The 56,091-nt window shown below is 42.0% G+C and overlaps 1 protein-coding gene across 1 annotated transcript; it reads right to left on the minus strand.

Moving 5' to 3' along the window:
• Nucleotides 1-1,831: 1,831 nt before the first annotated feature.
• Nucleotides 1,832-20,487, minus strand: LOC126291667 (serine protease SP24D-like). Its single transcript, XM_049985289.1, has 4 exons — nt 20,430-20,487; nt 17,978-18,063; nt 3,429-3,517; nt 1,832-1,994 (listed from the first exon to the last, which is right to left on the minus strand). The coding sequence occupies exons 1-4, from the start codon at nt 20,485-20,487 to the stop codon at nt 1,832-1,834; spliced, it is 396 nt and encodes a 131-aa protein (XP_049841246.1).
• Nucleotides 20,488-56,091: the final 35,604 nt, after the last annotated feature.

A 56,091-nucleotide genomic window follows, 5' to 3' on the forward strand; every position in this document is an offset into this window, starting at 1 on the left:
CAAGTGTTTTGTAGAGCTATAGAAGAATAATACAGACAATCTGGAGTGAAAATAACGCTGTATCACTTAATTTGAGAGTCCACAGTCATGTTTTAGGTGCCATGTGTATCTTCGCTGTTAAGTTATAAAATAATTGCACTATACCAGTAACTGACGCGTTGTTTTAGCTAACATTTATCTTATAAAGTTACAGAACAATAACAGCAACAATTTAGATGCTGGAAATATTTAGTTTGGGGGTTCCATTGAGGCTTTCGCCAAGTGTGGTCTGATGATTGAGCTTTTCTCACAGCCAAGTGCAGCTTAACCTGTAGGTTAGACCGATAGTGTTACATATATTCGGACAGACATTTCAGACATGGAATTTCTGTAAGTTACACACATTACACATTTTGATACATAATTCATGTTCTGATACTTTTGAAAATGGCACCAATTTATGTAGTTCATACTGATTAGCTCTTTCGTTTTAATGGCATCTAGCAGAAGTGGGCTATTTCAACCATCTTGGGTTGTGACATGGGAAGAGATGCAAAGAATAACTGGAGTAGTTCCTCCATCTTCGATTTTTTTATTTTCCACTAGCAGGACTGGATTAGTTACACATCTTGTATTATTTATTTTCCCATCATCGCCATCTTTGTTTCTTTTTAATTTACTGCCAAAACCATCTTGGATTTCAAGACTGCATTGCTGCAAGCTGAGGCTGCCTGTATTAGAACACCAGATACTAGGTAGCTATGCTAGTGACTTCAGGTAATATTTTCATGTTATCGGAGGGGGCTTTAGAGGGTAAAAGCTATAGGGGGAGATAGGATTGGAATATGTTCAGCAAATGAATTAAGATGTGCTGTCCAAGTGGTACTCTGAGACGAACAGATTGTCAGTAGAGAGGAATTCACAGTGGACTGCAAGACTGATGATATAAATAAAGCAACCTAGAATTCCTTCAGTGCGTTTTATTCCTGTTTCCTTTGCAGTTTCGCTCTCCTACAGGACTTCTTATCTGTCAGTTTGTTGCCTGTTGGGAATTTATCTTGGATCGTAATATGTAAACACATTTTTCTTGTCAAATCTAGATTATAACTTTCAGTCGTTCAGTGCATGTTAATACTTTTTACGTAGGTCCTGATGATGGAAGTCTACGGGTATGACTATAAAAATTTAATAATAATTTTCGGTTACCTAAATGAAGTTACATAATTTTATGTTCTTTTTGTGGTTTTAATCTGAAGCCATCTTCCAAACTGTTTGGAATCTAGACTCTTTCCTGTAATCTGGCGTTTCTCTTTCAGAATGTTTTCTATGCGCGCCTTTTATGTGAAGTGTGGGAGTTTCGCCAGCTTACAAGTCTTTTAGTTTTGTAGTTACTGATTTCTGTATAAGTGGAGAGACACTATTTGTTGAGATCCTATAGGCGACTTCTCCTTACTACTCTTCTTTCTCTCCCAGTGACTTCAAGGACCTCACGTAACTATTTCAAGTAAGAGATTTGCGCAATTTGACCGTACTGTGTCGAAAGCACTTGCACGTCATGTTACCAACACGTGAAGTGGGTTATCGGGGATGAAAGTCGTATAAGTATGGTGTTATTCCTATCAGTTTCATTATTTTGGTGTGCTTTCAACCCTGCTCGCGGCTGTTTCTTACGTCTTCCGTTCTTCTCGATTCCTTTCAATAGCTTCACTGTCCTCCCGTCAGTTGTCTCCAATGGTTGGTGAACGCCGCATTCTCCGTTTCCCATCATTCCCTGTCTTATTTATTTAATTTTTGAATCTGTGCAGTTGAAATGTTGTCCAATATTACCGACCTCTATCGATATGAAATCAGACTACGAAAGACGTTTTATGCTTACCTTGAAAACAGCGATGTCGTTGATCCAGGAATCATCAGGACTGTAGCCCAGATGGCTGTGAATCTCCGTCACCGCGTGCCTCGTGCCCCCCTCGCTCAGGTTGATGGTACCAGACAGCACCTCATAGGTGCCGGGGGTGCTGCCAAAAGAAATCAGGGCTGCGTCACATCTTTGCAGAAGAGAACTAGGTGCCAACTGTTACAGTTAGCCAGGACTATTTTCAGATGGACAGTGCTTAGAGAGATGTGTTATAGTAGGCGGTAACTAAAAGCTAAGCTGTCTGTAACGTGAATGCTCGTTTGAACAACACAGATTATTTTTATCCCGGATTGGTCATACTGGAGTTGATGTGGTCTCGCCTTCCTAGGCCTGTTAAAATTGACTCTAACGTGGTTTATGAGTTACTTGAAATAATGTACACTTTTGGTCGTTGGGACGTCTGTATCTCATATCTGTCTAGTGCTGTCACTTACCGAGTTACCTTTTTGAACTTGGAGAGAGTATTACGGATCATTGTGTGGATATTTAGAAGGCTGTGAGAAATCAAATGGGGCGGCGTGTATCTATAGGTGTCACAGTGCCTTAGTTTAAGGAAAATCATCATCGACAAAGTTTTGAAACATATCTACACACCTCAGTTATTCTTCTGGATACATAATTAGTATGTAGTGAGACGTAAATGCCCCAGAAAACTGCATAGAATATAGAAAACATGGGTTGCATGGTATGTTGACACCGACCTACACAGGCAGAAAGAACAGAACAATAAAATAAGGGAAACAAAGTTCGCAACGGAACGATATAGGCGTTCGTTTTCTACGCGCGCTATACGAGACTGAAATACTAGAGCATTGCAAAGGTGGTTCGATGAACCCTCTGCCAGACACTTAAGTGTGATTTGCAGAGTATCCATGTAGATGTAGCTGTAGAAATGGAGAAACGAGCATTTGGGTAGGTACCTTGGTCTGATTTTATTGCTTCTTCCCCAGTTTACATGAACATGTCGAAGGGCACAGACACTGGGTAATAATTTCCATGAGTGTACGTTGTGATAGATGAGGCTTACCAGATACTCAGATTACTAGAACAAATAGCTTCCCTGGCTTATCACTTTGACTCAAATCACAAAAAGGAGCCAGTTCCTTGTTGCTCAGATAATTTCAATGAGGGTAGATTACTGACAACGCTTACTTGATACTCAAATTGCTAGAACAGATACCTTCCTTCTTAGTGCACAAGCTTACTTGGATAGATTCTTCACTCACATAATTTTCTGGACAACTGAGGCTCGTGTGCTAGCAGGAGCTCTCGAACTGTTAAACTCTGCCCCGTTCGTCAATTGGTGACCTCTTTATATTGTGTTTGGGCTTCCTGCTTCGCTATTTTACACGCAGTTCGGAGTCAGCCAACTTGAAATCATCAGTTCCTTGATGCCCGCGACCTCACATTGGTCTGGTGAAAGTGTCAAGCACTGTACGCCTCCATCTAGGTTCCCAGGCTCTGCTTGGAAAAATCTTCATCTTGCCTTCATGATTTCGTCATCAGAATGTCTGTTACACACGGAGCTACTCACATATACACGCAGCTGGCTGACGTGAGTGCCCACTGCTCGTTCAAGATGGAGGCGCCGCACCGCTTAGCGCCATTCCACTGCAGCAGCACCTGAAACGCAAAGTATTGCGGTCTCCCAGTTGCTACAGACATAAAAAAGACGAATAAATAATCGTGTTAAATTCCAATAGCGACCACTTTGTCGCTAGGAGCAGATTTCTTGTGGAGGTGGTTTACCGATATCTTCAGCATCTACATGTATACTAGGCAAGCCATGTAACGGTAAGCGGCGTAGGGAACTTCCTTTGAAACTATCACTTTTAAGTTCCCTGTTCTCTTCATAGAGTGTGTGTTGGAGGAACGACGGTCAATAAACCTCCGAATGAGCTCAAGATCCGCCCCTGATCAGTGGGCAGCGTCTTTGACTAGTAATCAGAACGACCTTGTCCCATGTTCGAAGACCGCAGCAATGGTGACCGAAGACTTCCGACATAAGAAGTCAAGATCATTTTGCCAACGGCCTTGTCAAAGAGGAAGTAGACTCGGAAACGCGTTAAGGAGACTCTCTTGTCCTTTAGGTGAGAAACTGCCGGATCCCTGGGATGAGACTGCCAAGGGGGGAGGTGACAATAAAAAAGAAACCTGAATAGCTATCTAAAGTATAATGTGTTATCTGCGAAAATTAACATAAATGCTTTAAGCCTTTTATTCGCACATCTTTCAGCATACATTTTTTATTTCTTTCGTCGAACACTTGCTTGGGCTAGCATTTTTTAAGAATATTAGATTCAAAAACGAGGTTTTCTTTCAGATTTCTTACTCCCAGCCTGCATTGGATGCCCAGTGAAACATATAAGGTGCTTACTTAAGACATATAGTTTATCCTTGCTGAACCTATACCTTCTGTGTAGCTCCCTATCACGGTGATGGTTAAAAGAATTGGTACTAATTCTTCCTTCATCTTCTTCTCCATCTTTGGTGTGTAAGAGCTTTTTCAAACTCTCAGTTACTCGTTTCAATATTTCTCTCTTGAATGACGTTGTTGTGTTCAGTGAACGTGAAGAAGTATTCTAAGATCTGCTGATTAGAATGAACAGTGGACTGGGTACGGAATATGGACTTACGGTAAATCGAAGAAAGACGAAACTAATGAGAAATAGCAGAAATGAGAACAGCGAGAAATTAGAATTCTTTTACCTAGGCAGTAAAATAACCAATGACGGACCGGGCGAAGAGGACATCAGAAGCAGACTAGCACTGACAGAAAGGGCATTCCTGGCCAAGAGAAATCTAGCCTTTAATTTGAGAAAGAAATTTCTGAGAAATTGGGTTTGGCGCACAGCATTGTATGGTAATGAAACACGGTCTGTGGAAAAACCACAAAGGAAGAAAATCTAAGGATATGAGATGTGGCGCTTCAGTAGAACGTTGAATATTAGGTGAACTGATCAGGTAAGGAATGAGGAGGATTTCTTCAGAATCTACGGAGAAACGAATATGTGGAAAACACTGGCAACAGGAATGAACAGGATGACTGAACATCTGTTACGACATAAGGAATAACTTCCATCGCACTAGACATTAGTTAGTTAGTTAGTTGGTTGCGTGTTCCATGGATCAATCCCACGGCACAGTAGCCGTTATGATGTGGAACGTGTCAAGTGCGCAAGAAATGCACATATGAAATAGAAATGTACATATGAAAAGAAATGCACATATGAAAGGAAGCTTTAAAGGTGGAACTGTAGAGGAAGACAGAGATTGGAGTACATCTAGCAAATAATTCAGGACGTCAGTTACAACGAGATTAAAAGATAGTCACAAATGAGGAATTCCTAGTGCGTGGTATCAAACCAGTAAGAAGTCTGATGACTAAGAAAAATGAACTTTCTCAGATTTTTTCCTTGTCGTCATTTCGCGATACACACGTGAGAAGATGTGTAATGTTGGCCGACTTTTATGGAACGTACGATATCGGAATTTATACATTAAAAATCTGTGTGTAAAGTGTGCAGCTGAAATTTGTTGTTCGTGTGCCAAAGCTTTTGGGTTTACCAAACGAGCCAAGTAACAGGGTTACCAACTGTCCCTTAATGTAGGAGATTTCCCGTACATGAGGATTGAAAAAAATATTTCGAATGGACCTTTTACAGGGCAGTAAATTCCCATATGTGATATTTTTCTACTAATTTTGTTATTCGTGTCGCTCTATTATTTAAATTACATTAGTGTTAGGCTTGTATGCCACTGATTAGTATAGTGAAGTATAAATTTGTCTTGTTGGCGTCATAGTATGGGACATTAGATTCCTTAGTTACGAGGGCTATCCACTAAGTACATTACGTTTTGTAATTAAAAATAAATAAAGTAATGGAATTTTTTTACTATATACAGATGAAAGCCACACTTAAATACTACTTTTCTACATAGTTGCCATTTAAATTAAGGCACTTATCGTAGCGATGGACGAGCTTGGAAATTCCTTCGTCGTAAAATTCGGCCGCCTGCGCCTTCAACCACGTGGTTACCTCTTCTTGAAGCTGTGCGTCGTCATCAAAACGATGCATAGCCAACCACTTCTTCATTGCTGGGAATAAGTGGAAGTCGCTCGGTGCCAGGTCGGGACTGTACGGCGGATGAGGAAACAACTCCCACTTAAAAGATTCGAGAACTTCACGAGTGACATTTGTCGTGTAGGCCCGGGCGTTGTCGTGAATCAGCAAGATCTTTGAGCCCAACTTTTCCCTGCGCTTCTTTTGTATTGCTCTTTTGAGGTTGTGCAGAGTTTGGCAATACCTTTGAGAGTTTACTGTAGTGCCTCTTCCCAGGAAACCCACAAAAATCACACCCTTTCTGTCCCAAAAGACAGTCGCCATCACCTTCCTTGCCGACATTGTCTGCATGCATTTCTTGGGTTTTTAGGGGGAATTTGTGTGCCCCCACTGCATTGAGTGCAATTTTCTCTCGCACTTCACATGCTTAACCCATGTTTCGTCACCAGTAACGATGAGATCGAGTAATGAGTCGCCATCCTTCTCGTAAGCGTCCAAAAACGTTAACGCTGCAGCCATTCGCTGATTTTTGTGAATCTCTGTCAAGATTTTTGGTATCCATGTTGCACAAAACTTGTGGTAACCAAGCTTTTCTGTAATGATTTCGTGCAACAAACTTCATGAAATTTGTGGAAAACTCACAGAGAGTTCCATTATTGTGAAATTACGGTTTTCACGGACCGCGGCATCGACTTTTTCGACAAGTTCGGCAGTCACTATGCTGGCTCTTCCACTTCGCTCTTCATCATGAACGTTAGTTCGGCCATTTTTAAATTTTATGATCCATTGACGCACTCCACCTTCAGGGATTATGCTGTCCCCATACACTTCACAAAGCTGCCGATAGATTTCTACCGGTGTACAGTTTTTTGCAGTCAGAAATTTTATTACAGCACGCACTTCACACTTCGCGGCATTTTCAATTAACGCTGACTTTTCAAACTGTCACAGTAACTCAACGGAGTACAGCACGAACCTCTCACTAGCACGGAAGAATGCCATGACACCAAGATGGCCGCGCTAGCCCCCCCCCCCCCCCCCCCCTAACGGACACGAACGAAAACGTATTGTACTTTGTGGGTAACCCTCGTATTATTAGATAATCCCTTTTTTGTCTCGATTTGTCTTATTTCAAATTGAGCCTACGTCGTTTATCAAAGTAGTTTAAGTAATACCATCTAGGTAATAGTAAACAATACTTCGAAGTTGGAAATGCTGCGACAACAATGAACGCTTCTTTATGTAAACTAGTCGGTACTGACTGCAATTACAAACACACGAAGATGTTAGACATCACTTGTCAACAGTCGAAACCAGCCCTAGTTGTCTGTTTTATCAATACAATTAACATCGAAGTAGATCATGTCTAATTTACATCCCAAGCGACTTAAACCGGTATGCGTTTATTTAAAAAGATAGGAAAAACATATCAGTGACCGGCAATCGTCGATAACAATCGTTCAAGACGCAATTCGCAAGTTACAAAAGAGAACGTTCTATTGTGCAAAGAGGAAAATCGGTCTGTGAAACAAGTGTCATCCACCCCTCTCACAAATAAGCACTGAGGCAAGACACTTCTAGTGAAAAGATTAAGATTCACAGCTATTTCATTAAGGAAGAAGTTAGTGAAGTGAGCTTACTGGAGGCTTGTGATCTTGGGTAGTGCTACAATGCTTGTTTTAACATCGTTGAAATTACAGTGGTTTTTATTCCAGTTTATAAGAACATCTCACCTCAAAAATGTGTAGAAGATTTTATGAACATACAGAAAACATACCAGGAATGCACGCCGTGTTTCTCTGTTCCCTCCGATACTTTCAACAACGAAATCGTATAGTGTGTCGTGTGAATTTGCTACTTCGATCCTGCATAGATATACAGTGCAAGGTACTCACTGTCATTGTTATCAGAAATTCGTGATCGGATTAATAGGCTACATTATTTTTTACCCTTGATATAATTGTCTTTGTGTGTGGAATATAGGAATCTGATGAATCATCGTCCACTATTTATGCAAACCTAAAAAACAGTTTCATTCTTATGACCTGTCTACCAACCTGGCTTCATTTTTCAGGACGCAAGGCGAATGTGATCTTTGGAGAAAGGAAGAGTGTTCACACTTTGTAGCAAAATGATAATAATGGAATATTGGAAGGTAGCTATAACGCTCATGTCATCCATAAGTGTTGTAAACATGTAGACATAGAAAATGTAGTTTTTAAAACTTTAGTCATTGTTATTGTGCAGTTAAAAGGAGAGCTGATTCATACCATGTTTGATTTAGTTGAATTAGAGTATTCTGAATTATTGGCGTCATTTACCAACAAGAGAGCTTTCTTTGGGGAAATTTGTATATAGATAATCATTTTGATGCACTTTGAATCTATCTCCTCCCCTGGTAGCTGAATAGTCAGCGCGACGGTTTGTCAATCCTCTGGGCCCGGGTTCGATTCCCGGCTGGGTCGGGGAACTTTCTCCGCCCAGGGACGGGGTGTGGTGCTGTTCTCATCATCATCCTATCATCCTCATCGACCGCAGGTCCCCGAAGTGGCGTCAAACTGAAACAACGGTAAGCGGCGAAATGCCTGGCCCACGGGTGGCCCTAGCCATACGATTAAATTAAGAAAAATTTTGAATCTACTAGAAAAGTTAAAGTACACATCTTTAAAGCGTTTCAAAAGTTGAGATTTTCGAGCTGAAGATATTCTCAAGAGATATCTTCTTTTCTCATGTTTTTGATTCACAAGAAATTCTGAAATTAGAGAAAAATAAGAAGTATGGAAACATTTGAAGCTATGAGTACTTTAAGTATTTATAGTAGACATTAAGCTAATTTAGATGGTATGGATAATAAATTACTATGTGATAAATTTTTATGTGGGAAACAGAGGAAGACTAAGGATAAAATTCTCATCAGTTTTTATGAAGATTGTTTGCGACATATAGAAAAAAAATATTTATTTCTCGGTAATGCTAATGTTATTAAGAAATTGCATATAGTGAAACTTGCTCATGAGTGTACTGACTCCGCTGTGTTTATAAAAGTAGTGAGGCATATTAACCGTTGTCAAGTTTGCGAACATGACGATTTTGATACTCTTTGCAAAGAATGTCACAAAAAGTCCACTCTCGATGAAATTCGTGATCTGAATTTTTAAAGTAAAGAAAGGAAATGGGTTTGTCTTTTTAGCAAGTTTTTTAAGTCAGAGCCGACACACACACACATATGTAAATAGGCTGTTTAGGTTATCTTATTGGTAACGCCACGTAGCACTCTGTATGAAGATCACTGGCTGTGCTGTGTGCAGTTTGTGGCTGGTTGGCATTGTTGTAATACTCGCCACTGTAGTGTTGGGCTGCTAGATGTCAACAGCGCGTAGCGTTGCGCAGTTGGAGATGAGCCGCCAGCAGTGGTGGATGTGCGGAGAGAGATGGCGGAGTTTTGAAATTTGTAAGAATTGGTGTCATGAACTGCTATATATATTATGACTACTAAGGTAAATACATTGTTTGTTCTCTATCAAAATCTTTCATTTGCTAACTATGCCTATCAGTAGTTAGTGCCTTCAGTAGTTTGAATCTTTTATTTTGCTGGCAGTAGTGGCGCTCGCTGTATCGCAGTAGTTAGAGTAACGAAGATTTTTGTGAGGTAAGTGATTTGTGAAACGTATAGGTTAATGTTAGTCAGGGCCATTCTTCGTAGGGATTTTTAAAAGTCAGAATGCGTTGCGCTAAAAAATATTGTGTGTCAGTTTAAGCACAGTTATGTATAATTTTTCCAAGGGGACGTTTCAATTTGTACTGGATGGATATAGTTAAAATACAACTCATAGGTGTCCAATTTTGGTTGTAATTCTCGTATGACAGCGAAAGTTTCTAGACATTCTAATGAGTTAATGCAGAACAGACTTAGACTGGAAAAAAATTAGTTCTAGGTTTTGCCACCAGGAACAAATCTGGTAGACTGCTTGTATGAGGGTATGTTATCCATGCTGTCATCTGACGAGCGTAACGTGAATGAACAGTGTGGCCATCGAGAAGAGACACCGTGAGACTGTTTTATATGAATGGCAGCAATTACAGTGCTGCACTGAGAGAGTATCGTCGACTGAAAGATCTGAGGAGAGGCCGGATGTCATTAAATGGTTTAAAGAAGGTGGTAATGAAATTCGAAAACACGGGTGAGCTTGGAGTGGCACCTGGAGGAGGCAAGGCGTCCTATCCCGTAGAAGCTATTGACAGGTCGCTGCTGCTTTAACCGACCACACATCGCAAGCCCCGGGTAGTGCTAGTGTTCTTGCAGTGTCACGAGGATTGTTCATCTTATCATGAACAGCATGAAAAGTTTGGCGATTTGTGTTACACTGCTAACAGTAGGAGATCCAGCTGGTGCAGCAACTGAAACTTTGTGATCCACAGCAATGTTGCGAATCTGCTCTTCGGTTTCTGGAACAGATCGAAGTTGATGACATGTGTGCGGGCATTAATCTGCGGAGCTGGATGAGGCACATTTTACACTATACTGTGTGTGAATACACAGAACTGCCAATTTTGAAAATAAGTGTTGTGCACGACGAGCCGTTGCTGTCGCCGTATGTGACTTTGTGATGCAGATTCACACGTGTTCCGTTACGTTTGCAAGTTATCGAGAGCGCGTTTTACAGCATTTGATTCCTACTTTGGATGAGGATAACTGTCTGAAAACAGCTGTTTTCGTGCAAGATGGGCCAACGTCTCACGTTGCCGGCCCACTGAAAGAGCTGCTTCATGCAACCTCCCATGAACGTGTTGTCTGCAGAGGTTGTCCTCCTGCGTGGCCTGCTAGATCACTTTGTCTGAATGTAAACGACTTTTGGCTCTGGGGATATTTAAAAGAATGCGTTTGCCACGGAGGACAGGTTCTGTCTGTAACTCATCTGAAGGCCAGTATACAGGTTCAAAAATGGTTCGAATGGCTGTGAGCACTATGCGACTTAATTTCGGAGGTCATCAGTCGCCTAGAACTTAGAACTAATTAAACCTAACCAACCTAAGGACATTACACACATCCATGCCCGAGGCAGGAATCGAACCTGCGGACGTAGCGGTCGCTCGGTTCCAGACTATAGCGCCTACAACCGCAGGGCCACTCCGGCCGGCTCCAGTATACAGGTACACGTAGCTCAGATCCCACTGGAAGTGCTGTAACTGTCGATCACGTCGTTATAGAGAGGCAGCATCTTGTTGTCGCCGGTGCTCACACGGAAGAAGCTGTGTAAGCGGCGATTAGTAATAAAACCAACATGTCCCTTTCTCCCTTGTTTTCCCTTTTCTGCCTTTATTCCCGTCCTAATTCACTACATATGGGAACATTTCTATACGTATTTCTAGGATTCGCAGCGCCGGATGTGCACTTGGCGGCCAACACTGGAATTAATTTTTTTCCAGCGTATGTCGGTTCTTCATTAACGCGTTAGCACATCTTCCAAGTTTCGCTACCGTACGATAATTGCAACCCATACCGGATCTCTGTGAGTAGCTGAACTTTAATTACAACCACCTGGTACCAAGATAGCAGGATCGAATTACTTTGTTGAGAGATATTTTTGGGCAATGAAAACAAAAAGAAACAATTAGAGAAAAGATTTTCCTTAAAACTCTTTAAAGCAGACATTCAGATGACGTTGAATTATAGTTCCATTTACCTGAAATTTTTGGAAACAGTATATAATCGGCAGAAATTGTTCACTATAGCAAAAGAACTAGCTTAATAAAGCAAATAACCGCTGATCTGGGTACAAATTTCCCTAATTACAGTATAATAGAAATAGACAACGCTGCCCATTTAAGAAACCTGGTAAGCTTCCGAGACTCGTGAGGAACAGCGAAGAATTGGCCGAACAAGTGTTTGTAAGCTCTTTTAGTCATGGCTGAACGACATTGCCTAAGGATTCTCTTTCTTAAGTTCAGCCTGACATCTTATTTTCCTGTAACTTGTTTTGTGTGGTGCTTCCAGCCTCGGCTGTAATGACTGAAATGGTTCACCTCCAAAAGTAAAACTGAACGGTAACGGGTGTCTTCGTCACTTAAACGCAGTATGTTACATTTATTTACTCTAAGGTTCAGTTGCCAGTCCCTACACCGACTATCGATACTCTGCAGGTCATTCGGCATTTCGATACCGGCACCTCACGTTGATACCGTCCTACACACCGCAGCATCATCTGTGAACTGCCTTACAAAGCTTCCCAGGGTAACAGGCAAATCATTTACGTAAAGCACATTGTAAGCAGTAATGGCCCAATATCGCCCCGACGGAGTACACCGATAATTACCTTTACGTCTGTCGATTTCGTCCTGTTGAGAAAGTGCGTTAGGTTCTAGCTGCTAGGAAAGTCTGAACTCACTCACTATCTTGTCAAAAACTGGGCAAGTTCGTATTTCCTCCACTATATGACAGTGCGGAACTGCGTAGAACGCTGTATGGGAATCAACCTAGACGGGATCTACCTGAGGTCCTTCGTCAACGGCAACTTGGAATACATTATCAAATAATATGAGCCATATTTCGTCAGATCTAACATTACGGAATCTACGTGATTTTTTTGTTTTGTTTTCTAAAATTGTCATATTACATGAGTATGTCACATGTTCCATAATTCTGCCGCAGACTGACGTCACCATTGCAGCCCTCTAATAACGTGTATCCGTCCGAAAACGTATCTTGAAAACTAGAATGACCTGCCCTTCTTTTCGAATCAGTTCAGGGCCCTTGTTTCTCCAACTACCTATGACAAATTGCTGCCAGAAAGTGTAAGCACCCCGTATCACACAACGCAAAATTTTTCAAATGTTTGTTTTTTCTCAGATTACTGTTCAGTTTTAACGAATGTTTGAGTAGCAGTAGTCATGCAGCAACAGCTAATTGGGTCGTATTGGATAGTAAAAATTAATCATTGCCTCTGACGATACTGTAGTTCGTGGAATATTACTTTTGTCCTTACACACGCACTAGACTTAAAAGTTCAGTCAGAGTTGTTGGAAGTGTTCTTGAGATACAGACGCATTCAGAATACAACCGAGAACATATTTAGTGTAATTATTCGAGCCATAATTATTTGTACCGTATCCAAAAATGGTTCAAATGGCTCTGAGCACTATGGGACTTAACATCTATGGTCATCAGTCCCCTAGAACTTAGAACTACTTAAACCTAACTAACCTAAGGACATCACACAACACCCAGTCATCACGAGGCAGAGAAAATTCCTGACCCCGCCGGGAATCGTACCGTATCCCCATTGTTTGAGAAATTTCAGTGTGAAGAAATTATATGTTGTGGTGCACAGGACTATTTCAAAATAAAAGTGTAGTTTGAACTAGTGTTTGAGTAAGTAAGAAAGTCAATAGCAAATTATAAAATTTGTAAGATATGTGAGCTATTGTTCCAGGAACTATAAATGTTTTTAATATTTCTGCAAGTTTCTTCCTAGTCGTACAGGAAATAATAGTTTTAGAAATGGCTGAAGGATGTATTAACAGAGACTGAACTGTTGAATACAATGGTAATACTCAAGAAACTGCTACAGGTAATGTACATGTAGTGGTGAAATTCGTAGCAACGAAACTTCAGAGTCAACTGTGATAAAGGGTTAAAATTGAAAATCTAGTTTGTTGAACGCAGACACTACGATGAACGACTTTACTGGAAACGTTGACAGTAATGACATACTTTTGCAGCACTTAAAACAGATGAATGTACAAATGCATAGATATGCACAGAATGAAAGCAGAAATGAGCAGTAAACCCAACGCAAGCATATGTAGAATAGATGCAGACACACAGCATATGTGAACGCACTTGAACTGAAGAACAAACTAGACGTTAACTCAAGTGAACTGAACTATAAACTAGACGAAAACACCCGCTACTTCAAGGAAATGAAGAATGTATTATAGAGTGAGATGCAACAATTGTTTTCAAAGTTTGAAAGTGAGTTTCCGAATTCAGTGTTGTAAAGAATTCTAATTTTACCCTGAAGATGCAATCCAAGGTGGTGGATGTTCTGTCCCAACTGAACTAGCAGCAGTAAGTTGTTAATCAGACTTTGGGACTGGATTCAGTATTACAAGATACCGTTATTAACATCCAAAACTCATGTAAAAAAGAAAAAAATTCCGTTGCCAATATAATTTCGAGAGTTTGATTCAAATGAGCAAGTTCATCCAATCGAGTTTATTATTCAGTTTGCAGGTGCACCTTCATGTGTTTACAATGAGGCAGATAATATTGATGTTTGTGTGTGCTTCATATGTGTCGTGCCTACACATGAGGGAAATCATGCAACATTTTCTGACTGTGAAATGGAATTTTTGTGAAAATATTAGTCCATGTAAAAGCAAAGGCTCATTAAGAAAAATTTATTTGCTGTGAAATGAATGATCCATGAGACATTTTCATCCAAAATATTAAGACAGTAATGCATATTTCGATGAGCTTATTAATAATGAGGATTTAATTGTATCGTCAATGAAGCACCTGCTTAGGAATAGTAGGGAAAAACTGGCATCAAGGTCGTTTGACATATTTCATGAATTACTGAAAATTGTAGACTTTTTGGAAGAATTAGAGAGTGAGAGAAGCAGTCTCGGTAATTTACAGAATGACTAAGCAAATTGGAGCCCTCATCATCCACGGCTCGAGAACATAAGCCCAAGTAACACTGACGAGCCACTGTGGCGTCATCAGAATAAGTCTTGCTAGCATTGACATGGTGACACAAGGATTGACCGATAACATAATGATTATTAAAGAGATTATAGGCAAATGCACGCTGAGAGGAGGGAAAATGAAAAGCCACCTGTTCGGCATTTAAATATTTAATTTCGGAAGGGATGCATTGCGAAACTAAGGTATCAGGTTGTGTTATGGTGTTCAAACAACTAAATATGAAGACAAAGATGACAATAGAAAATATTTGCCTCATGATGACACAGATGTCAGTGACATTGTGTTATGGTGTTCAAACAACGAAATATGAAGACAAAGATGACAATAGAAAATATTTGCCTCATGATGACACATATGTAAGTGACAAAATGACTGTCGGTTGTTGAAATTAGTTTTTGTGGCGATATGATTCTAGATGTACCTGACCCTGAGAGTATGGAGTATTACTGAAGTACCAGACTTCCCTGTGAACAGTGTACATGGAGTAACTCCTATTGCAAATTTAAATGCGCTACCGTGGGACAAGTTCTTCTCAAGTTCAATTTCTTCCGAATATTTTGAGGCTAGTTCCTCAATTAAAGGTTCTTTGAGTGTGGATTTGATTCTTGGAAACGACTTGTCAGTTGAGAAAGAGTTGCAGAAAATCCGCTACCTACAGTTAAGTATGACGTAATTAGAAACGACGATCAGAATATCCAGGAGAAGACTGACACTTAACAGATTTCAATTTTAAAATTTTCACATCGAATCGAATGTTCAAACAAATTTATAGCTTGCAGCCATTCCACGAAATTTGAAGCAGACGCCTGCCAGTCGTCCTCAGGTGAGCCACTGAATACTGACCAAGACGTCCTGCGTTCCGCAATATACGTGTCACGCTGTGAGTATTCCGCGCATGCGCCAAAATCAAGTGGTTGGACAGATCACACTACCTGGCCACAGCGCCCTCACTGGTGGAACCGCGTAACTGAACTCCCCCCCCCCCCCCCTCCCCACTCAACCAGTGTTGCCTCTCGGCGCCAGCGTGGTTTTCAACGTACTCTGTCATCTTCGATTAGAATAAACCGTGGAGATGATGGAGTTCGACGCACTGTTCCACAGGTAGCCGCTTTCACGGTTCATCAAATTTTCCGCAAGGCGTGCTTCCACAGTTTCTTTAATAATGAAGTCCTAAAAACATGTCGATGCGGTCGGAATCATTGTTTTATCGTACTCTGTTGTGTACGGAAATACAGTGTTCTGCAACAGCGGACTTGCTTGTTCGTTAAACGCGAGTACAGCGTTGTTCGTTGCAGCATTCATTCACGGTGTGTGCGGTCTGACCAACCTGAGCTACATCACACTGGCAAGGCATTTTGTAAATTCCGGCTTTCCAGAATAATAAATCGTCCTTCACTGATCCCAGAAGGCATGCATTGTCGTAGATGGTTGGCCGGAAACAACTTCCATCAGAAATTTACGGAGGATCCTTGCTGTCTCAAACGAAACTTTTCAAAGCGCTGCTATGCTGCTGTCAATAGGAGCACGACTCATTGGCAGAGGCCGCCTAAGTCACAAAGGGAACTGGCCACCTATCCAGTATTTTCTTCTCTATCCTCATTATTATGAAGTAAAGGGATTATTCAGCCAGTATTGTTTTTCAGTATTGTTTCCATGCTGGGTCACTATCTTACACCCGCAACCATACTAAGCGTGGTGAACTGCAAGGCATAGTGAAAGACACGTTCTAGACCACTACACAACACCTGTAGTCAGTGATATTATCACAGCCTATTGGTCACTGGTTTCCTACTCCACGATAGCGAATTCAAATCATTGTCCTCAAGAGTAAGTTCTCCAGCTCCTCTAAGTAATTTCCTTACAATATTTTCAGAATAATCTCACAACACTCTCTGTCTCGGCAGTGTTAATCGCATGATTCTTCCATTTTATAGGTCGTCCTGTTGCATCAGAGTAATCAGCGAATTTATTTATGTTACTCTCCACGTTTCCTCTGGAACGCACCGAAACTAGTGGATCCTTGGCCAGACCTTCCACTGACCTGTTACGAAGCGTGATGTGTGCCTCTGTGTCATTTGGATGACTCAAGTTTGCGTTTGTTCCGTCTTGCTATATAGCAAGGAGGGTAGAGGCTTAAACTCGGTGCTGCCATGTAGCTTACTCCTCTAGAATGACACTGACGGCGTTTTTGTGCTTAACATCTGCATCCATTGGCTGGAACGCCACCAATAGTTTCCAAGAGATTGTATCGAGCAAATAATAAGACCTCGGCCGTCCGACGGTGTATCAGCGTACACAGTTTCTCAATTCCTCGCATACTCTTTCCATACTTGTTCACTTTTTAACTGTCCCCAAGAGACAAGCAGCTGGGAGTTCTATTTTAAGAAAAACTACTAAAATTAGTAGAACCTCCTTCTGAAGCTCTATATGTGAGAAACTTCTATAAGCCATTCATAATTTCTGGTTCCTTAAACTTGAGTTTTGCCATGATTCGATTGTGTTCAATATCAGCCTTTACCGATGGTTTTCAGTTATTTTGCTACATACATACATTCGGTTTCCTTCTTCAGCGCACACAAACATGGCGACAAATGATTCCAGAATGAGATTTTCACTCTGCAGCGGAGTGTACGCTGATATGAAACTTCCGACAGATGAAAACTGTGTGCCGGATCGAGACCTGAACTCGGGACCTTTGCCTTTCGCGGGCAAGTGCTCTTCCATCTGAGCTACCCAAGCACGACTCACGCCCCGTTCTCACAGCTTTACTTCTGCCAGTACCTCGTCTTCTACCTTCCCCGCGAAAAACAAAGGTCCCGAGTTCGAGTCTCGGTCGGGCACACAGTTTTAATCTGCCAGGAAGTTTCATATCAGCGCACACTCCGCTGCAGAGTGAAAATCTCATTCTGGAAACATCCCCCAGGCTGTGGCTAAGCCATGTCTCCGCAATATCCTTTCTTTCAGGAGTGCTAGTTCTGCATGTTTCGCAGGAGAGCTTCTGTAAAGTTTGGAAGGTAGGAGGCGGATACTGGCAGAAGTAAAGCTGTGAGTACCGGCCGTGAGTCGTGCTTCGGTACCTCAGATGGTAGAGCACTTGCCCGCGAAAGGCAAAGGTCCCGAGTTCGAGTCTCGGTCGGGCACACAGTTTTAATCTGCCAGGAAGTTTCATATCAGCGCACACTCCGCTGCAGAGTGAAAATCTCATTCTGGTAATGGATACCTGGTCGGCATCGTATGGACTTCCTCTCTTCGCGCGTTTAGTTTACGTCCGTTATGCATTTTTCTGGCTATTTGGTTATCAGTACTTACCATATGAGGGAACTCCCCTGGTTCTGCTTCTTCGCCATTCACTATGCGTCCCTGGAGTACCGACACCTTCCGCTGCTCTGCGCCACCTGAAACAGATCGTACATTTACTATGCGTGTTTCGTACAATGACATCACACCCGCTTCTGTACATTACTAAGGCTGAATATTTATTCTGCGTTATTTAAGTGTAAATTTGTATAGATTACTATGTCCTGGTAGTGAGACTGCCGTTTAGAAGTTCTTCCCCCCGGCGCTGCTTTCAGTGCTCCACATAGTAAGATAAATGGACATATTCACGATCATCAGAACCCAACTTTTTTCAAATCCTTCACCAGTATCCATGAGCCATTCATTTTAAACTGGGTGACAAAAGTTGTGGGATAGCTCCTACTGTTGTGTCGGACGTCCTTTTGCTCCGCCGACTGCAGTAACTCAAAGTGGCGTGGACTCAACAGGTCGTTGGAAGTTCCTGCATAAATATTGAGCCATGCTGCCTCTACAGCCCTTCATAGCAGCTCAAGTGTTGCCGGTGTAGGATTTTGTACACGTATTGACCACTCGATTATGTACCGAAAATGTTCGATTGCATACATATCGGGTCATCCGGGTAGTCAGACCATTCCCTGGAATTGTTCAGCATGTTCTGAAAGTCGATAGCGAACAACTGTAGTCCTTTGACAAGGGGCATTATCAACGATAAAAAATACGTGGTGGTTTGGGAACATGAACTTCACAAATGGCTACAGATGGTCTCCGAGCAGCCTAACATAATAATTTTCAGTCAACGAACGGTTGAATTGGACCAGAGGACTCAGTCCATTCCAAGTAAAGACAGCCCACACCATTATGGAGCCACATCCAGCTTGTGCAGTGTGTTGTTGACAAGTTGGGTCCATGGCTTCGTGGGGTCTGCGCCATAGTCGAACACTAAACTCAGTTCTTACCAACTGAAATATGGACTCATCTGACAAGACCACGTTTTTCCAGTCGTCTCGCGTCCAATCTAAATGATGATGAGAGCAGCAGAGACACTGCAGGCGATGTTGTGTTAGAAAAGGCACACGCATCGGTCGTTTGTAGCCATATCCCATCGACACCAAATTTATTCGCACTGTCCTAACGAATACGTTCGTCGTACGTCTCACATTCATTTCTAAGGTTGTTTCACGGAGTGTTGCTTGTCTGTTAGCACTGGCAACTTTATGCAAACGCAGATACTCTCCGTCGTTACTGAGCGAGGTGGCCAAGTGGTTAGCACACTTGACTGGCATTCGGGAGCACGACGGTTCAAATCCGTGTCCGGCCATACTGATTTAGGTTTTCCGTGATTCCCCTAAATCGCTGCAGGCAAATGCGCGGGATGATTCCTCTGAAAAGGGCACGGCCAACTTCCTTCCCCGTCCTTCCCTAATCCGATGGGACCGATGACCTCGCTGCTTGGTCTGCTCCTCAAATTAACCAGCCAACCATCTTGGTAGTCCTTGGTGATAAGTAATGCATAAATTTTTGTCACTCGGCACACTTTTGACCCTGCGCATCTTGGAATATTGAATTCCACAACGATTTTCGAAATGGAGCATCCCGTATGTCTAGCTGCAACTACTATTCCATTCAAATGACTCTGAGCACTATGCGACTTAACTTCTGAGGTCATCAGTCGCCTATAACTTAGAACTAATTAAACCTAACTAACCTAAAGACATCACACACATCCATGCCCGAGGCAGGATTCGAACCTGCGACCGTAGCAGGCGATCGGTTCTAGACTGTAGCGCCTGGAACCGCACGGCCACTTCGGCCGGCTACTATTCCGTGTTCAGTTTGATAATTCCCGTCGTGCGGTCATAATTACGTCGAAAACCTTTTTACATGTATACCCTGAGTACAAATGATCGATCCGTCAATGCACTGCGCTTTTACACCTTGTGTAGTCGGTACCACTACCATCTGCATATGTATATATTGCTATACCATGACTTATGTCACGCCAGTGTATGTTGTAGATACTGAAGATCAAACCAGTTCAACTATAATGGTTTATTGCACTATAAAGTCACCCAAATCAGTAAAGTTACCTGTTTGAACGCTTATCTTCAAGAGGAGGCGATCAGGCGAGCGGTTGGACAGGGAGTGTCTTGCACTAAACACGACCTGTAACCTCCTGATGTCCTTAGCTTTCATGGTACTTTATTCTCCGGAACTTCGCTAAGGTTATTAAAATGTGTTTATATGTGTGGGTGGGGTGGGGTGGTGGAGGGAGAGGATGACTGCCACCATGGCAACCTTCACCCCTCCCCCTCTCTCTTCGATCTCCACTTGATTCTTCACGCCCCATACGGCAATTAAAGAAACCTTAATACATGGTAGAATAAAGAAACGATTCTTTTCCATTCGCATTAAGAGGTAGTCGCAGCGTGTAGTCACACTGTATATAAATAGACGCAGATCTCACCTGGGGCGCACCGCACGGATGCTGTTAGGAGCAACAGAAGCAACGATGTCTGCAGCATGGTGTTCTTAATGCGCCTGCAACAGACACACACACACACAAACAGCGTCTTTTATAATGACAAACATCGTAGCTGGATAGCAACAAATGGCAATAATTCTCCATTAACACTGTTATCACTGTTAATTGATTGTCACAAGAGTGTGACAAAGCTCTCGTGCAATCAAGCTAATGTGTAATTATTAGCTCGAGTAATTAAGCTTTCGAGAGGTCGTTATGACGTACGACATCAAAGTTCATCGGTTGAAAACAGCGTCCATATTTTTTTTCTTTTATCAGATTAATTAGCCAGTCTCACAGACAGCCAGTGATTCCACTTTCCATGCTTAGCAGAGACACATCGTATCATTGCCGTAATGCTTCTCTGTGCTTATGCTATTACTGACAGATAACACCGTCCACGACCAACAACGGAAGATAATTATTTGAGAACGTCATCCGCTGGTGCTGGAGAAATGTCAAATTGTCAGTCATGCGCTGGCCGTTGAGCCGAGCGGTTCTAGGCGCTTCAGTCCGGAAACGCGCTGCTGCTAGGGTCGCACGTTCGAATCCTGCATTGAGCATGCATGTGTGTGCTGTCCTTAGGTTAGTTAGGTTTAAGTAGTTCTAAGTCTAGGGCACTTATGACCTCAGATGTTAAATCCCATGGTGCCTAGAGCCATATGAACAATTTTTTTGTCAATCATGCAATCACCGGTCGATGAATGCGAAAAAGATCCTCCCGGGCAATATAACAAGAAGTGGCTCCGAAAGTCTAATCATTTATTAAAGACGATGCACTGCCCGTTGGAGTTCAAAACTAAAAGCAGATAATTCAAACACTAACTTTTGGGGGAATCAGGTGGTGATGCATCTCGAAATGTGCATCTCATTGTAAAACTATTGAACTGTAACTCATAGACATGCTAGTCAGGTTAAAGTGCCTCTTGTTACTTTATCTATTTTGCAAAGCCCTGCTTGTCACAGAGTAACTGCATACGCAGATCACCGCTGGACAAGTTCTGTTTCAACTGTTTAGTAGTTTCATTCAGTACATTTCAGTCACTGAAGACCTTCTAACCCAACCAGGGGACAGCCGAGGACGGACCGACACAGACACTTGCTTGCCATCAATCAGTAGATGAGAACCCAAACACAAAAGGTTACGAATGTAATAATCCAGAATGATGTATGTATTAGCTGTCTAAATTACACGCCATGTTAGACAGCGACAACAGATGAGGAATGAACGCTGCCTGAAATTACGTTTGTGGCCAGGGCAGGCTACCAGAACACTAACGGCCACAAGGCAGAAAATTCTGCTGGTGCACTCGAATTGTAGTCAACCAATATACACTACTGGCCATTAAAATTGCTACACCAAGAAGAAATGCAGATGATAAACGGGTATTGATTGGACAGATATATTATACTAGAACTGACATGCAATGTACTGAGAGCAACCACCTCTGGCCGTAATAACGGCCTTGATACGACTGGGCATTGAGTCAAACAGAGCTTGGATGGCGTGTACAGGTATAGCTGCCCATGCAACTTCAACACGATACCACAGTTCATCAAGTATAGTGACTGGCGTATTGTGACGAGCAAGTTGCTCGGCCACCATTGACCAGAAGTTTTCAGAATGTGCTGGCCAGAGCAGCAGTCGAACATTTCCTGTGTCCAGAAAGGCCCACACAGGACCTGCAACATGCGGTCGTGCACTATCCTGCTGAAATGTATATAAAGCTTCAAAACGTAGAATTGTATGAGAAAATTGTTTGTATAACTGACTAGAGTGGTTCAATGAAGACCATAAAATATAAATAAATAGTAACAGAAGAAACATCTTTCTTTGTTATATGTAACTTTCATGTTATTTTCAGTAATTTTTAACTGGTGATTGGCAGCGTGTGTTTCTGTAAGGAAAGTTCCGTGTATTCTACTAGTACTTCATGGAAGATATTGTAAAATTCGACCGTGAGTGCGAATTGTTATAGGTTAGCGACTTGGGAGACATGTTGGAAGTTGCATAGCATGTGGTTTCACTGGGGTGAACGTAGCGGGGAAGCTAGTGGGGTATCTAGTGAGGCTCTCTCCTTGGGCTGCAGGATTTGTAGCAGGAACAGACTGAAGGTGGAAAGGAAGTAAGAATACGTCACACTTAGTGGATCACAGACTAGAGGTGGAGAAGCTACGGAGGGAGAGTCTGAAGAAATACGAAATGGCCAGTTGACAGCAAGGCCAATGGGAAGCAAACACGTACTGTTCGTTTCATTCTGAATGCTGAGAATAGGTTTAGCCAGCTGTCAGTCATATGGAGAGAGGCTTCCAATAGTCGGAGGAGCACGTAAGATGTAACAGGCAGTCAGCTTTGGTTGGAGCCAGAGACAAGCAGCGACGTTCGAAACAAAGAGAACTCTACTGCTAAGGCTGCTAGGCAGCACTCATGGGTACGGTGTGGGCCCACTATTGCAGAAGACATTGGGTGAGGAGTACCAAGTCGTTAGCATTTTTAAAACAATGCTGTGCTCTGTAAGGTGACGGAGGACTTGGGAGTTTTGTGTAAGGGTTTTAAAGAGGTTTAGGTAGTGATATTGGGAGAACCTGGGAATAGTCTTAAAGTTGGTTCAATAAATGGTAAATGCAGATGAGAAGATGCAGGAAGCTTATTTCGTCAAAAGATTTGGGGAATTAGAGATACTGTAGAGAATTTCAATGCTGATATTATTAGCATCTCAGACTATCATTTCTTTAGAGAAGGATCTTAAGGTCTGCTATGGATGGGTATCTTATCTGATTTCTCTGTAAGGAGTTCGTTACAGAAGGGAAGAATGACCATTTATGACAAATATGATCTTTCATTCAAAGGAGTTGGTGCATCAAAGCATTGTAAAGTCCATTCACGAAATAAAAGCAGGAGAGTTTGCATTTGAAAAGAAAAATGTTTCATTACAGGCTACATATTACAGGGTTTTCCTCGCCAGACGTGACACTATGCAAGGCTAGAAAGACATGGAGTCGGAAGGTTCTCCAGAGAAAAGAGTATCAATGGATGTACTTGAATCTTACAAACTTGTACAGACAGAAGAGTTCCTCACTAGAGTTCAGCTAAACAGCAGTACACTCGTAGACATCTCCAGTAACAGTTCTCTAGTTGCGGGTCGCATTGGAAAGAAAGTAGGTTATCATTAACACGATATCGACCTTTTCCGCAATTGGTAAACGGTGCATTTTAAAACGGGTAAAGTATAACGAAGCAAATACCGTCCGCACTGGCGGAATGTTACGTAATACCACGTACTTATACGTTTGTGACTATTACAGCGCCATCTATCACAATGCGAAAAAAGTGGTCCAAGTAAAACATTCATATTTCTTTATGTACTACTACGAATATGTAATAAAAAATGGGGGTTCCTATTTTTAAAAAAGACGCAGTTGATATCCGTTTGACCCATGGCAGCGCCATCTAGCGGGCCAACCATAGTTTTTTCGTTTGACGCTTATTTCGTGAGATATTTGGCCCGGTCACTATCAATGGACCACCCTGTATATATAATATAGCAACACCGGAAAATAGTTAATGTAGAGTAATGACATTCCAGGAACGTATTTGTTTAGGTAACATATTTAAGTGATTAACATTTTAACATTGCAAGATGACAGGTTACATGTAAGCGCCATTGAAAATGTGAAATGCTGGTAAACTAATAACGACCGTGCAGTTTGTGGGATGGAGTTACAGGCTTATTACATATGGTCAGTCAGCATCGGGACAATTAATTCTGGTTAGTGGACGATGCTGATGTTCTTATCTGATGATGTCTCAGATGTACCCGATTGGGGAGAGATCAGGTGATCGAGCAGGTCAAGGCACAAGTCGACACTCATGTTGTATTATTGACACGCATGTTGTATTATTACAGCGGTATGTGGGCGATCGTTGCCGTATTGGAAAATGCCCCCTGGAGTTCTGTTCACGGATGACGCCACAAGAGGTCGAATCACCAGACAGACGTACAAATGTGCATCGAGGCAGAAACAGCTATCATTAGAAAACGCAAGACACCTCCCCTGTTCTCCAATGATCTCTCGCTTGGCACCTCAGAAGTCACAAATGGCGGCGGTTCAGGGCCAATGGAATACTACGGGGTGTTTGATTCGTAGTTGTCCTTGAACTGTCCTTGAAGTTAACGTTTGTTGTGTCACTGTGGTGCCAAATGCTGCTCATATCGCTGCTGCAGCTGCAGTACAATGAGCCAGAACAATGCTGCGAACGCGATGGTCATCCTTCTCGGTAGGGCCGCGTGGCCGTCCAGTGCCCGGTCTTCTAGCGACCGCACACTCTCGTGACCAGCGCTGCCAGCAATCGTGTACAGTGGCTACATTCCTGCCAAGTTGTTCTGCAGTATCGCAGAAGGAACATCCAGCTTCTCGTAGCCTTGTTACACGACCTCTTTCGAACTCAGTGAGGTGCGCCATAGAGGCATTCTTGACTATCAACTCACCACGTCTAACCTCAAACGTAAGTAACGCTAACGGCCGTAACGGCGCTTATTATAAGCAAACCTGGTTTGCATCGTCGTAGTAGCACTACTATCCCCAGTCTTACGCAAGTGGCACTAAACGTGAACAGATACCATATTTCAGACGTAGAAACACACCTACCAACTTCCCTTTATGTCGCACAGCTCCTTCTTGGTGCTACGATTCTTTTTGCGTCAGTGTATAGACAGCGGTCTCTCCTAAGAGTCCTCGGACACATTTTCTCTTAAGTTTCGGAGGAGATATTTGTAATTTCGTTTTTGCAGTATGTATCTGGAGTCAACCCAAACAAATACTGCTGAGGACGTCTTTCATACGACTTCCACCGTTGTAGTAAGAAGCTGATTTCTTCCCCATTAAAAACAAAATCTTTTTAAGAGGAGTTTTAACGTTTTCAGCAAAATAGAAACATTGAACCGTCCAAGAACGAGAATAGGAATAAAGATGAGCCTGATACAGGAACGGCGTCACAGCTGAAGCTGAACTGCCACGCGGGTGAGCAGCATATACATTCTTTTTTTTTCACAACAATGTAAACTGTCCGTCCGGTCATTGTAATGTTTGTTCTCATTCTGTAGTCATACAATACACTGGTTATAGAATGTGAATAATGGCTAAGAATACGTTACCGTCTCTTGTAAATGTGATGAATAGTCAGAGCAGGCGAGATGCCATATAGGCGTCTCACAGAAAAGTAAACAACAAATAGACGGATGTGTACTAACGGTATGTTGCAACAAAAGAATTCAAGAGTCAAGACTTCCCAAACAGAACGCAACTTCAAAAAAAAAAAAAATGATTCAAATGGGTCTGAGCACTATGGGACTCAACTGCTGTGGTCATCAGTCCCCTAGAACTTAGAACTAATTAAACCTAACTAACCTAAGGGCATCACACACACCCATGCCCGAGGCAGGATTCGAACCTGCGACCGTAGTAGCAGCGCGGCTCCGGACTGGAGCGCCTAGAACCGCACGACCACCGCGGCCGGCACTTCAAAAAACGTTAAAAACATATGTATTGACAGGGCACGTAGAAAGTGTTGACTGTGAAACTCTTGCGTTCATTTGTTGCAGCTTATGTAACAAACTATTACGTTTTCATCATTTTCTTGGGCGTGATCACATTCACTTTCGTATGAATATCTATATCGGGCAAGGAGGTATATCTCACTCACTTACCAGTAGTACAAATTACGTGCCTCGGTAAGAGATTCCTATGATACGACACACGTACTTTCACTATGGTCGTGTCTAACACGCCACACGTCTTTTCCGGTGGAGAATTCGGTTGACTCGTCGCCTTGTCATCAAACCTTTCTCATTCTAAAGCCGCTTCCTCTCGGCTCCTAATAGAGTGATTGTACAGAATCAACTGCCATCATAGGTCCCTCCCTTACAAATCGCTGTTGGACGTTTCACGACTGCACAGGGGGAAATTGGAATAAAGGAGGGACTAGCGAAAGCAAAAAAAAAAAAAAAAAAAAAAAAAATGGCACGGGGGAGGTTTGAACGTGGTTCGCCCGCTTGGTAGTCTAACAGTGTAACCACTTTTTTTTCTTTTTCTTTTTTCAGAGCGTAGCTAACCCTCTGGCCGAGCACGCTGAGCTACCGTGCCGGCAGACCACTAATCTAAGACGCCAGTTGTCTTCCGTGTTGCTCTATATTACACTTCTCGTTCATGGATCATTCAATGTTTCTACTTGGCTTCTATTTCCATAGTACAGTACACCTTCTTCGTGTTTTCATGATTGGTATGTTTTCAGTTTTTGACGGGCTCTCCAGGGGTCCTCTTACCACTAAAACCTGAGGTGGGTGTGATGGGATCTTCCCTTTAGAGTCCTTCCTGGAGTACTGATTATTCTTCGTGTTTTAATGTCGATATGACAGCTATCGCACTAGATTAGTTTGGGACCGCTCTATCGACTAAACACTTCAAATTCCTCTTTAAAAACCATGTTGTGTGTAATGGGAAACAAACCGACGCTATGCCTCGACACTGGGCGTTGTATAAAAGACGAGATGAGCAGTATCTGTCTGGGTTGACACAAGCTATTCATAGCGAAACGAAATTGCAAATATCTGCTAAATAAATGTCGCGTGGCTAGAGCCTCCCGTCGGGTAGACCGTGCGCCGGGTGCAAGTCTTTCGATTTGACGCCACTTCGGCGACTTGCGCGTCGATGGAGATGAAATGATGATGGTTAGGACAACACAACAACCAGTCCCTGAGTGAAGAAAATCTCCGACCCAGCTGGGAATCGAAACTGGGCTCTTAAGATTGATATTCTGTCTCGCTGATCACTCAGCTACCGGGGGCGGACAAATATCTGCTGAAACATGACTTGTAATTTTCTGACTACTCTTACAAAATAGGCATTCTATATTTGTTAAACATACTTGCACATACATACAATATTTCCACTTACATTAAAAAGAAGTTACACACGTTCCATTGGCTGCACGCACACTATTGGTTGCATACACACTTTTTTCGGTTTCTCAATTTTTTCTTTAATATTCCCATTTCTTGATCGCTTTATTAAATCAAAAATATTACCCGTTTTACATTACTGTGTACTGAGACTATCATAACAGTTTATTAGACACTATTTTACAATGGCTACACGAACATCTAGAAAAAATAACACACACGCATGTATACACGTGTGTCAAAATTTGATTTACTATATTTTCTCTTACTACTTCTCATGATTAATGGAAATGGTCTTAATTAAAATTTTACATACGTTTATTTATTTAACATACACCTCTGGTTACATTTAATCTTCTCTCTCATCTGATGGCTAACGTAAGCCTCGGACTTTTACTTTCCACTCAACGAATACACATGGGTTTACTGGGCTCTGATGGGAAGGCCACACTCTCACCTCACTCTGTATACGAGTCGTCTACACTGGATACATGTGCTGCCGGTATTTTCTGCGTTGGCCAATATAGTTTTATGAACACGTATTTTGCCACATTTATCATCTGGCAAATGTCTCCAATACCATATAAAACACCCTCTGCAGCAACTGTACTATTTAGTTAAACAACATGTAAACACTAGGAGAGCAATGAAGGCACCAGTGTAGGTAGAAATAAAAACCTTTGTGTTCTGCCTTACGGCAGGTCTTGTCATAGGGGAGGCCTTGTGTCAGAAAGGTCCACCGCATTAGCGTCTAGGGAAGTGATTCGAGTGGTGGTTGCCTTCCACAGATGATGATGATGAAATGATAAAGAGGACAACATCCAGTCCCTCAGCGGAGAAAATCTCCGACCCAGCCGGGAATCGAACCCGAGCCCCTTGGCGTGACAGACCGCAGTGCTGACCACTCAGCTGTAGATTTTACCGTAGCGTCTCGTATTGGACTTAAACACTAAAGTACAATGATTTAACTGAGAAAATGCGAGACGCGAAAAATGCAAAGTTCTACATCACTGATCAACCATCAAAGATTCGGCGTCTGCGTTACACGCCGAGAGACCCTTTGCTCTAGAAAACATGGGGTTTTATAGGCTTGATCTGTGTTCTCCACTTCTCTTCTGGTGGGGATCGTAGTCGTCAAATCCTGTCTGACAGAGTCCCGAATGTATCTGACAGAGGCCCGAATGTATCGTGGAACAACCCGAAATGTGCTCGTCTCACTTCATATGTGGTTGGCTAGGTTGGTACAAATAATGACAACAATTTTCGCCTATGCGGAGTTTGGTGAGCTGAGCATAGGTACTTTACGTTGTTGGAGTGGGGTCTGATACTAATGTGTTACCATCCACTCAATGTGACTATTTAAAGTGTACGTACGCTGACTAAGCTACCTCTGCTCATTTTGCCTCTCGGGCTCTCCTACGTTAAGACCAGCAGCTATTGTCGTGGATCACGACAATAGCATACCACTTTCAGCGAGGAATTGTCTCTTTCGCTGTGATAGTCCATCATGCCATATTTTTCTTTCGGTCTAGCAAACTTCCTTAGTCCATTTACTATTTGGTCTCCAATTCTGATGTTAAGTTTGGCGCTAATATATTTTCTGATACTCCTTCATGCTCTCATTTTTCTTTGGTTTTCTACCAACCCATATTTGCTTCTCAGTTGACTCCTCGTCCCATTTAACAGGACCTGTAATTCTTGTTTACTTTCACGTAAGACAAGGGAACATGTAGTTAGTCGAATGGATCGCAAATCGACGAAGGGAGTTATTTAGTGGCTATAAAAAAAATGCGTTTCTTCAATAATTGCCTCCAAAATGGCTGGTTGAACTCAACATACTATTGTCACTGATAGATTCCGCGTAGTAAATATTTTTCCTAAATTATGAGCTACAACAGAATACTATCCGATAAAACATTAATGATGAACCGCAATGCAAAATATGTTAGGATGTTGATTTTTTGTTTCTAAAACTAGCAACTATGTGAAGAGAAAAAAGTTGCGGAGCTAAACTGTTTGAGAAATGCAATAATTTGTGTCCCCAGCTTACATTTGTATCATTTAACCAGTGGTATAACATACAAGAAGAGTTATTTGCAGTTTTTTTTAAAGTTATAGGTAGATTATACATGTATCACTTTAGCATGTTAACGTCAGTGTCTGTCTACAGATATCCTTTAAATCAGTATAAAAACCGCTCTATATCCACTTACTATTAGGGCACCCAACACGTGACCATTGTGTCTTCACTGTTATTTTAAATGGCTCTATAATTGCTGATGCTAAGTTCACACGGACCCTGCGTCCAGGTCATCGTACACAGCACCTCCTCATTCAAGAACACTGTAATGAGCATCATGATATCAACTGGCTGATACCAGAGTAAAATACCATTGTGATAAGATTCACACACGTGTTTTTGTCATCAGATTGCCCCTACTAATGGCCACAAGTGTTGTCTCATTTTTAACATATTTTTGGGCCACACTCTATTATCTTGAGTGCAGGCCAAAGTGTGATACGCATGAAAGTGATGAGATGTGTTTTTAGCATTCGTCCTAAACACAATTATCTAAACGTCAGTAATAATGCGACCTCTTCATATTTTATTATTAGATAAGCAACCATTTCTCACATTATGAGAAAATTTTATCTTGAAGAAGGGGAAATTCCCCTCACTGATCGCTATTTGCTTTAGGTATGCTAATTTGCGTAAGTAATCGAAAAACGATGAAATTTGCTGAGTTCATTCAATCCAGAGGCTCTACGTCATTTTCTGGAGTGCACAACTTCATCAGCTCTGTTTCAGACAACCAGGTTCGGATCAGAAGTTGATAGCTTTTTAAAGATTACTTAGATATGTATGTATGTACTGTTTGTCTACGTGTGTGAGTGTGTGTGTGTATGTGTTTGGTGCCTGCTGTGTCGTCTGGTTGTCGAACATGAATAATATACGGTGTCCCACTCAAACCTCCCTGATTTCAAAGACAAAAAAAACGCAGTAGATACGACAATGAAAAATACACCACATTGTAGAGCATATGAACGAATTTATTTACATATCATCAATACACCTTTACGTGTGAACCATTTGTAACACGAAGAATATCGAGTCAATATTCAATTTCTTGCCAAGTTCTTTGTTATTGTTGCAGTCGCATTAGTGATACAACGTCGCAATGTAAGAATATAGACTGCTTCGGTCGCATACAGGTGGTCCTGCACGAATCCCCAGATGGACAAATCAAGCGGCGTGATGTCAGGTGAACGTGGTGGCCAAGCAATGGGTCCTCTGCGTCCGATCCAACGATTGGGAAATTTCCTACCCAGGAACTTGCGAACAGCCGTTGAGCAATGCGGCGGAGCTCCATCTTGTTGACAAACAATGTTGGGTTACAAGTCTCGTATCTGATGGTACACAAACTGCTCCAACATGTCCAGACACACTGACACATTCACTGTTTGTTCCGCAAAGAAGAACGCTCCAACAATCCCGTCGTGCTTTGGCCCGCACCAGACGTTTAGTTTAGGGCTATCACGAACATGTTCAGTGACAACGTGCATGTTTTGGGAAACCCAATTCCGAACATTATGCCTATTAACCCTTCCTGATAGATGAAAGATTGCCTCATCTCAGAAAAAAAAAAATCTTTCCAGGAAGCTAGCATCCATATCAATAAGCTGCAACATATCCGCAACAAATTGTTGTCTGCGTGCTTTGTCGTTTGGCGTCAGATGTTGCGAAATTTGCACTTTGCAAGCAGACCTGCGAAGACGCTGGTGAACTACGTGATGCAGTGTTGATCGAGGTACATCAAGTAGCCTAGATGCTTGGCGAATTGACGTACGTGGGCTTCTGAGAAACGTTTGTCTGACGTCCTCCACTGTTTCTTCTGAAAACTCCGTAACGTGCAACGCCAGAATGTTTCAGAACACTTCCTGTTGCCAGAAACTTCCTATACAATTCCATAATTGTTTCACATCAGGTGGATCACATTCATACATACAACGATAATTTCTTTGCACAATTATCTATCGGCTATTTTGTTGCTGGAAAACACACTACTGGCTGCGCGTGTTGCTGTGGAGTCGACATTTTCACTTCTTGCGACCATGCTGCACTCTACTGACGATACGTGGCACTTATGATGCAGGAATATAAATTCTTTGAGATGCACTACAATGTGATGCATTTTCACTGTCGTATCTACTGCAGTATTTATCTCCTGGGTCCTTGAAATCAGGAAGGTTTGGTTGGTACATCTTTTATTACTAGTTTTCGACGAAAGTACTTTATATGTTTGGTGGTTAAAATTCTTCTGGGTATTATGCCTCGTCATTGCTAAAAAATAACAAAAATAATAAAATAAAACCGATGTTTCTGCCGAATTGCAGGGGCCTTCCTCAGGGCATGACTGGTTTTGCATGCGGAAAGATGCTTTTATTTGTTACAGACTATCGATGTCTGACGTCACTGTTGTAAAACTTTTAATTGGCCCTCTAATATGATTGGCTAGTCATGACTTAAGGGAAGATGGAAGGAGAGAGGCCATTCGTGGATGTCCATGTGATCAAGGATTAGCAGCTGTCCGCCAATCAGCGTTCGGCTTCTGGTCGGCGGTGTGCGCCGAAGTGGACTGACAGTTGCTCTACAGCTGTTTGTGCAGATACGTCCGTGTCCCGTGTAGCTTCTGCCCCGCGACCGCTCGCGGCCTGTTGGACTGGGATGGCCGGCAGCCAGGACGCCTGGAGTTTGTAGCCATCTTCTCTGTTGATATTGATCACTTTATATTTTTGTCTGGGGGTGGAGTACACTACATTCATTTTGTGTTCTCTGTTATGAAGAGAAAGTTTTGTTATCATTTATTTATTTGTTTGGTATCAGGAACACACAAAGCTATAAAGCTACGAAGTGTAAAAATGTGGGAAAAAAGTCAATGATGTCAGCACTATTCAGAGTCAGCACTCCATGAACTGCACCAAGGTCAACACGTTTGGGTGATCCAGGAAACGGCGCTGTCCCCTGACTTGCGTGTCGGCATTTCCGGTGTGCTGAGACAGTTGTGCTTGTTATATTCAAGGTAGCTGACCACCCCTGCCTCCTCATCGACGTCATCATGCTCACAGAGACTCGCCATAGAGGCTCCACCACTTTCGGGCAATTTTCTCTGATCTAATAGTAAATAAGTTCCCCCTCCCCTCCCCATATTTGTTATCAAAATCCAACTGCTACTCATTCGAGCTTTGTATTTCAAAGTTGATGTATCGCTTGATGTATCGTCAGCAGGAAGCACCCACTACATCCATCCAGAACGGAAAGGATACGAAGGCTGTTTGATTTGAAAGTACATAGTTACTCATCAATATTAATAATAATAATACTGTTATTAATGTATCCAGTTATACTTAAGTTTAAATAATACTTTCACAGTTACGCGAAACGCCACTGATTCAGTACCAGCTGAACTGCAGGACCAGAGTTCACGGATGTGAATGTCAGTGCCACCACAGCAACAGCAACAGTCGACAGGAGATCTTCCATATTTACTGGACCTGCAGTTCTACTATTCATACCGCCTCAACAGCAACAATAACAGCAGCAGGTGCTGGAGGTTCGTCAACTCGCTCAGCTGACTGTTCGCCAACATGGGAAAAAAAAGAACTAAACTCCGCCCTAAGAGGCCATGAAGGTGCAACGGTACCGACGGCCATCGTCTCATCTTCTGCCCACAGGCGTCGCTGTATGCTGATACGAAGTGGCATGTGGTCAGCACAACGCTCTCCCGTCCGTTTTGTCAGTTCACGAGACCCAACATGTACACACTTGCGTAAAAAGTCATGGTATAGCGACATTCACATATACAAATGAACGCAAAACCGCGTACACAGGATATAAATGCGGCAGTGCGTTGATGGAGCTGTCATTTGAAGTTAGATGATTCATGTGAAAAGGTTTCCAACATGATATCGGACGTTCCATGAGAATTAACAGACATGGAGCCCGGAATAGTAGCTGGAGCTAGATGCATGGGACATTGCATTACGGAACTCGTTAGGGAATTTAATATTCTGAGATCCACATCGCCTAGAGTGTGCCGAGATTTTCAAATTTTAGGTATTACCTCTTACCAGAGGCAATGCAGTGGCCGATGGCCTTCACTTAACGACCGAGGGCTATGGCAGCAAACGATAGACGCGAGTGCCTCTGCTAACAGCACGGCATCGCCCGCAACGCCTCCCTTTGGCTCGTGGCCATACTGGTTGGACCCTAGACGATTGGAAAGCCTTGGCCTGATCGGATGACTCCCGATTCCAGTGGTTAAGAGCTCATGGTAGGATTCGAGTGCGGCACAGACCCCACGACGCCATGGACCCAACTTGTTAGCAAGGCACTGTGCGAAGTTGTGGGCAGTGTTTACATAGAAAGAACTTATCCCTCTGGTCTAACCTAACCGACCATTTGTAACGTCCCCTTAGAAAAATTTATGAATGGCTGTGCTGATAAACCTCTTACATTATTTGATTTTCAAACAGCTGAGCAAAACTGAACGTGCTCCGACATTTCTCTCTTTACTTATTCTGATCATCACTAAACTGACACACAATATTTTTTAGCGCAACGCAATCAGACTTTCAAAAATCCCTACAAAAGAATGGCCCTGACTAACAATAACCTATACCGTTCATGAATCACTTACCTCACAAAAATCTTCGTTACTCGAACTACTACATTACAGCGAGCGCCAATACTGCCAGCTAAATAAAAGATTCTAACTACTGAAGTCACTAACTACTGATAGGCCTAGTTAGCAAATGAGAGATTTTGATAAAGAACAAACAATGTATTTACCTTAATAGTGTTCAAAAGTCAGTACAGCCAGTGATTTTCATACAGAGCGCTACACGCCGTAACCAACATAAAAACCTAAACAGCCTACTTACATAGACCCCATGCTCCCCACAAAAAATTTTGCAAATTGTTTTGGGCAGTGGCCAATAACGATTTGATAAAATTTTTCATAATTACAATAACAAAGATATCAAATGCACACACTTATTGATACAATGTTGGTCAAAAGCTAAAATTTTCCCACAGTCCATAAAGCCAGTCCTGATCATTCATCACAGTATTAATTACAATTTTATGCACAAAGTCTGAGCAGTAAAAGAAATGCACACGGAAGTAGTGGATTTCCATGCAGTCTTGAAGTAGTAGTCTTGTCCTTCCAACAGAAAGATAATGCTGACTCTTGACGTGCAGAGAAGTAATGGGCCACAACAGACCAAACCCACAGCAGAGTCATTGGAAGTTTTGAAGGATATTGGTAGGTAGGTGATCACAGAGCAGACCTACTGTAGTCCTGGTAGAGAATATGGTATTGGTGGGCCACCAGAGGTGCAGACCCACTGCAGTCCTTGTAGAAATAATGTTATTGGTGGATGATCAAAGGTGCAGACCCACTGCAATCCTTGTAGAAATAATGGTATTTGTGAGCCATCAAAGATGCAGACCCACTGTAGTCCTTGTAGAGACGGCCAGCAGCCATCTGTTGTGAATATGCAGGTGCACAATCACCATCGAAGAATCTTGCGGACAATATAGCAAGTCCATAAACCACCACTTGTTTTTGGAATTGTCCTTAGAACCAGCAATGCTGTTAACCAGTCCCTTGCTGAATTATTAACACATGTGCAAACACTAACAGTCCCAACTTGTCAAATATTGTACATATACTATGACCAACAGAAATGTCTGCACTGAAATGAATGCTTACAAGTTACTTAATTTTATGAAATGGTGTCAATTACAATATTATAACATGAGAATACAATTACAAAGATATTGAAAACATCATCAAAACATAATAATACAGATAACTTTTGTAGTAATACAGGCTTTACAAAAGAATAGAAATAGACACATACATCAGTGTTACAGGAATTATGACATAAGTAAATATACAAAATAATGAGAATAGTTTTCGGAACATTAATTTCACACATGAGCATTGAAACAGAACAGAAGTAATAATGTCTACACAACTTTACATAGAAAATAACATATTATCAGAAAAATTCTACAACATAACTCTTATCAGCTAAACACATAAAGACAGGAAAAACAAAAATACACAAGAGTACACAAACACATAGCGGAATAACACAAAAGGAAAGAACTGGGTTTGTTTTAAGTGTAACATTTGGTACTACAGTGGAACCGAAAACTTCATTCCATAGATGTTTCCTCTTATTTCATCATTTGTTCCCACAAAAAAATCCTAGCCAAGGATACACTACTTTTTTGGCCTAACCATTTTTTTTATAACTTCTCAATGCATTTCTTTCAATTCATCACAACTCATTCTCTTATATAGCCTACCCCTCTTAAGCTAACTTAAATCTACTAAGCTCAGATGCATAAACTAAGGAACGGGGGAATGCAGCAGCACAAAACAATTAACACAAACAGCAATGACAAAAATTCCAAATTGGCAAGCAAGCAGCAATAAATATAAATTAGGAAAGAAAATGCAACATTACAACTAATAGAAGGCAATGTGCAGCAAACAAGAAAAATAAATCAGGAGTAAAACTAGCTTAATGCAAAGTGAAATTCAGTAGCACTATACCTGGCAAATAGCAGCAGCGAATGCAATAACTTATATCTAAATATGACGAAGATCAAGCAGAAAAAATAGTACACTAAAGACAACAATGCAGATAAGGGAAACGTCTATTGACATCTTAGTGTCTATGTCATTAAAGTGGTGTACCATAACAAGTTATTCTACCCAAAAGAAATTACCAAGTAGTTGAAAAGAAATTTATGTATGCGTTACTGTTATTAATCCCTTCTTATTGTTCTTTCCTTTCCAAGTGTGCCTTTTTCGAAGAATGTGTATCATAAAATTATTATTTAATAGATCTGTTGACACAAAGTGTTCGCATTAGCAAATGCATTTAATCTTATTTTATAAAACGAATGCTGCAACACAGCTGGAAAACAGATATCAAATGAAATAAGCAACTATGTAAAGCAAACCATAAAAACATCATTCAATAGTCATGTGGCATATCATAAATCAGTAGAAATTCTCTCAAATCTCGTAGAAAGACATTTGTCAGAATCAGGTGTGCAGATGTAAAAATATTTCCCATCAATTAATAAGTATTTCAATTAAGTAGTACAAAGTACAATATGTTTCCAAGTAATGAGCGTGTCGTATTTGCGATGCTTTCTACAAAGGAATGTCAATAGCGAGGTTAATGGTCTCTTTCTTTCTCCACATAATGGCTTTTCTCCAGGCAGGTGGCACTGCTGGGCACCCACGACGCATTACGTGAAGGTCACTTAACTTCTTTACCGAAATATTTACGACAGCAGTGGCAGTCTCATATAAAAAAATTTCACAGGTTGAGAATTTGCGCTACATATGTGTAGAAACAAAATCCTATAAATATAACAGACTCCAAAAAATTTTCGCCGGCATTGTGATACATTCACGCACTTACACACATTTCATAACTCTTAAAGTATGATTCTTGTTTTCTAACATCCTTTTTCACAAATCATAGTCCCTAACCACTACTCAATACTCCTTACCTTATTACACATATACACATTCGACGACACTTTTTCAATATTTCATCATAATAAATACGTAGCATAATCAAATTCCTCATATAGCATCAGCTTATTGATTATAAACATACCTCAACAGCACAATACACATCATCGTCGTAATAATAACATCATAACACCTCAGTCAAATCACAAAAACATCGTAGTTTTCTACAATAATTTAAAAACCTAAAAAAAATTCTCCGCTCATTTAAATAGTGTCATCTACCTCAAATCTACATCTACACCTACATTTATACTCCGCAAGCCACCCAACGGTGTGTGGCGGAGGGCACTTTACGTGCCACTGTCATTGCTTTCCTTTTCTGTTCCAGTCGCGTATGGTTCGCGGGAAGAACGACTGTCTGAAAGCCTCTGTGCGCGCTCGAATCTCTCTGATTTTACATTCGTGGTCTCCTCGGGAGGTATAAGTAGTGGAAGCAATATATTCGATACCTCATCCAGAAACGCACCCTCTCGAAACCTGGACAGCAAGCTACACCGCGATGCAGAGCGCCTCTCTTGCAGAGTCTGCCACTTGAGTTTGCTAAACATCTCTGTAACGCTATCACGGTTACCAAATAACCCTGTGACGAAACGCGCCGCTCTTCTCTGGATCTTCTCTATCTCCTCCTTCAACCCGATCTGGCACGGATCCCACACTGATGAGCAATAGGTCGAACGAGTGTTTTGTAAGCCACCTCCTTTGTGGAAGGACTACATTTTCTGAGGACTCTCCCAATGAATCTCAACCTGGTACCCGCCTTACCAACAATTAATTTTATATGATCATTCCACTTCAAATCATTCCGCACGCATACTCCCAGATATTTTACAGAAGTAACTGCTACCAATGTTTGTTCCGCTATCATATAATCATACAATAAAGGATCCTTCCTTCTATGTATTCGCAAAACATTACATTTGTCTACGTTAAGGGTCAGTTGCCACTCACTGCACCAAGTGCCTATCCGCTGCAGATCTTCCTGCATTTCGCTACAATTTTCTAATGCTGCAACTTCTCTGTACACTACAGCATCATCCGCGAAAAGCCGCATGGAACAACCGACACTATCTACTAGGCCATTTATATTTATTGTGAAAAGCAATGGTCCCATAAGACTCCCCTGTGGCACACCAGAGGTTACTTTAACGTCTGTAGACGTCTCTCCATTGATAACAACATGCTGTGTTCTGTTTGGTAAAAACTCTTCAGTCCAGCCACACAGCTGGTCTGATATTCCGTAGGCTCATACCTCGTTTATCAGGCGACAGTGCGGAACCGTATCGAATGCCTTCCGGAAGTCAAGGAAATTAGCAGCTACCTGGGAGCCTGTATCTAATATTTTCTGGGTCTCACGAACAAATAAAGCGAGTTGGGTCTCACACGATCGCTGTTTCCGAAATTCATGTTGATTCCTACAGAGCAGATTCTGGGTTTCCAAAAACAACCTGGTACTAGATCAAATAACATGTTCTAAAATTCTGCAACAGATCGACGTCAGAGATATAGGTCTATAGTTTTGCGCATCTGCTCGACGACCCTTCTTGAAGACTGGGACTGCCTGTGCTCTTTTCCGATCATTTGGAACCTTCCGTTCCTCTAGAGACTTGCGGTACACGGCTGTTAGAAGGGGGCAAGTTCTTTCGCGTACTCTGTGTACAATCTAATTGGTATCCCGTCAGGTCCAGTGGACTTTCCTCTGTTGAATGATTCCAGTCTGTTTTCTATTCCTTGGACGCTTATTTCGATGTCAGCCATTTTTTCGTTTGTTCGAGGATTTAGAGAAGAAACTGCAGTGTAGTCTTCCTCTGTGAAACAGCTTAGGAAAAAGGTGTTTAGTATTTCAGCTTTACGCGTGTCATCCTCTGTTTCAATGCCATCATCATCTCGGAGTGTCTGGATATGCTGTTTCGAGCCAATTACTGATTTAACATCAGACCAGAACTTCCTAGGATTTTCTGTCAAGTCGGTACATAGAATTTTACTTTCGAATTCACTGAACGCTTCACGCATAGCCCTCCTTACGCTAACTTTGACATCGTTTAGCTTCTGTTTGAGGTTTTGGCTGCGTTTAAACTTGGAGTGAAGCTCTCTTTGCTTTTGCAGTAGTTTCCTAACTTTGTTGTTGAACCACGGTGGGTTTTTACCTCACAGTTTTACTCGGCACGTACCTGTCTAAAACGCATTTTACGATTGCCTTGAGAAAACCATGATCCCTTACCAAATACATCATTCAAAGCTCTCATAATATCACAATGGTTCCGAAAAAATTTGAACAGTTCACAAAGTACAGACAAAATACAATTTCACAAGTATGAAGTTATTCAACTGTGTAATTGGGTAAACACCTGTGGCTGACATAGTTAAAAAAATGTTTGTCTCTCTCAGTTGAATGATCAGATAGCTGTGTAATTATGTGTTAGAGAAATATGGTACCGATGTGTAAAACAGATACACCGCAAAAGCAACAATGTAAATTGTGTCACACATTAGTAGCGTCGTGATATAATCGTGTAGCTGTCAAAGAAACCAAATGCTAAGTCATCTTTAATCTCACAGAAAGTACTTTAAATCCAGAATGTATTCTCAAGTAAACCAAAATGTTGCATTAAAATCTCGTTAGCAGTACTGGTATGTGTTCTAAGTAAGTGAGCCTTATAGTCCTTACGTAATCGTACAACTAACAAGCGAGAATGCGCACACACAATAACACTGTGTCGTCTTTTCACTATAACAATGCATTCGTAATAACTGTCTAAATATGTTCCCTAGGTTCTATACTGGATAGTTAACTTTAAAACAAAGTTGCATGTTAACAGTTTCTAAGCCTGACGAAGCGTACTAGTAACGTGAAGTGAAAATTTTTTATAGCAAAGACTAAGTTAAAAAGCAGATTATCTTTCAATTAAAGGTTTTACATGTGAAATATGGTGTAAACCTTTACTCTTCCTAGTACCCAGAGTTTCAACTTCAACGCAATTATCATGTGGTATATGTCGGATTGTGTAAGGTCCATTGTAAACCAGAAAGAATTTGTGACTCAAGTGTTTCTTCTTATGTTACAATGAATGAGCTTTAACGAGAACTTTCTAACCAATATACAGTTTCTTTGCATTTGCTTTACCGTGTAGTTGACAAGTTGACAAAGCACTTTCATCGCGTGAGTCTTGTAGCAAGTGACTGGTCTTGCAGTGATGGACTGTTGGAGCATATGGCTGCAGGAAGACTAATCTTGTACTGCCACTGTTAACATATTCTGAGAGGAAGCTCTTCGAGGATGTATATATATTTTCAAAGACACTATATCAGCCCAGATACCAGCTATTACACAGGATGAAAAAGAAGTTGGTAAGGGATAATGCGAACCTTATCACTTTCAGACAGGAAAATATGAACTTAAACCATATTTACTAGCTTTTACAGACTTCCAGTTATTGATTTTAATATTTGCAAGAGCGAATGATCTAGTTGCAGTGTCCTTATTTGAGCAACTGTAATTTATGGAGAATAGCCCTCCACGTCTTGGTAACTTTATATATTTTTTGTCATGTTGTTATGTACTAAACGAGTTTTGAAACAGCGTACTGTTTACATATATGCTGAAACTATTGGTGGTAATGGTACATAACAGCCACATCTATTGCGCTGATATTATTGAGAGTATCCATTAGTGTTGTATTGACTAATTTGGTTTTCCGTTCGATATGTAGCTCAACTTTCTGGATTCTGTCCTTCAAAATTTCACCTTTTCTAACTACTGCATTTTTTGTTGATCACCATTATTATTTTTATCGACATTTGACTTTTGCTTCACACCCTCAGAATGTGTGTATGAAATTCATGTGTGTTTATCCAATTTCCTTCATTTTGTGCTGATTGCCTCGTTTCGTTGTCAGTGTATAGATACATGTCTGATCTAAGCTTCACACCATCAGGATGAGTGCATGACGTGCATGTTAATTTCTCCATGACCTACAGTAGACTAACACAGTTACATATTGGTACACTATCTTTTAAGCTGAAGCTCTTCGAAGTTTCGTCTGCATCACATTCAACTTCCTCATTTTAGTGATAACAAGAGAACTGTTCTGCATGTGATTGCAGCAGCCCTGGCACATGTTAATAAATTCATTGAATGTCATGTTCCTTAGTGGACCTCACGGATCTTGGGATCACTGTGAGGTATGAGTTTGATTCCTCCGTGACGCAGGACATTGCCTATACGGTCGGTGACGCCTCTTAAATAAGGTATGCGAGCAACAAGTACAGTATCTTCTGTAATTTCTCTGTTTTGCCTTCACTGTACCTCACAGCTCTTTGTATATCTCTGATGCTGTATCCATTCGATCGGAATGAGCTTGTTAGTTTATGTTCTATGAGGTTGGCATCACTAATCCGGCAACCTCGGGCTGTCAGTGTGCGTTGCACGGTGTTCTCTCGTGCTAGACTGGTGTGCGAATCTGTGTGTAGGTATCTGTTAATGTGCATCGGCTTCTTTGTTACCTAGTTCACCGTTAGATCTCCTGTAGACTTCAAATTCCACAAATGAGTCACTCTGTTGATTTCCATTTCTAGCGTGAACTGTATATTCTTATGTAAGCTGTTGAGGTGCTCATGAAATCCGCATAGTTTTACTTCCCGTACGGCCATATGACAAAAGTGACGAAAATGTTGTCCATGTGCCTTATACACTAGCGTTGGCACAGTGGTACGGGATTTAGCGTGGTTTGTTCGGAAGCATCCACGAACATAGCGGCTACAGGTGCGAGGTGGAGTCCATAGACATTCCGTATGTCTGCTCATGAAATTTGCCCTGCCAACTAAAATACGTTGATGACATCATAACTGTATCCAGGTCACAGATATCAAAAATGGTTCAAATGGCTCTAAGTACTATCGGACTTAACATCTGAGGTCATCAGTCCCCTAGAGCTTAGAGCTACTTAAACCTAACTAACCTAAGGACATCACACACATCCATGCCCGAAGCAGGATTCGAACCTGCGACCGTAGCTCATAGATATCTGTCAGTATATGCTCGTGTAGGATGTTTCAGTTACAGGCACGTTGGTAAACGGATGTTTTATGTGATAGTTGACCGTCAGATCCGCATCGACTACTTACTCTCACAGTAAGAGCTGGCTGAAATGCGAAGAGTCATGAACAAAGACGCCATGTGGCCAACCACGCTGCGTAATTTGTGGGCCAGGTATTCTGACAGATAATACGTGGGCGTGTTAACATCATTGGCAACTGGTCTCCAAGAACAGCCTTCATTCTGGACTTTAATCACTCCAAATAAGTGACGCAACCACTTGCTACCGGAACGTACCGAGTCAATTTCGTGCGAATGGATACATGCAATGAGCTCTGAGGTACAGTCAAGACAAAGTAGAGAAAGGTACTCGCATACCGTATATGAGAGACGTCAACGACCCAGAAGACAAGGTTGTGCGTCACGGAGGAGTCAAATATACATTTCAGAACTGCCGCATGATCCGAGATCTGCTCGGGTCACTAAGCTCTCCACATTACATGTCCAGTTTGATATCACTCGCCGCCATTATTGATTTGCGCGGCATCTCCCTTGTCACGATGTGGTCGATACTGCCGATTTCCATGTCCAAATCATGTGTGATACCAACAGATATTCTCTCTGGTGGACAAATGTCTGTTTCTGCCGGAAGAGCATCGCCTTCACGAGTCACGTTTGGATCATCGCATACTACGGCCGCTATTTGCTCACAGTCAGTCTACTTGTTCTTGTAGTGGGTCCAGAGGAGTCCGAGTTCTGACGAGGACGGTTGTGCTGTCAGTCGATGGATACATCTAGACTACTCAGTCTGCAGTTTGAGCAAGAACTGCGAGAACACGAGCGAAACCTATGAGTATTTTCTGTAAACCGGTAGACAATTGCGACGGCAACATATTTCGCAGAATGTCGTCGTTGATCGCGTTACCCGCCAGCGTGCGAAGACTTCGAAGTAGTTGAGATGGTGCGCATTAGTTGAGTTCTCCATAAAGTTACTCTTTTTCAAGTCACTTAGCGACAAGCGCTTTACAACTGTTATCAATGCTTGGCGGCAAAGCTAGGAGGTCTTGTGCTTCCGTAGCCATTTTCTCTTGAAGTGCACTAGATAATTATATTTAGTTTCGTCCCATGAGATGTGGACAAGACATATTGATTCTTAAGTTTGGCGGACCCCAGTACTGGGTTATCTGACCAGATGAGTGGTGACTTAACTGCAATCGGAGAAAAGATACCATTTGCCGCTGGCAAGTCAGAGCTTGAAGGATTTTGCTTGTTTGTCATGGTAGAAGTTGATTAATTTTGTAAATTTGTGGTAAGGTCTTATGCTAAACTGCTGTAGTCATCGGTCTCTAAGTTTACACACTACTTAATCTAACTTAAACTAACTTACGCTAAGGGCAACACACACACCCTTGCCCGAGGGAGGACTCGTATCTCCGACGGGGGAAACCGCGCAGACTGTGAAAATCCGCCTGATTTCTCGACGCGGTTTTACACAAGTATTTCTACTCATCGCCGTTGACACGAAAACTTTGGAAGGTACGATTTATAGTGTTGCCCTGTAATTCAGTTTTTCTGACGAGATCGGACCATCAAGCGCCTCGGAAACTCGGGGGTCACCACATATCATGTGAAAGTGCAATTTACTGAAGCACACAACGTAACCGTTTATTACGACGAATAATCGTAAGACTGCTAAGAGCTTCCCTATACATCTTTTGTTTTTAGCTCAGAGGCGGGGCGGAGAATCAGTGTGTTTACAGTGCATCCTGCATACATGAAACATGAAGCAGACGACTCATTACCCTGACGAACACTAATATACGTACCAAAACAGAAGAAGAATTAAAGAAAACGCAAGATGATGTAGCGACAGCGTCTTTGATTAGTAACCACAAAGTTATTGGTCAGAATTCGAAGCACGCCACAGCTAAAATTTTGAATAAAAATTATGAGCAATGGCGGCTGAAGACTTCCGGCATAAGAATTCACCCTCATTCTGCCAACGGACTTGTCAAAGAGGGCCGGGCAGCTTACAGAGGTTCAGGGCACTCTTTTGTCCTTAGGGTGGCAAACTGCCCCTAAAGGAGGAAGGATCTGCAATGATCAACGACGTGAAGATGCAGAAGGCAATGAGAACAAGTGCATTAAAGGTACATAATGTGTACCTTCAGCACATGTGACCTGTAACTGAAAGGAAGTCATGATGATCTCTCCATTGGCAAAAAATTCCAGACTAGTCGCCCATTCGGATCTCCGGAAAGGGATTGTCCAGGGATAGTTGACAATGAGAAAAAGACTGAATGACTATTCAAAGTTTAAAGTCTTAAGTTTCGGGGTGTGGAATGTCAGAGATATTAACATGATAGAGAAGCTAGAAAATCTGAAAAGGGAAATGTCAAGGCTCAGTCTAGATATAGCGGGGATCGGTAAAGTGTAATTGTAAGAAGAAAAGGACCTCTGATCAAACGAGTATAAGATAATATCAACAGCAGGAGAGAATCGTATAACGGGAGCAGGATTCGTTCTGAATAGGACGGTAGGACAGAGAGTGTATTACTGTGGACAGTTCAGTAGTAGGGTTGTTCGTAGGGGATTGGAATACGGTTACAGGGGAGGGAGTAGAAGAATGAGCTATGGGAAAATCTGGACTTGGTAATAGGAATGAGAAAGAAGATGAACCAGTTGAGTCCTGCAATTAATTTCTGATGGTTATAGAGAATACTCTGTTGCAAGAATCGCAAGAGGAGGAAGTACACTTGGAAAGGCTGGCATATATAGGATGATTTCCGTTATTTTACATCATTGTCAGGCAGAGATTACGAAATCATATATCGGATTGTAATGAAGAGCAAGCTGAAGTTTAAGAGACTAGTCAGGAAGAATCGTTGCTCTAAGAAGTAGGATACGAAAATACTATGGAATGTAGAGTTACCCTCGAAGTTCTCTGAGGCTATAAGGCAATAATGAATAGCTTATTATGCAGTTTAGTTGAAGAGGAATGGACATCTCTAAAAAGAGCAATAATAGAAGTTCAGAAGATGGAGAGAGAAACGTAGATACAAGGAGGGTAACTGCGAAGAAACCATGGGTAACAGAAGAAATGCTTCATGAGATCTACGAAAGAAAGAAATACAAAAATGTTCAGCGAGATTCAGAAATGCAGAAATACAAGTTACTTAGGAATGTAATAAGTAGGAAGTGCAGGGAAGCTAAAGTGGCTACGTGAAAAAAATGAAGAAATTGCAAAAGAAATGTTTGTTAGAAGAACTGAGTCGGAAAACAGTAATTTTTAACAACCTTCGGTGAAAATGAAAGAAAAGGGGGGGGGGTCATTAAGAGTGCAATGGGAATTCCACTATTAAATGTAGAGGAGAGAGCGGATAGGTGGAAAGTTTACATTGAAAGCTTGTATGACGTGGTAACTTCCCTGATGAAATGATGGAAGAGAAACAGCAGTCGATATGGAAGATATATGGGATCCGCTATTAGAATCAGGATTTCGAAGAGCTTTGGAAGACTTAACATGAAATACGGCAGAAGGGATTGAAAGCATTCCATCGAAATTTGTAAAATCATTCGGGGCAAGTGGCAACAAAAAGGTCAATCACTTTGGTGTGTAGAATGTATGAGACTGGCAATATACCATCAAACTTTTACCTTATGAGTTGCGTAGCTGTGCTACTGTCTGCTTGACCCTCCACCTTCCAGTCATAAATACCCGAGATTCACCTCTTAAATAGAGGAACAGACACGAAATTTAAGAAATGTGCTACTGAGTAAAAAAAAAGTGAAAGCTGAATACGTAACTTGCCGATCAGCAGGTGTGTACCAGGCGACAGTTGGGGCCTGACTTATTACCTCTTCGAAACAAACAAATGAATTATTAGTGAGCTAGAGAGTGTCTGAAAGACACTTGCACTTAAAAATCGCTCGAGTAAATGATGTCAGTAGAAAGGTACGCACGAAAGTTAAGAGAGATGAGATCTGTATATCGACTGGCATTGCCACTGGATTCCCCAGAAGCCTTCTATGTAATTTTACTTTTGTGCCTGAGCAGACACTTCGTCGTCTTAAATAAACGATCAGACTTTTGCTTTCAACATGCATTTCGCATCTTCGACTGGCGATTGTCTGACTGACAATCCAACATTTCTGCTGCATCGGTGGCTTACGTTCACCGTTTGTACTCATGGGTTGCGTCGTCTGTCGATAGCAACTGAAACACCGCGAAGTGTCACTCGGATGTACGATGTATCTCAATTAAACATGGAAGGGAAATCACTAACGGTCTGTTTAACTCACTGGCTGATCTGATATCAGAACAAATAGATGAAAGCAGTTTTCGGCCTATGGACGTTGATATGTTAGCTCATTAAGACCTCTTGAAAACTTAATTATTATTAGAGGTAATTTTTAGATGTTACCTTGAACGAACGTTATTGTAGCAATCAATGAACGGTGATAAGCACCCTAATGGAGCGATATCGCCGTCTGCAGGTATCCAGCCGGGATAGTTGCCGTTATAAAAGACGCCGTGTGTGTGGTTTCTGTTGCAGGCGCATTAAGGACACCATGCCGCAGACAGCTTTGCTTCTGTTGCTCATAGCAGCGACCGTGCGGTGCGCTCCAGGTGAGATCTGCATCTTTTTGTATGTGTAGGTATGCTCTGAGATTCATTCTTAACGTGAGTGGAAGAGAATCGTTTCTTTATTCTGCCATGTATAAAGTTTTCTTTAATTTACGCTCGGGGCGTGAAGAATCAGGTAGGGATCCAACAAGGTGGGCGTGGTGGAGAGGAGGGGGGGGGGGGAGGGGGTGGCTCATGGTCAACCCATCCAGTTCCCTCCAACTTCCGTAATTGTCCTTGTTAGAGATTTAGAGATGACCATTTCTCTTTAACCATCTGCAACCTGCCTACTGTGTTATTCGTTATCGCAGTACCTACAGTCTGAAAGATTGTAAAGCGCATCTCATCATTACTCAGTGTCACATTGTCTCACTCCTTGCACACTGAATCTTCCGGGCTTCAGAGCACTCTTCATCATTAATTAACTGCAATCCGAGAATTATTGGCACCTGCAGATATCGTATAATCCAATATCTGATTTAGAAATATCTGTTTGACCGTGATGTATTCAACTGTAATATATCGTACTTACAAGCCTTTTCCAAGCACACCTCCTCCACTCATGACATTGAACGGTATATTCGCTATTACCAACTGAAATACATTACAGAACGCAATCAGTCTTTCTTCTCTCTCGTTCCTGCGAACACGACAATATTCTCCGGTAATTCCAACTTCTATATTATCTACGCCTCTCCTTAATGCGAACCCCAGATGATTATTAGATTTTCATCTCCCTTTACACTCTGAAGTACCCGTTCAGTATGCCCAAATACTTTCCCTCCATCTTCTGCTTGTGACGTTGGCAGGTATAAACTACTGTTTTCTTTGCTTTCGATTTAGAAGAGACCAACCCTATCACTAAACTAATAATCATCCTGTGGTGTTTCAGTTCTTCTTGTTATGTTCGTACTTCCTCCGAAAAAAGGACGAGGAATCCCGCTTTAAGCAGGACACCATTTTTTTCTGTTTTGTTTCACCTATATTGTTTCAGCACTTTTTGTGCTATCTTCATTGGGTTATTTCTCTTTTAACTTACATGATGCTATTGGACATTTACTATGTGGCTATTCTGCTACACAATCTATAGCTTCTCATGGTTTTGATATTGTGGTGCTTCCTCATATGTTGCTGGCGAAGTGGATAGGCTGATTTCGTGACCTACGGTCGCTTGAAACTGCACTGTTTCGTGACCACAGGTAGGCACTGTAGCAGAATAGATAGCAAAATAAATGTCCAATACCATCATGTAACTTTCTGGCAGATTGAAACTGTGTGCCGGACTGAGACTCGAACTCGGGCCCTCGCCTTTCGCGGGCAAGTGCTCTACCATCTGAACTACCCAAGCACGACTCCCGCTCCGTCCTCACAGCTTTACTTCCGCCAGTACCTCGTCTCCTACGTTCTGTAAAGCTGTGAGGACGGGGCGTGAGTCGTGCTTGGGTAGCTCAGTTGGTAGAGCACTTGCCCGCAAAAGGCAAAGATCCCGAGTTCGAGTATCGGTCCGGCACACAGTTTTATTCTGCCAGGAAGTTTCACATCAGCGCACACTCCGGTGCAGAGTGAAAATCTCATTCTGGGAGCATCATGTAAGTTAGAAAATAAAAAATAACGCACTAAAGATAGCACAAAAAGTGCTGAAACATGTATGGGTGAAACAAAACAGAAAAAAAGGTGTCTTGCATAAGGTGGAACTCCTCGTAATACTATCATTAAACTGTTCGCAATAGCTCACTCTCTACTCTACCGTGAAAGTGGATGAGCTTATGCGAACCTGGATAAAACAATTCACTTGTTTTTCCAACAGGAAAGACCAGCAGGAGTTGTCGCATCAGATGCAATGTCCATGAAGAAACTAGGAGAGTTCATTAAAGTGTGATGAATTCCTCATTTCCATTAAACAGAGCAATTTTCCTGACGGGCCATATTTCCAACGCTAATGAAACTGGAATGTACTCCAAGATTGCGCCCGCACACAACTTAACCTGTTGGATGGAAGAATTCCGTCCTATGTTTGTTAGTGCCATGAGTACGTGTTTAGAAGTAAAAGGTTTACCCGGAACAGCTGCTGTTTTAGTGGAGAACGCACATTGTCTTCCTGCTAGCGATTCGGGCGACGGAATTGTTTTTAAGGGTGCTTTGTGCTATGTCACTCATACATCCAACGGAATAGGGTGTGGTTTCCGCTGTAAAACAACATTACCTTTCTAATCTCGTGAAACAGCTTGTCCGAGAAAACTCAGTCATATTCAGTTTCTAGAAATCCGATAGTGTTCTCGAGACAATTCACAATTTGTGTAAGATTTGTGACAAAGTGAAGACAATTACAACAGCGCTCTCGGGGAAGGAAAGTGCAACCGCAATAACCCTGAAAAAGACTCTGAAGGTTACAGTTGTAAAAAATGTGATATTGCTACTCGTCTGACAGAAGTCGTGAAGTAAATTTATGGTTGTGAAGGCGTAGGTGAGTAAGTAATCCGCGAATGACTAAGCAGCTTTGCCTAAGAATGCGATGTGAGCAGCTGCGTGGCGCACTTAAAGTAGGACAAAGCGTGTGCGGTAAAAAGAATGTACATGAGACGATATGGCGAACACCAGGGAACACAAATGTGTTGATTTGTTGTTAGAGTATGCTAGACAAAATTCGTTTCACTGTAAATATCTTTTGTGTTCTCGGAAAATGTGAGGATGTAGTCATGATAAAAGTGAATGAAAAACAGTAACAGAAAAAAAAAAAAATGATTGCCGGCCGCGGTTCTAGGCGCGCAGTCCGGAACCGCGAGACTGCTACAGTCGCAGGTTGGAATCCTGCCTCGGGCATGGATGTGCGTTATGTCCTTAGGTTAGTTAGGTTTAAGTAGTTCTAAGTTCTAGGGGACTGATGACCACAGCTGTTAAGTGCCATAGTGCTCAGAGCCATTTTTGAAAAAAATGATTGAGTACGTCTAGAAACTAGATGAGAGCAAACGACACGAAATATAGCGTGTTTTCAATGTTATCTGTAGATAAGATATCACTCTTCGGCGAGATATGCATCGGCAATGCAGAACGCCTTCAAGTACGACGCGTGGCATGTTTTGTAAATACAGTACGTAGCAATTTCCTGGATAGAGATGTGTACTTTTTATTATCCATGTTTTCGGTTATCTGTGAAGTCTAGAGCCCACATTAACCCGGATACTCGGCAACTTGGTGGTCTGTTTTGACCTACGGATCCGGGGACTTCTCAGATAGACATCACATATGAAGTTAGTTAGTTCTAAACGTTTCTTTATTTAAATTATGGGGAACGAGTCGGTTAACAGTGCACGTGATAAATGTTAACCTCAATAAACATAATTTTTAGTCCTACTCGCGCAACTGCAAATAAAAACAGGTTTTCTTATAACAGGCTACCAGTTTTTAGATAAAACTTCGATCAGGGAATAGAAGAAGCTGTCCCGGAGAAGTGATTTTAAGTTAGATTTAAATGCTGATTTGCTGTAAGAGATTTTGTGTAATTGGGCAAATGATCAAGAAATTTTCTTACTGGCTCTTGTGTGCCAAACACCGCTTTAACAATGGGTAATAAAGGTAACTTATTCCTCCAGTTTTGTGGGTATGGATATCGCTCTTTTTCTCAAGTCGTGATGGACTATTTATGGAGGATTTCGTTAGCGAACAGTGATAGTGCAGTTAAAATGCCGAATTCCTTGAAGAGGGTTAGGAGGTGGACAAAGATGCTGGATAACCACAAACACAAAACGTTGTCGTGTTTGCTGCGGTGTAGGAACTTTAAGTGGTCTTGAAACGGATAAACACGAGTCCTGAATGATGTTCAACCGACTCTTATACCCTTCTTCCTGCAAAACAGTGACGAGGTATCTATGATGGAGGCACATAGCTAGCATGCAGCCTTCTCTCCAAAGTAACCCTAAAGGCTCAATACCATTGAGGTCTGGTTACCGTGGTATCCAGGGGTGCTCAAGAAACCAGTCCCGCGCTGTACCTGCTATGGAAACAGGGGCCTTGTTGTCTTCGAACAGAGTGTCACCATAGGGGAACAAACACTGTACAATAGGATGGACCTGATCAGATATAATGGTCACATACTCGTTGGCAGTAATGCGACGATGCAGTAATGCGACGATGCAGAGTACCCGTGGTGCTCATGGAAGAGCACGATATCGTACCGAAATCGCCACCGAACTCGTAGCATGATCACACTTCGTGAAAAATATCGGCCAGTCGTTATAAACAGTAAGACACAAGGCTCATCCAACCGAATTACATTCTTCCGTTGGTCCGTAGTCCAGCTATTGTGGCTTCGGCAACACATTATCTTTTTACGGAGATCTGCATTACTGATGAGCGGTTTTGGAATTCCAGCTCACTCTCCTGTTCTATTTGTGGTTCGTTGGTTACTAAAACGCCCACCATACGAGCGCCTACAATTTGCTCACTTTAGGATTCTCTTAGCTCCGGCATAATGCACTCAAAACTATACCGGATACGTTTCTGACCGCGACTGACCCTTGCAATGTATTGAGATTATTGTACAGGCGCTCCTACCTCCGAGACCTCTGGTACCATTTCCACCTGCAGCATCATTCCACCGAAATTGAATCGGCTTCTTGGAGAGACTCCCAAAGTTGACATGTGGGAATCACATGGATAATGGTATGTACTGAATATTTTACCCCCTACACTGTCAACAAACGCGTGCAAACTGCCGAAGCTCCAGAAATTGCGACGATAGTTGTAGAACACATAATTTTAAAAACATCCCAATCCGTTGTCATTTCCTCTCTAAGTGTCCGTCCCGTGTCTCACAGCAACAGTCTCCATCGTTCAGCCCCACCACTACTGTCTCCCCCGACTTCCTCCCCCCCCCCCCCCACCTCTCGCTCTCTATCATTGCTACTGCCACGTTCCTTCCTTCCAACTACTCCTGTCTCTTCTACTAATGTGCTGATAATTCACTTACATGACACTGAAATAACCTAAACTAATTTTACACCACAGACCAGGCTCCACGTGCCCAAAAATTTTCGATTTGCTTCAATACCACAACATGGGGTTCCCGGAACCCTTCTCATGATAATGGGGACACTTCACAGCATATTGCTCCTCGCTACGTCACTTCATAAGCTACGTTTTCGCTTCACACAGGATTTTAAGACCGTATTTTGAGTGTACAAGTAGGGTAACTTTGAACATCTGCATCTCGGGAGGGGATAAGGATACGAAAAAAATTTTCAGTGTTAATTGAGATTGGGAATTTAGGAATATATCGTAAATATTACAGTCATTTGCTGAGCATAGCTGTCATGAAATCCGTGACTCGATCTTGGTACCCAAAACCTGTTTTTGAGGTGTTTCTCGATAACAGATTTCAGCAATTTTCTGTGGTTATTTACTATTTAGCTTTCGCCTCACACCGTGTTTTACGTATGCATATTACGGGTACAAGTAGGGTAGCTTTGAACCTCTGTACGTCGTTAACGAATAAGGATATCAAGGAAATTTTCATCATTATTCGAGATCGGTATCTTAGGAACAGATCGTAAAAACTTCAGCCATCTGCTGTGCACAATCCTCTTGGAATTCAGGGCTCTGGGTTTTGCTATCCAAAACCTACGTCTTTAGGATTTCCTCAGGAACCGCCCACTAACTAAATGGTGCGCTCCTTAAGAAGCACGGCAGACTACATCTCACGCTAAAGTAACAACCGACTTGGTCCATTTGCCTAAGCTAGAGGAAGTGTGTAATATTAAAACTTTTGCCCTGCATTGAGGAACAATTACAGTAAGGCGCCCTTCTGTTGGATGTAAAAATGGTTCCCACCTTTCTATCGCCAATAGAGCTTCGTCCAGCAGATTAGTTCTGTTCTGGCGTGTACGTTAGTGTTCATGATAAACGTCCTTTCAGCTGTAATTGTTGTATTTCACTGACGATCCTACTTTTGTGTTAGGACTTGAGTGTGGTACTACGTGACATTGGTTAAGGTAACCTTCAGATTTTTCACAAATGATGCATTTCTCTACTATTGACTATAGTCTAAAAGAAACGACATCAATTTTCAGTCCATCCCAGATAAGATTTTAAAGTTTATTAAATGTCCAGAGATGAAAAATTTAGCACATTACCAAAAAAGGAAAAAAAATATGTCTACGATATCAATGAATCATAGTTGTAATCAGTCCAGTCATCCAAATACCTGGCTATAAAATTTCGTACGAATAGCAGATAGAGCACTCGCATAGGTTCAATCGTAGGTAAATCGGATGGTAGACTTCGATTCATTGGCATACGCTAAGGAAATGCAAGCAGTCTACAAAGATAATTGCTTATGAAAGACTCGTGCCACCAAGAATATTGCTAAATGTGTGAGCCGGCCGTTGGTGGCCGTACGGTTGTAGGCGCTTCAGTATGCAACCGCGCGATCGCTACCGTTGTAGGTTCGAATCCTGCCTCGGGTATTGATGTGTGTTATGTCCTTTGGTTCGTTAAGTTTAAGTAGTTCTAAGTTCTAGAGGACTGATGACCTCAGATGTTAAGTCCCATAGTGATCAGAGCCATTTGAACCATTTTTTAAATGTGTGATACTCGTACAAGATGGGAGTAATGGGATGTATTAACGTATATAGAGAAGGACAACACGAAGGGCCATAGAATTTTTTGACATTTAAGAGAGTGTCATGGAGAGGCTGAAAAAACTGAAAGGACAAATGGCTGAAGACAGACTGAAACCACCCTGTGAAAACCACAGTAATTTTCAGGAACCAGTTATAAGTGATGAATACCAGACTATACTACAATGCCCCAAATATCGCTCCTGCACGGATCGAGAAAACAAGATTATAAAATTACAGCTCCCACAGAGGCATCTAAGCAATCATTTCCCATGCTCCATATGAGAATGGAATGGAAAGAAGCTCTGACAGCTGGTGCAACTGGTATTACCCTCTACCGACCAATTCATGGTGGTTAATATAGTAAGGATGTAGATGTAGCCATAGTTTCAGAATTTGCAATATCCTTGAATTTCTAAATAATCCCAAAGTTTGTGCTCATCATATATCACATCAACAGAGAAACAAACACACACAGGAACATTTTGAAACTCATAATCAGATTTAAGACATTTTCAAGAGAGAGGTCAAGACTTTCTCACTCGCTTGATTGTGGTATCACATGTCGATACCACCCGATGGGGGTCATAGCAACAGACTTGCAAGTTTCCGTAAGACGCCGATAGCGGTCGTGGGGGATCCGAAGGACCCAATGGAGCATGCCCGCTGGGCCACACCCCTGGCGCCTCTGTATCACGAGCGCCCTCTGCCCCCGCAACACAGAAGGGCCGGTGGCACGACTCAGCCCCACTCACGCTTGGAGCATCTTCCTTGTAACACTGTGCTAGCCGGACTTTATTTCTTGTTACATAATTTTTAATGAATCTTCGTATGTGGAGAAATAAAAGCTAATCAAATCCTCTGTTTGCTGCATTACTTGTTCACTAAGCATCTCTGCTCCAATCCAGCTTTCCTACGTCGACAGTTGCCACACCACTCTGTGGCCACCTCTCCTTACCGTTGTGTAGAGACTCATACACAACAATAGTAACTGTTGATGACATGTGCAAGCGTCAGCACTGATAATAAATATGGTGGTAAAGCATGGCTTAGAAACATTCATCTGTTCATCTTTACCTACAGCAGAAAAATTCACAAGCCTAACTTCTGCAAGGAAGTCCATAATGGCGGTACTTTGGGATATTAAATGTCCACTACTGATTCATCACACTCCTAAAGGTTGAACATTCTGAGGCCATTGTACCACCTTGTAACATCCCCTCTGCAGAATGACAAACCCTAAGTTGTAACGTAATGGACCCCTTGGACTGTCTGGTATGGTAAGCGGTAGATTTACAGGGTTGCGTGGCAGGTCCTCTTTGTGACTTACCTGCAGTGGCAGAATAGTCAGCCTCCACGCTTTCACGACCTGTAATCTTACCTGCCCTTACCTGCAGTTCAGCCACTGGTACGTTACTTGGCACCTTGTAGATTCTGAACTTAGCAAATAAGTAGAACTGAGGTCTTGGAGAGGAATTCCGGTGCTACTTAATAAAGCAACGCAGCTCTGATAAAAGCAGTTGCATTCTAGAGACACGTTGGCCTCAAAATCCTTCGATACAATTTATGACAAACAAATTACAAAATCGTAATTTGCACGCCAGACGGATATGCCCCCTCTAAGTGGGTTTAAGACCGCTGTCGGATACTGATTGCATTTGATTGTTGTCTCAAGCAGGCTAATTCCTATTGTGATCGTGTTAATATAATTCTCTCAGCTGCCACGCGGGTCTTTTAATGCATAAGGCCAGGATCTTGTATTGCCAGATACCACGGAACTCAGTCTTTACTTATACTTGATACCCCACGTAAAAATAACCATGGTCATAACCAATTAGTCATAATGATCATTGCCAGAAAACAAAAACAGAATCGCAAAAGTAGGAGCGAGCGCAGCAGCTGACTTACCGTGTTCAATGACTGTCGTTTTTTGCATGCACTAAGCATTGCTCAATTAACTATTTGTGTCTGTGTCTCAGTAATTGTCACATAGTAAGATAAACATTCATCCACAGCCAAAAGAACTTCACCACCTAAGTGACCGTTAGTTTGTCACGGTCTTATACAGATTTAGCCAAAAAGCAAAGCTTAGTTTGTAATCTTGCGGGAGCGCAACTGTCGCCTTCCCGGTCGAACAGGTAGTCCACAACAATGGCGTGCTGTGCGCCCCTTCTCCCCCACTGAACCGCTTGTGACATCAGCCACCATCTTTTCCCTTAAAGCCGGCCAGAGTGGCCGAGCGGTTCTAGGTCGCAGGTTCGAATCCTGCCTCGGGCATGGACGTGTGTGATGTCCTCAGGTTAGTTAGGTTTAAGAAGCTCTACGTTCTAGGGGACTGATGATTCTAGGCGACTGATGACCTTTACACTTTTCTGCCAATTGTACTCTGGCCCTCTGCCCTAATTTAGAGTTTTTTTTCCAAATGAACTACTTTTTTGCCCTATCTCAATTTCTGAGCTACGTCTTCTTTTCTGTGCCCATCCGCCTTTAAGTTCTTGCAAGTGACCGTACTGCCCTGCCGAGCCCTACTCGGCTCTTATTGTAACCCTGGCCGTCCGTCTCCCATCCCGCTGCATTCTAATCAGCGCTCGCTTAATTAAAAAGGCTAGAACTTTAGTTTCATTGCTCGTACAACAACCGGGTTTCTCTCTGAAGCCACCTCATATTCTTAGCTATCGAATGAAGTTGTTAAAACTATTACTTACTTGAAGCGTGGTCACTCGTCCGCAGCACATTGTCACGTT

The sequence above is a fragment of the Schistocerca gregaria genome, chromosome 1 (genome assembly GCF_023897955.1).
Source record: "Schistocerca gregaria isolate iqSchGreg1 chromosome 1, iqSchGreg1.2, whole genome shotgun sequence".
Classification (NCBI taxonomy): domain Eukaryota; kingdom Metazoa; phylum Arthropoda; class Insecta; order Orthoptera; family Acrididae; genus Schistocerca; species Schistocerca gregaria.

Coding starts and splice junctions, on each gene's coding strand:
- LOC126291667 (XM_049985289.1), bottom strand. CDS start 20,487: ATGCTGCAGACATCGTTGCTTCTGTTGCTCCTAACAGCATCCGTGCGG. Junction 3,518..17,977: donor CAGGGGAGTTCCCTCATATG/GTAAGTACTGAT, acceptor TTTGCGTTTCAG/GTGCTGCTGCAGTGGAATGG. Junction 1,995..3,428: donor TCAGCCAGCTGCGTGTATAT/GTGAGTAGCTCC, acceptor TTCTTTTGGCAG/CACCCCCGGCACCTATGAGG.